The sequence below is a fragment of the Dromiciops gliroides genome, chromosome 1, assembly GCF_019393635.1.
Source record: "Dromiciops gliroides isolate mDroGli1 chromosome 1, mDroGli1.pri, whole genome shotgun sequence".
NCBI classification, from domain to species: domain Eukaryota; kingdom Metazoa; phylum Chordata; class Mammalia; order Microbiotheria; family Microbiotheriidae; genus Dromiciops; species Dromiciops gliroides.
Genome location: NC_057861.1, coordinates 670,681,160 through 670,742,107, shown reverse-complemented (window position 1 = coordinate 670,742,107; position 60,948 = coordinate 670,681,160). Strand labels below are relative to the sequence as shown.

General features: G+C 41.8%; 1 long non-coding RNA gene across 3 annotated transcripts; it reads right to left on the bottom strand.

Annotated features, from left to right (window-relative positions):
- Window positions 1–245: 245 nt before the first annotated feature.
- LOC122741454 lies at window positions 246–24,546 on the bottom strand. 3 transcript variants are annotated; one of them, XR_006354844.1, is made up of 3 exons: window positions 24,367–24,546; window positions 6,990–7,126; window positions 246–1,646 (listed from the first exon to the last, which is right to left on the bottom strand). It is a non-coding gene; the product is annotated as an uncharacterized LOC122741454 (long non-coding RNA). The 3 variants fall into 3 exon arrangements; XR_006354842.1 differs by lacking the exon at window positions 246–1,646 and adding an exon at window positions 1,653–2,605; XR_006354843.1 differs by lacking the exon at window positions 246–1,646 and adding an exon at window positions 4,614–5,743.
- Between the last annotated feature and the right edge of the window lie 36,402 nt (window positions 24,547–60,948).

The window sequence follows — 60,948 nt, the reverse complement described above, 5'->3', positions numbered from 1 at the left end:
TTTAATCTCTATCTGCCTCAGTTTTCTCGGCTATAAAATGGGAATAATAATAGTACCTACCTCATGGGATTGTTTTGAGGATCAAATGAGATAAATGTAAAGCACCAAGCAATGCCTGGCACGTTGTTGTTCTTTTTCAGTTGTTTTTCAGTTAAGTACAACTTTTTGTGACCCCATTTGGGGGTTTCCTTGGCAAAGATACTGGAGTGGTTTGCCATTTCCTCCTCCAACTCATTTTACAGATAAGGAAACTAAGGCAAACAGGGTAAATCAGCTTGCCCAGAATCACACAGCAAGTAGGTGTCTGAGGCTGGATTTGAATTCTGGAAGATGAATGTTCCTGACTTCAGGCCCTGAACTCTAACCACTTCACCACTTAACTACCCACCTGGCACATAGTAGGTCATTAAGAAATGCTTGTTTCCTTCCTCTACCAATGTGCTGTCATAATGAAAGGCTGAAGATCTGTAGGGGTGAGTTGAGGTAGAAAAATAGACATCTCAGCGACACTCACTGTGTCCTGCCCCTGATCCAGTACTGACGGCTGATCTCCCTGTCTTGATTCCAACGTCTGGCCTCCAAATTCCCACTCCCACCTTAGACCTGTAGGTTTGGTTTATACACACTTGGATCTCATCCCTTGTGATAGCATAGTGATGAGGTGAGCTCACAAGGTCGTTGAAATAAATGCCATCTGCAGGGGGCGGCTAGGTGGCGCAGTGGATAAAGCACCAGCCCTGGATTCAGGAGGACCTGAGTTCAAATATGGCCTCAGACACTTGACACTTACTAGCTGTGTGACCCTGGGCAAGTCACTTACCCCCCATTGCCCCATAAAAAAAATGAAATAAATGCCATCTGAAAGAATATTTGACTATTTACTATGTGGCAGACATAATGCTAAACATCGGGATTACAAAAAAGGGCAAAAACAAAGCCCTCCCTGCCCTCAAGGAGTTTAAATTCTAGTGGGGGACACAACATGTGAGTCACTTCTATGTCTAAGGTATGTACAGAGTAGATTGAAGATAATCTCAGGGAAGAAACTACTCTAAACTGGGGGTACAGGGAAAGGTCTTCTGCAAAGGGTAAGATTTGAGCTGGGTCCTGAAAGAAGCCAGGGAAACTAAGTCAGCACAAGGGGGAGATTCAGCAAAGGCACTGGGGAGGCTTTGGATGGAATATGGTGAGAAACAGCCTGCATCCAGGCCCGCTGCTCTCTCCATTCCTTGCACCACCCAGCTGCTTCATCACACCACCTATAGATGATATAGGCATGAAAGAGATGCTAACTGAACCCACAGGGGCTGATGAGATCTCCAGGTGAGATTGTATGGAGTGAAAAGAGGAGGGGCCTCCGGACAGAGGATTGGGGAACACCTAGAGGAGTGCAGGAGGCAGCTCAAACCATCTCAGGAAGGCCTAGTCTTAAATTTTCAATGTGAGTATTTGCACCTGGGAAATTGGGCAAATATTACAAATGTTTTGTCTGGGTTTAAGAAACTGATAGATAAGGGGCAGCTAGGTAGTATGGTGGATAAAGCACCCGGTCTTTGATTCAGGAGGACCTTAGTTCAAATCTGACCTCAGACATTTGACACTTACTAGCTGTGTGACCCTGGGCAAGTCACTTAACCTTCATTGCCCTGCAAAAAAAAAGAAAGAAAGTGATAGATAAAATGTTGTTAATGCAGATTAACTTGAGTGTGCCAATGCACATCCTTTTTTTTTGTTTGTTTGTTTTTCCCTCCAAGAGTACTGATTGTTAAATATTTACCAGCACACCAGTGAGGGGTGAAGAGGCAGGAAAGGGGACTGAGAAGGAGCATTTAGACAGATAGGAGTAGAATAGGGAGAGAGCAGTGTCATGAAAACCTAGAGAGGAGAGAGAATCTGGGAAGAAAAGGGAGCAATAGTGTCAGAGAGTGCCACAGAGAGGTCAGGAAGGAGAAAGGTTGAGCAAAGGCCATTAGATCTGGCAGTTAGCGGGATTGTTGGTAGCTTTTGGAAAGGGCAGCTTCAGTTGAATGATGAAGTCAGAACTCAGATTTCAGAGGGTTTAGAGGAGAGGAAGAGGAGAGGAAATAGGACACTGAAGGACATTTTATAATCCTTAAGACTACTGAAATGGCAGTTGCTGTTATTATCACCAGTATATATCAGCTCCCTTTTGGGGAAGAAGTCACTGGCCTCATTCATTCACTTCCTCAAAAGCCCAGAAGGCCTAAAGGGAGAGAAGTGACCTTTAGTTGTTGTACTGGTAGAGGCCATAGCCTCTGAAGGAGGAGAGGTTTGGGTTGGAAGAGAGAGGGAAGGCAGTGAGTGCCTCCTTCAGGGTCAGAGCATTACCTTCTTAGTCAATAGCATTATTATCCTCTCACTGTCATTCACTTAGGATTGACTTCTGTTGCAGACTGAAGCCCATCCACAACTGCCCATCCGGTGTGATTCTTGTCTGTGCCCCCAAATTTGACAATCGATGCGCTTGGAAGCCTTCCTTGATTTCTGCAGACATCTCCAGGGTCCCAATGAAGCGCTCTAGCGGTCCAGCTGCCCTTCCTGGCCCTTGGCCGCACCTTCTCTTCCCATCATTCTCATTTGCAAACTGTTTTAAAGTTTATACCAGAGTTTCTTGACAACACCCTTATGAGGTAGAGACTTTAAGTATCTGTAGTCCCCTTCTGATTTTTTTTCTTTTTCTTTTGAACTTGACCCTTTTCTCTTCCTCGTATCTCCTCCCTCCCCCCATTCCAGAGTTTTAAGTGTTTTCTTTTACTCTCCCTTTCACTCTCCCTCCCCTCCCCTCCCCTCCAGTGTAGGCATTTGTTTATATATGATCCCTATGCTTATGACTTCTCCCTCACTTATCATTCCCTTTCTCATACACTCTCATCTCATATTTTCTCTCCGATGTCCTGACCCATTGAGTATATGAAAATATGTACAGGTGACCATACATATACTTACCTGACTCCATGGTATCATGGAGTGTGTGTCTCTGTGTGTGTGTGAATGTATGTGGAAATGTATTCAAGCTTCTGTTATCCAATTGAGTTAAAAGTGAGGCTTAAAGAGGGAGAAAAATTTGAAACTAGAAATCTTATAAAAACAAATGTTAAAAACTATCTCTAAATGTTACTGGAAAATAATAAAATATTTATATGGAAAAAAAAAGTGAGGCTTATGCAACGGGTAGTAAGGTGGTGCAGTGGATAAGCCCTGGCCCTGGATTCAGGAGGACCTGGGTTCAAATCTGAACTCAGACACTTGACACTTACTAGCTGTGTGACCCTGGGCAAGTCACTTAGCCCTAGTTGCCCCCTCCCCAAAAGTGAGACTTATGGGATGCTTGTTCCCTCCAGCCCCCTTCCCCTTTTTTTATACTCTTCATCTCATGCACCCCCCCCTTATGTGAGACAGTGAATTCCCTCCTCTTCCTCTTTTCCTCCCTAATAGAATACCCTACCCCTCCTACTTCCTTCTGCTCCTAAGACCATCAAAATAGAACAAAGACAAAGCCTTCTTCTACCTCACCCCCATCTTACTTAGTTTTCTTTATTACCTTTGAAGATATTAAGGTTCAGAGAGTTTCTTCTGTCCCTTAAATGTAAACCATTAATCCTCACATAGTTCCTTTCAAATGCATGTACTTTTCTGTTTCTCTTGTGTCCATTTGAAAGCATTTATACACTTTTAGCCTTTCATCAGGCAAATTTTAGTAAAGGCCTGTTTTTTGACCTATTGGATATACTTAGTTGTTGTTTGTTTTCTTTTCTGGATAGGTTATTCTTGGTTGTAAGCCTTTTGGAGTATCATATTCCAAGATCTCCTCTTCTTTATTATAATAGCTGCAAAGCCTTGGCTTATCCTGATCATGGCTCCTTGACACTTTGTTATTATTATTATCTTATTTATTTTTGACATCAATTTTTTTAAACTTCGTGTTCCAAATTCTCTTCCTCCCTCCTTCTTGACCCTTTCCCTCAAGAACACAAGCAAAATACATCAGCAGTTGTGCAAAACATTCCACATTAATGGCTCCTTGACACTTGAATGCTTCTTTTTTGATTGCTTGAAGTTTTTTTTTTTTTTAACTTAGAAGTGGTGGATTTTAACTAAGATATTCCTGGGAGTTTTTATTTTGGTGTTTCTTTCAGGAGATAAGTGGTAGATTCTTCCTATTTTTCCTTTACCATCTGATTCTACATATGACATCCAAGCTTTAATTTTTTTTAGTCATAATTTTCAGGTAGTCCAATCTTAGATGATCTCTCTTTGATCTCTTCCAGAAGAGTTGTTTTTTGATAACATAGACCTTATGTTTTCTTCCATTTTTTCAATCTTTTGATTTTTGTTTTTGTTTTTTAACATTTCTTGTTGTCTCGTTGAGTTGTTGCTTTCTATTTGGCCCAGTCTAATTTTCAGGGAGTTCAGTTTTCAAGTAAGGTTTACCATTATCTCTTCTAAGTAATATTCTTTGTGCTATCTTTTTCTCCCTAGCTGTTCCCTTTTGTATCTCATTTCATTTGTTCCAGATACTTTTGTGGCAGCTAAGTGGTACAATAGATAGAGTCCTGGGTCTGGATCGAGAAAGACTCATCTTCTCTAGTTCAAATCTGGCCTCAGATACTTATTAACTGTGTGACCCTGGGCAAGTCACTTAAACCAATTTGCCTCAGTTTTCTCATCTGTGAAATGAGCTGGAGAAGGAAATGGCAAACCACTCTAGTATCCCTGCCCAAGAAAACTCTTATGGCTAGGACATTCTTATCTCTGAGACTTGGACTTGTGGAGTCACACTCTGCTGGGTGTTTATCTCTTAGGCTTCTTTCAAGCCCAAAGTACTTCTTCATTATGTTTGTTTGTTTTTTCTTTTCTTTTCTTTTCTCATATCTCCAGCTTCAGTTTCTGGAGTAGGCACTTACACATGGATCAAACTCTGCTCCCATTCTCCTGGATGGTATATAGTAAGTACGAGTTTGATATCTAAGACTAGATGTCACCTTCCATAGGAACTGTCTCCTATTGTGAGCTGGGCCCTGGCTGCCTGAATGCTAGGTCAGGTGCCCACTGCTTACCTGCTAGTCTGACCTTTTCTCCTGCTGCTGATTGGGTCCTTGGGGTCACCCTGTGTTGAGTTCTGCTCAGGTCCTGTCTCCTGCCTCAGATAGTTCCCCATGGCTACCCAATGTTGGCCATACTAACTCCATTTTTTTTTTTTTTAGTGAGGCAATGGGGGTTAAGTGACTTGCCCAGGGTCACACAGCTAGTAAATGTCAAGTGTCTGAGGCCGGATTTGAACTCAGGTATTCCTGAATCCAGGGCCAGTGCTCTATCCACTGCTCCACCTAGCCGCCCCTTATACTAACTCCATTTTAAAGATAAATAAATAGAAGCTCAGAGACATGGACTTATCTCCTGATGTTTGTATAACCAATAAATGTCAGAGCCAGGTTGCTTCCAAAGTCAGGTCTTTTTTTTTTTTTCTCCTCCAATCATTACGAATAGGAGATCTTTCCAGACCTACTTTACCTTATGCCCAGCTCAACTCACCAATCCCATCCGAACTTTTCAAAAGCATTCTCTTCTTATTCTCATCCCCTTCTTCCCACCACTTACCTCTGGACCTTTGGTCATGTTATTCTTCCTACCTGGAATCACCTCCTTCCCAAATCCTATTCATTCTTCAAGGCTCAGCTTGCATTCCCCTTTCATAATCACAAAGCCTTTGTTTTTTTCTGGCCTAATAGGAAGCATCAGAAGGGGATCGTGGCATGGTAGATAGAGGGTAAACCTCAGAGTCAGGAGCATCTATCGTTTAGCATCTAGTATAATAATTGCTTAATATCTGATAACTCCTGCTGGAGGAGATATAAAAGTTAGATAAGACATTCTCTCTGCCTTCAGGTCTCCATTGAACTAACAGTCTAATAGAGGGGTAATTATACTACAAATAATATAGAAATGCCTCAGAGAATTGTAAATGAAATGTTAAGTGGGTGAATGGGGTCCTGTAGGATTTTCAATGGGGTAGGGAGGTATAGCTAAAAAGAGATCCCCAGGCTTTGGAAATAGTAGTTTAAAAAATGTAGCCTAGGGGCAGCTAGATGGTGCAGTGGATAAAGCACTGGCCCTGGATTCAGGAGTACCTGAGTTCAAATCCAGCCTCAGACACTTGACACTTACTAGCTGTGTGACCCTGGGCAAGTCACTTAACCCCCATTGCCCCGCAAAAAAAAAAAATGTAGGCTAAACGCAGGGGAGTGGGAATAGTTTTGCTGCATTGGAAAATACAAAGAGGTATGGATTAATGTGAATAATGAATCCCCTGAAGCGGCTGCATGAATTGACACTATAGGAAGTTATAATTATATAAAATATGGCAATTGGTTCCAGCCGAGTGGAAAAATGCAGTGAGAATTTCTATGCTTGATTGGTATACCGGAGGGAAGTTGTGTGAGAAGACTGGAAAAGTCTGGTGGCACTAGAACTGTTTTACTTAATATTTCAAGCCACTTAACCTCTCTCAGATTCTGTTTTTGTAATCTGTAAAATGGGAATAATAACAGCACCTGTCTCATAGGGTTGTTTTGAGGATAAAGTGAGGTAGCCTATAGAAAGCACTTTCCCTAACCCTAGCCCACCTTTATCATCATCGTCATCACAAAGAGTCTTAAATACTAAGAGGTTTGAAGTTTACCTCATTCAACATCCTCATCTCTGTCCCCTTGCTCATATTGGAAGTCCGCTTCATTTGGAATGACTTTCCCCTCTCCCCCTTCTTTGCTGTATATGTATACACTTTTTTTTTTTTTTTGCTGGCCAATGAGGCTTACATGACTTGCCCAGGGTCACACAGCTAGCAAATGTCAAGTGGCTGAGGCCGGACCTGAACTCAGGTCCCTTCGAATTCAGGGCCAGCACCTTGTCTACTTCACCACCTAGCCACCCCCGCCTGTATACGTTTTGAGTACCAGTTAACATCCCACCTCGTAGAGCCCTGGAATCTGAACTGGAAGCACGGCAGTCAACAGTGTGCTAGATCTGGAGTCCAGGAGAGATGGGAGTTCAAATCCCGGCTCTGAGAGTTTCGAATTGTTTATTACCTCAATAATAGTTTTCCCATCTGTAAAGTAAGAAAGTAGGATTGTTGTGAGGGAAGCACTCTGAAAACCTCAAGGTATTATTTATACAAGGGTAAGTTATGATTAAGGGCTGATGGAAAGAAGAGCAGAATATAAAATACCAGAGGTAGAAGCTGGAAAAGGCCTCTCCTAGTATTTGGAAGCGAGAGGGACCTTAGAGATTATCTAGTTGGTTTTATCGTTGAGTTAATTGAAGATTGAAAAGTTAAGTGACTTGCCCTTGGTATTCAGTGACCCAGATCAAGGGTAATTGAAAGGGTTTTGAGTGCAGGAGGAGGAAAGGATTGGGGGAGTCTTTGCCCACACGGGGTGGGGCTAATGGAAGCCTAACTGTATGATCTTTGATTAATCTAGGAAGGCTTCCTGGGGGAAGTAGCCTGTTTGAGTTATTAAGTTGAGGTTAGGACTGTGACACTACCAGGCAGGTTTCCAAGAGAGCAGGAGGGAGCCCAGGATGCTTTTGTGAATGGATGTTACCACCAGCTGATGCTGGGGACTTCCTCTCCATCCCCCTCAGTCACTCAGAGTCCCCCGGTTTCTCTGAACTCCTCCCCCACGCCCTTTCTTCTCTGTGGTCTGTGGAAAAGTTTGTTTGTGGCAACTGTTACTACAATATGCTACTTCCCCCTCCCCAAGGGGCCCACAATTGCCCTCTGACTATTGGACAGAGTCCGGCACTGGCCCCTGTTGGGAGGAGCAAGTGTCTGGAGAAGGGAACTGCCCAGAAATCTCTTGCACATTCTTTTTGGTGCCTCCTATCCGACTACCCTGCTCCCTCCAGCGGGAAGGGCTTTGGACTGGGCCTACCGAAGGAGACAGCCCCAGTTCTATGGGACAAGGTACAAACAAAATGGCTTGAGAAACATTCATGGGATCATGAGATTTAAAGCTGGAAGGAACATTGCAGATTCTCTAATGCAATCCCTTCATTTAAGAGATAACAAAACTAGCCCAAGGGAGGGAAGTGATCTGCCTAAGGCCAGGAATTCAAACCCAGCTTCTCAGAATCTCAGAAATGATGGGGACCTTTGACTCATGTCCCTCTCCTACAACAGTCTGGACAACGGATCATTTGGACTCCAATTGAAGACTTCCATTACCTCCCCAAACAGTCCATTGTACTTTGGGATACATTCCACTTTTGAGTGGATAGTCCCTGCAAGCAAGAAACCTCGAGATCTTTAGGGGCCGAGCCATGCTGCTCACTTCATTTCTGCTGACTGTTCAACCTCCATACAAGCTGCCCTGTTCTCCTGTGGAGACTCCCTGCCCTTTCTAGTACTGCCTTATGTTTTATCTTCTCATGTAGGCTTCTTAAGAGCAGGGACTGTCTTGTTTTCTCATTTTTGTATCACCAGCATTCAGCGTGGAGGCTGGCGCATGTTTGGAACTAAATCTATCATCTATCTACCTATCTATCTATCCATCTATCTACCTATCTCCCTCTCTCTCTTTATCCATCCATCTATCTATCATCTATCTACCTATCTATCTATCCATCTATCTACCTCTCTATCTACCTATCTATCCATCCATCCATCCATCTTTCTACCTATCTACCTCTCTATCTCTCTATCATCTATCCACCTATCATCTATAGTTATATAACATCTACTATGTGCCAGGCATTGTGCTAAGTACTTTACAAATATTATTTTATTTGATCCTGACAACAGTCCTGGGAGTTTGGTGCTATTATTGTCCCCATTTTATGGCCCAAGAACCTGAGGTAAACAAATTAAGTGACTTGCTTAAGGTCACACAGCTAGTAAGTATCTGAGGTCAGATTTGAAGTGAGGTCTTCCTGATCCCAAACCCAATGCTCTGTACACTTTGCCATCTATTCATTACCTACTGTCATCTATTTATCTATCTCTAAGAGGAATTTTTTTTATTACATCAAGCAGAAATCTGCAACTCTGAAATTTCCAGATGTTCATCTTTCTTTTATTCACAGAGCCCTCCCTTCATATCTGAAAGTAGCTGTCATGTCATTCCTAAGCCTCTTCTCTAGACTGAAAATCCCTAATTCCTTCAATTGGGTCTTATGTAACCTTCTCCAGCACATTCCTATCCTGGTTGCCCTCCTCCAGTAAAGCTCCAAACTCCTACCTTCCTAAAATGGAACACCCAGAACTGAGCCCGGTCCTGCATATCCAGCCAGACCAGGACAGAAGATCTATCACTTCGAAGCTTCTAAATCCTCTCTTAATGAAGCCTACCCACTCATCAAAGGCTGAATCAAATAGCAAGGTGATTCCTCTCTCACACCTCAGATTAGTTAGTAAAGAACTCTCTATGGCAGATCATGCAGAGTTTGTGCCTTTCCAATGTACTCTCTACCTCAGATCATGCAGTCTGAGCCTTTCTAATGTACCCATCAGGCAGAGTGATTTAGTGGCAAGAGCACTGAGTTTGGAGCCAGTGGCAGGAATAAATGGAGCTTTCCTTAAAATGATAAGCAGTATACACCTAAAACCATCAGCAAGCATTATATGTGATGGGGATAAGTTAGAGGCCTTCCCAATAAGATCAGAGGTGAAACAGGGATGTCCATGATCACCTCTATTATTCAATATTGTACTAGAAATGTTAGTTTTAGCAATAAGAGAAGAAAAAGAAACTGAATTAGAATAGGCAAGGAGGAAACAAAACTATCCCTCTTTGCAGATGATATGATGGTATACTTAAAGAATCCTAGAGAAGCAACTAAAAACTACTTAGAACAATTAACAAACTTTGGCAAAGTTGCAGGATATAAAATAAACCTGCATAAATCATCAGCATTTCGATATATGACCAACAAGCACAGCAGCAAGAGATAGAAAGAGAAATTCCATTTAAAATAATTGTAGACAGTATAAAATAGTTGGGAGTCTATCTGCCAAGGCAAACCTAGGAACCATATGAAGACAATTACAAAACACTTTTCACACAAATAAAATCAGATCTAATTAATTGGAAAAATATCAATTGCTCATAGACTGAGCTAATATAATAAAAATGACAATCCTACTTAAATTAATTTACTTATTCAGTCCCATACCAATTAAACTACCTAAAATTATTTTATAGAGCTAGAAAAAATAATAACAAAATTCATCTGGAAGATTAAAAAGGTCAAGAAAAAGGGAAGAATGAAAGGTCAAGAGAACTAATGAAAAAAAATGCACAGGAAGTAAGTGGGGCTAGCAGTACCAAATCTAAACTATACTATAAAGCAGTATTTATCAAGAAATGGAGTCATTGGCTCTGGATTCAAATCCCAGCTCTGCTATCCACTCTGTTTGTGTGTGTGTGTGTGTGTGTGTGTGTGTGTGTGTGAGAGAGAGAGAGAGAGAGAGAGAGAGAAAGAGAGAGAGAGACAGAGACAGAGAGAGAGATTGAGAGGGAGGGCGGGAGGGAGGGAGAGACAGAAACAGAGAGACAGAGACACTCTGGGCATGTCATTCAAATTCTCCAGGCACCATATTCCTTGTCTATAAAATGAGAGATTAGGTTCATATGATAGCTAAGATCTTTTCTAGGTCTATATTATAAGTATTATTTTGTACTATAGTTACTGTTTATTTTATTCCCCCTTACAAGGCTTCACTCTCAAATTGAACAGAGATTCACACTTTCTATCTTCCCTAGGGTATATAGCATACAAACCTTGAAGGTGCTCGGGCGCCTAATGTTTCTATTACATCACATTGATTCTCATAATGTTACTACAAGTCTCACAAACTACTATAGCTAGACAGAGATCATTTGGTGGTAGATTTAGGGGTGTTTGGAGTCTCTAGGCTCATCAGTTACAGCAGGCCTGAGCCCTCACAAAAGACTATTAATTGTGAGATTATTTAAGGACTATGTTGAATAGATTGCTAAATCTCTTTATATGTATATAATAGAGGCCATTAAGAACTGTGTCACATGGACTTTATTAGTGGTACTCTTTAGTGCAAGGCACTGGGGTATACACTCAAAGGGGACAATTCTTGACTCTCTCCAGAGAGCTTTCTAGAATTCAGGATACAGATATGCCAAATGTACCAAAGATGATTTTCTGAGGATAGCAAATCTTTAACTGGGGGAACACTATAAAGGGTGTTGAGCATTCCTGGAGCTAAACTGACCTCTTTTGGACATTTCCAGGGACATATGTGCTCAGTATTTAAGAATTTGTGCTATGGGAGATGAAATAATCCCCTTATTAGTCCCTTCGGCTCTTTGGGTGGCAAGGGAAGAATGTTGATTTCTTAGCTAGGAAGAGTAAGTAGCCCACATAGTAGGTCCCATTACACACTCTCTCTCTCCCCATTATCTGAGCCTGTGGGGATGCTATGAGGTTCTCTCTTGGGCTCCCAGAAAGAAGAGTACAAGATGGAGGGGCTCCTCCTCCTCCTCCTTGGCAGCTGTAAGAAGCTGCTTGCTCATGGCCATGACCAATCACATGCTTCAAATAGGGGACCGTGAGCTTGGATCTCAGGACCTCGGCTTCCTCTTCCATTTCTTTTCCTTAACACAGGTTTGTGGTGTGGGGGTGTGTGTGGAGAGATGCAGCTGGTTGGTGCAGTGGATAGAGCACTGGCCCTGGAGTCAGGAGGACCTGAGTTCAAATGTGACCTCAGATACTTGACACTTACTAGCTGTGTAACCCTGGGCAAGTCACTTAACCCCCAAATGCCTTAAAACATCGGGGACATCTCCAGCTATCTCATGGTCCTCTTTGAGAATGAAGGACAAACTACAACAACCACCTTAGCACAGGTGACTTAACATAAATTCTGAGAGATTAACTTTTTGGGAGTGGCTACTTCAGGAATTCAGAAGTTCCTGGATCATTAGGTTAGGGCTGCCTAAGCCCAGGAGAAATTTTCTTTAACTATACCCTCTCTCAGAAGATAACCACTGATAGATAAGAGGGTGAGCCCAAGCCATGCCCTAGCTTTCCAGGAGATACGATGGAGCCCAGGTAAAGTCAAAATGTTTGTGCAGCGGTCCCATGAAAATGTCTTAAATTTGAACATTGGTTTAATAAACCTCTCATAAGAGTGTGAGAGAAGTTATGGGTCACTCTCTCGTGCTTTATGTCTTTGTCATCACACCCTACGAGTCTTTCGTGTTTCAAGTGTTTCTCTTGTTTGTGTGGAGGAAAGAAATAGCTGTCAAACCGGATCCACCTTATACACAGAGACTTTCTGAGCCCTTTTGTGGAGGGGGGGGGGAATCTACATAAGATCCAAGTCCAGGCTTTGAGGGGGCATAAATAATGAAGAAGAGACAGTGAAAAAGAGTCTGATCACTCACTTTAGTGGGTGAGCATCCCTATGAATGAACGCAGTCTGTGTGTGAACCCAGATCTGGTAATGGGAAAGAGAGCCATACCCTGACCCTCACAGAGCCCAGGGGATTTGTTGCTGTACTACTTTTCCTTATTACCATAGCTCCCGCTTATCTAACACATTGGTTCTCAAAGTGTGGTCGGGTACTGCTGCCCTATTTGGGGGTCCTCAAAATCAAAATGATTTTCATAATAATATTAAGATGTCTAATTCCAATATGACAAATAATAATAGATATAAACCACATAAGCAACAGCTCTTTAGGGAGTATCCTTAGTAATTTTTAAGCGTATAAAGGGGTCCTGAGACCAAAAAGTTTGAGAACCTCTCATCTAGTGCTTACAAAACACTTTCCTCATAACAAGGCAGTGGAGTCAGTAGTATAGGTGACATTGATGAGAAAACTGAGGCTCAGAGAGGTGACTTGCCCAAGGTCATATCTAGTAAGTGGCAGAACTGGGCACCAATTCCATCTCTTAGCTTCCTTTCAGCTCATTAATCCTCTCCTCTGTTGCCCAACTTGAACTAATATTAATTTTGGAAGGATTTATTGGCAAGAGAGGATTCAAGTTTCAATCTTTATATCCATCCAGGAGAGCAGCAGAATATTCCCACGGTTTCTGTGGATTACTAGGCAGCTCTCAAGCTTTTTAGATGTCTATAATAATAATAATAATAATAGTTAATATTTGTACTGCACTTTAGTACTCCTTTGAGCCTTATGATTTCCATTTTAAATGTATTAGGTAGCCCAGGATCCACCAAAGGCCCTGGCCTCACATGGATTGGGTTCCATCCTGATGGCTGAGCACCAAGAGCATCAGTTTCTCTTTCAGGCACTCTCCTCCCACCCCAGAGTAAAATGCTGAGGAAATCTGAATAGAGCTTAGGTCTAGGTTTCCCCAGATGTGGGTAGAAACAGGAACCTCATCTCCAACATAAGGGATACAGGGGACAGTGTGGATATAGAGTATGGGACAGCTATTATTTTAGCCACCACAGAAAAAAGTACAACTTATGAAAGACACACAGATGTCCATAAACACATATAGAGTCATAAAGTGCTCAGAAAGCCCATTTGACTTGCTAGCCCTCCCTGGGAAGGGAAAGGCACTTTGTGGAACTGAACAAGGATTTCCCATTCACCTTCCATTTTCACTGTTGAGCAACATGCATCAATAAAACAGAGGCCTGGCAAGACCCAGATCTCCTGGCTCCTCATGAAATGGCTTTAGGCCGTCAGCTAAAGAATAGTCTTCTTCCTTCTCCAAATTGTATGCTATTGAGCAAATCTCCCCCTGGGAGGCCAGTGACCCAATCTCAAACCAAAGTAACTTTTCATCTCTCCCTAACTCAGAATCATTCATGAGGTAAACTCCAAGGCTGGGAGTATCCATTCTCAGAATCTCTGGTTTTTGTTTTGTGCTAAGAAAAGGAAACAGAAAGGTAGAAAAAGACATCCAGGAAATGAAGATCCAGAACTCCCCAGTCCCACCCCACCCCCACCCCCAGGGTCATCTGGGCAGGGACTGTCATATGCTTCTTCTCTAAGGCACCATTTTTCTGCTCCTAACTGGGATGGAATGTAGACATTCTCTTCTCCTTTTTTGCTGCACTCTGGTCTGAAAAGACAAGGAAGAGAAGCAGGGAGGAGGAGTGAGTGGAGAAAAAAAACAAGCCACTTCACTGACCACACCAAAGTGCTTCCTCCAATGAATTTTTATCTTCCTGTGCCTCAGTCAACCAACCTTCCTAAGGAGGCCCAGTTTCATAAGTGCAATGTGGGGGATGTCAATGTCCAAAGCAGAAGTCCAGCTCCTGGGGAGGTGTCCTTCCAATTCACCCCCTTCAGTCTCATCAAGTTGATCCTGTAGAATTCATCAACTTGATCAGGAGCTCCCTTGCTCAAAGTCGATTATATATAACTTCTATTACTTCCAGGGTAAAATACAAATGCCTCAGGCTAACAATGAAGCCCTTTAGAATTAGACCTTCCAGACTAGCTTTCTAGCTTTCCTTCATAGTGTTCTCTAGCTTAACTAGACCATTGATTTAGTTAATTCTATCTTCTACTTCTGTGTGCTCTTTGTGTGTGTGTGTGTGTGTGTGTGTGTGTGTATGAGCATTTGGGGTTAAGTGACTTGCCCAGGGTCACACAGCTAGTAAGTGTCAAGTGTCTGAGGTTGGATTTGAACTCAGGTACTCCTGAATCCAGGGCTGGTGCTCTATCCACTGTGCCACCTACCTTCCCCTTCTGTGTGTTCTTACAAGCCAAATTCAGTATCTAGAATGCCCTTTGCCTCTCAATGTCCTTATTTTTATTCCAGGCTCAACTCAGATAAAGGAAGGAAGGAAGGAAAGCAAGGAAAGAATAAGAATTTATTTTATTTTTTTCTCAATCAGTTAACATGTATCAAACATCTGCTATGTGTCAGGCACTGTGCTAAACAACTGGGGATACCAAGAGAGGCAAAAGATAATGATGTGGGATGGAATTAGGGTCAAAATGATCCTGAGTCGTCCCCAAAGAATTACAAGACTCAGTGACTCAGTTTCCCAAGTTTTATTGCAATACTGTGAGTGACCACAGGGAGAGAACCAGAAAAGTGGAAAGGTGTCTCTCCAATAGTGAAAGAAAAGACAGTTATATTTATAGTATGGATAAATTGATTATCAGTCTCATTATAATATTCTCCACTTTGGGGAGGTACAGGGGAGGGCTTATCCTAATTTGGAGTTCCTGGGGTCCTAAACCAACCCCAGAGGCGGGTACCTTTTTCAGTGGAAGTGTATTTTTGGGGTTTATGTGTCATAAGGTGAATCTGGGGACAAATTTGGCCTTTTATGGACGTCTCTTTCTGATTCCATGCTTAGTTTCAAAACATCTTCATTTTTCATTAGAATTTCTATACCCTGTCTTGTGTCTTGTTGTTATATGACCTGACCCTTTATGGTCCCATTATGGGTACTGATCACTGTGGGCATGATAACCTAGCATCCTGACTTGTAAGTTATCCATTAACTAGGGTCTGAATCCCTTTTAGAGCTCATATCTGAATTAGAGCTTGTGTCTTAGGTTTTTCTATTAACCGTTTTTTTTTGCCTCCTACATCATTCTCCCTTTTTCATATACCCTGGGAAAAAGGATGAAGATTATCTCTTCTGTTACTGCTTCCTGCTGAGTGGGGGCAAAGTAGGGGCCTACAGGGGGTTTATGAATTGAGGGAGATCTAGGAACCAGAGTTATAAATGCAAGGACCACAACGCAAAACACAAATGATTTACAAACAGACCGAGGGGGCAACAGGGACCCTGATACAGAATAAATCTAAGAGTTCTATGAAAAAAACTGGGTGAAGCAAACAGTTGTGAACAGTTTCAGCCATCCAGGCAACCTTTGTACGAGGAGCTCAACCTTCAGGAGGTGTTCTGAACCATACAGACTGTGCCTCAGTCCAGGACCACATTTGTCAAAGAGTTTGAGCACTTTTCCAATTCTTGTAACCCTAATGCAGTAGAATTAGAAACTTATTCTGTTACCAAAGTTAAATTTGTCATGTTCAAATTACCCAACAAAAGGAATAGTGAGGGCAGCAGTTTTCCAGACCCACCAAAGAAAATTATCTCAGGTTCCTCTTCTGACTCTAGTATGAGAAGAGGCAGTAGCATTCTTACTCTGGAATCCAAATAGCCCAAAGTAACATATGGGCTTAAGAAGTTGGTAGTTAACACTAAAGACTTAGAATCTCCTTGTTATAGGAAGGGGAAATACCTTATGGTAAAATCTAAATATACTTATGGTATATTATGGTATACTTGTGGTAAAACCTAAAATGCATAACTATGTTTCCTAGTTACCTGTCCTCAGGGAACTTCCATTCTAGTAGGGGAGACAAATATATACAAAGGAGCCTGCAGCTCACAGGGATATACTATATCCCAACATACTTGCCCATTCTTACAGCATCTGGAATAAGCATCTAGTAAATGCCCACAGTGTGCTAAGCAAATTTACAACTATTCTTTCATTTGATCCTCATGACAATGTGGGAGGTAGGTGCTATTATTATCCCTATTTTACAGGTGAGAAAACTGAAGCAAACAGAGGTTAAGTGGCTTGCCTAGGATCACACAACTAGTAAGTGTCTGAAGTCAGATTTGAACTCAGGTCTTCCTGATTCCAAACCTAGCATTCTCTCACCCTACTACCTAGCTCTCTCCTTTAATGAAGCTACCACCTAGTCTTATCTCCTTTGTGAAGCCTTCCCCATCCCCACAATTGTTAGCAATTTCTCCCTCCCCAAATTACTTTGAATAGATTTATCTATGCACTTCCCAAATCTCAGTAGAATATAATCTATGTAAAGTGCAGGGATGGTCCCATTTTTTCTGTTATCTCAGTACCTCACCGAAGGTCTCTTACATAGTAGGTGCTTTAGAGGTGTTTATTCATATAAATAGCTGAGTTGAAACAGGAACAACTATCCAACAGGATCAGAGTAGTCAGTAGATTATACCTCCTCTGATAAAGGGCCTCCCAAGGGGTCAAAGTTCCAACAGTCATACAAAGCCATATGCTTTTCAAAGTGCCCTCAGCAAATATTGTCCCCGTTTAAAGATGAAGAAACTAGTGCTGAGAGAAGTTAGGTGGTAGATGTTATATGCCACAGATTCCCCATTTGTCTGAGTTGTCTTCAATACTTCAATCACCTGGGATTTCATAGACATGGGTACTCTCTCCTTTAACGCAGCTTTTTTTTTTTTTTTTGGTGGTGCTATGGGGGTTAAGTGACGTGCCCAGGGCCACACAGCTAGTAAGTGTCAAGTATCTGAGGCCGGATTTGAACTCAGGTACTCCTGAATCCAGGGCCAGCGCTCTATCCACTGTGCCACCTAGCTGCCCCCAACACAGCTTTAACGTAGTCTCTGACCAAGAGAGGGTCTTTGATAGTCACCATGGCTGAGCATTTCATCCCCTTCCAGTCAACCTGGGGAAGAGCCTCTTTTCACTGAACCAGACTAGTTGTCAAGGAATAATGATGATATTAGAGTTTGTCCCTTGTCCTGGACTTAAAGCTTTCTTATCTTGGATTCCACTGCCGTAGCATTTGAGAGCCTAGGGTCAGTGTCACCACTATAAAGAGGATGTTTGTGAAGGCTTAAGCTAACAGGAGAATACTAATAATTTACTTTTGTCTGGGGCTTTACAGTTAAACTTTTCTTACAACACTTCTGAGAAAGAGGTAGTGTGTGTATGTATTCAAAATAAATCAATTGCCCAAACACAAGAGACCAAAAGTACCTAGAAACTGCCTTGATCATCAAACACTTGATCTCCTTGCCAAGTGGATAGATATGACAGCAAGTATATCATCAGTTTAGGATGTAAAGTGATTTGTAAAATGTTATGGAGAAGAATGGTAGAAAATGATGAGAAGTACTAACATAAAACAGAAGCAATAGAGAGAAAAACAGATATAAAGAAGGCTTGATGAGAGACTCAGCCAAGCAAAATCATTTCAAGGGCACTCATGGATGAAGTTAGAAGGATAACAAGCAGAAGAAAAACGGAAAAGATCTGTAAAGGTTTTAATGAGAAACTTCTTTCTCCATTAATGAAGAGAATCTAACACATTTGGTCTTGAATAGCACTGTCCTTCATGGGATGCCTGAGGAATTAGAAATAGTACTAAAGAGGGGCAGCTAGGTGGTTCAGTAAATGGAGCACTAGCTTTGGAGTCAGGAAGACCTTAATTCAAATTTGGCCTCAAACACTTACTAGCCTCAAAAAAGAAAGGAAAAAAGGAAGGAAGAAAGAAAGGAAGAAAGAGAGAGAAAGAAAGTAATAGTGATGTAGGAGGCAAAAAAGGGTTGATAGAAAAACCTAAGACCCAAGCTTTAATTCAGATATAAGCTCTAAAAGGGAGTCAATCCCCAGTTAATGGATAACTTATACTAGGTTCTTGTACCCACAGAAATCAGTGTCCATAACGGGAACAGAGGGAGAAAGGCCACGATGACTTTAGACTAAAATGACAAGGCTCTAGAAATTCTAAAGAAAAATGATTATATTTTGAAACTAGCCATGGGAATCAGAAAGAGACATGCGCAGAAAAGGCCAGATTTGTCCCCAGATTCACCTTATGACGTGTAAACCCCCAAAACACACCTCCACTGAAAAAGGTACCCACCTCAGGGGTTGGCTTAGGACCCCAGGAACTCCAAATGAGGATAAGCCCTCCCCTGAAACACCCCTAGGTGGAGAATATTATAATGAGAAGGACAGGCCCTCCCCTGTACCTCCCCAAGGTGGAGATTATTATAATGAGACTGATAATCAATTTGTCCATACTATAAATATAACTGTCTTTCCTTTCACTATTTGAGAGATACCTTTCCAATATTCTGGTTCTCTCCCTGTGGTCACCCACAGTATTGCAATAAAACGTAGGAAACTGAGTCACTGAGTCTTGTAATTCTTTTGGGACGACTCCTGATCAATTTTATCCCAAATTTCCATCCCACATCAATAGCACTACAGGATAACAAAACAGGAATTAGGTTATGTAAATACAAAGATTTGTGCTGGAGGCCACACAAATTTGTGGTTGTTGAGGAATCAATTCTTGTCTTTACAGGGCTCTATGCTGGAGGTGACACGATTTTTAGTGTTAAGGGTAAGAGGACAATTCTCAAATTATCTGGTAGCTAGGTGGTGAAGTCAGGAAGACCCGAGTTCACATCCAGCCTCAGACACTTATTATCTGTGTATCCCTGACCAAGTCATTTAAACTCTGCCTCAGTTTCCTCATCTGTAAAATGAGCTTAATAATAGCACCTCTTTCCCAGGGTGGTTGTGAGGATCAAATAAGATAATATTTATAAAGTATTTAGAACAGTGTTAAGCACATAGTAGGTGCTTAATAAAGAATTGTTCCCTTCCCCCCCACCTTCATATATGAAAGTGCATGACTAATATCTACCATGGTTGCTTTTATTTCCCCAAGGGGAGTTAGGGCCACACCTCAGCAAAATGGATTAGTTTTCCCTAAAAGGCAACCAAATTATCCCTAGCACCATATTGACCCATGCCTCCCATGACAGATGTTTGTGGTAGTCTCTGGTTGTATTGGCAATCCCTTTCTGGTTACCCATAAAAGGTGTGGAGTTCAGGCCCCTCCCAGTCAGTGGATGTCTGAAGACCTTGCTATTCATCATCACACCCTGCCCTGCTAACCGGACCCTTTTCCATATGGAAACTGAGATGGATCTCATCCCTAGAAGCCGGGCCACTGTGTCCTTCTTTTTTTTCTTTTCTTTTTTGTGGGGCAATGAGGGTTAAGTGACTTGCCCAGGGTCACACAGCTAGTAAGTGTCAAGTTTCTGAGGCCAAATTTGAACTCAGGTCCTCCTGAATCCAGGGCCCGTGCTTTATCCACTGCACCACCTAGCTGTCTCCCACTGTGTCCTTATTGCACATCCTTGTTATATTTAGGCTAAGCAAACCTCCTTTTATTACCTATAATCTAAGCTCTAGTCCATTTGCAGAAGACTCTCCTCATTGATGGAGAATGATTACTGGATACATGAAGGGTGGCATTGGTGAGAACTTGGGAGAGGAAAGATCCTTGCTTTTCTACATCTTCTCCTTGGAGTCTTTGTCTCCTTCCAGGGACCTTTCCCTAAAGAGAATCTGGAAGCTTGGGTATCCTCTCTTGAAGATGGAAGCCAGAAGAATGAGGATCCTCTTATGCAAATAGACCCAAGACTCAGGTTAAGAGGGTCCCAACATCAAATTCAAACTAATGGGAGGCCAGTGTCTGACTTTAACAGCATATATTATCATCCTTAAATGAGTTCATTATTAGATCTCATGGACTAGAAACAGCCGGTCAATAAATATTTATTAAATGCCTGCTATGTGCCAGGCACTGTCCTAAGTACTGGGGATAAAAATAAAGATAAAAACAAAGTCAGTCCCTGTCCTCAAGGAGCTTACAATCTAATAGGGGAACACAAAACACAAAAGGAAACTGAAAGGGGGTGGTGAAAAGAAGGATGTGGGGGGGAGGGGAGGAGAAGGTACTTGGCATAGGGATATGACAGGGAAGTCCAAAGACCAAAATCAATGTAGTTGATGGGAAATAGGAGCTGCAGAAGGCCTAACTCTAACCCTACATGGTTTATAAGTAAATTACAAACCATCAATGGTATCTACAAAAAGCATGCCAGTATGCATGTGCCAATCAGCTCCACCAGGCACCCGATTTTCCCAGCTTGCTATTCTGGTCCTTGAAAGGCAGCCCATGTGGTAATTCCAGGAAAACTTAGCTCAGTTCAGAATTTCAAGCTCAGTCTGAGTGGCAACAGTCAGAGGTGGCACTGTTTTGTAGTCAAGAAGACAAAGGAGGCTGGAGTCTTTTTTGAAATGTACCAACACCCTAGGCAGCATTTTCCCCAATTGTGTTAAAAATCCTTTTACTGTTATTTTTTAAAAAATGTTTTATTTGTACCTTTTATTTTAATGTCACAGTTATTTCTGGAATACCACAGTACCACCCTCCCTCCCTTCACCTCTACCAACTCAACCCTCTTGTAACAAAGAAAAATAGTTAAAAATACCTGATATAGTCACTCTATCTTATACAACATTTTGAAGTGGAATTCCCCAGCTCTCTACCAAGAGAAGAAAGATGTGTTTCGTTATCTGTTTTCAGGCACTATTATTGTTTTTCATTTGTTCAGAATCTGACTTCCTTTTAGTTGATAAATTCATTTACATTGTGAGAGCACCATTCTTTTTTGTTTTGTTTTGTTTTGTTTTTTTAGTGAGGCAATCGGGGTTAAGTGACTTGCCCAGGGTCACACAGCTAGTAAGTGTTAAGTGTCTGAGGCCGCATTTGAACTCAGGTACTCCTGACTCCAGGACCGGTGCTCTATCCACTGCACCACCTAGCTGCCCCGAGAGCACCATTCTTAAGATTCTACTTATTTCACTCTTCATCGTTTCCTACAAATTGTCTCATGTCTCCCTGAATCACTCACATTCATCATTTTGTACTGCACAAAAATATGTCATTCATTAATATGCCACAAGGCTGATGTTTTTTTTTTTTTAGCTGCTCCCCAACTGATGGGCACTGACCTTCCTTGTAGTTCTTCACTGGTATAAAAAATGTTGACTGTGATAGACTTAGCTCTTCTCAGCAGTGCAATGATCCAAGACAATGCCAAAGAACTCATGATGGAAAATATTCTCCACATCCAGAAAAAAGAACTGTGGATTCTGAATGCAGATTGAACCATACTGTTTCTACTCTTGTTTTTGTTTTTTTCTCTTTTGAGGTTTTCCCCTTGTGTTCTGATTCTTCTTTCACAACATGATTAATGCAGATATGTGTTTAATGTGATTGTACACATATAGCTTATATCAGATTGCTTTATGTCTTGGGGAAAGGGGAGGGAAGGAAGGGAGGGAGGAAAATTTTGGAATTAAAAATCTTATGAAAACAAATGTTGAAAACTGTCTTTACATGTAACTGGAAAATAATAAAATATTTTTATGATTACAAAAAAGTGTTGCTATAAATATTTTGGTATATGTGCCCTGGATTTTTCCATCTTTGATCTCCTTGGGGTAAATGCCATGTGGTAGGCTTGCTGGATCAGAGGCTATGAAGAGGTTAGTCACTTTACTGGCTTAATTCCAGATTGGTCCAGAATGGTTGGATCAGTTTACATAGTTTTACCCACAGTATTCTAATGACTGTGTCTTTCCAACAATGACTTCCCATTTTTTGTTGTCTTTGCTGGCTTGCAGGGTATGAAGTAAAACCTCAGCACTGTTTTAATTTGAATTTCTCTATTAGTACCTTGAAGCATGATTTCATATGTCATTTATATTGTCCAATTCTTTTGAGAACTGTTTTGAAATACCTCTTGATCACTTATCAGAAGTGATCAAATTCACTTATTATTATTCCCCAACAAATAAAACCACTTATTATTATTATTCCCTAATGGGGGAAATGGCCCTGGGTCTTACAGATTTGTTTCTTGATCTTATCAATCTGATTCCCTATCTACCTTGGATATCACATTTTAATCTGATAATCAGCACTAGACTACACCTAATCATTGTCCTGGTACTGTGGCTCAGGGTCCCACAATTTCTCAATCCAAAACCCATTAAATTCTCCCATGTAAATTACCCCTCCCCTGACCATGGACATTGGGGATAAGAGGTAAGAGGCACTTACTTAGGTAAAGCCAAACCTAGAGGGCAAGATCATTTTCTCCCTTAGCTGCCTGGCTCTATTTTATATGTATATATAGAGCATCTACCCTGGAGTCAGGAGGACCTGAGTTCAAATCTGACCTCAGACACTTGACTCTTACTAGCTGTGTAACCCTGGGCAAGTCACTTAACCTCCATTGCCTCACCAATAAATAAATAAATAGATAGATAAACAAACAAACAAATAAATAAAAAAGATGAACAAATAAATAAATGAATGAATAAAAGAATGAATGAATGAATGAATAAAAAAGGGCAGCTAAGTGGTACAGTGGATAAAGGTCTGGGCCTGGAGTCAGGAAGATTCATCTTCATGAGTTCAAATCTTGCCTTAGACACTTATTAATGTTGCAACCCTGGGCAAGTCACTTAATCCTATTTACTTCAGTTTCCTCATCTGTAAATTAAGCTGGAAAAAGAAATGGCAAACAATTTCGGTATCTTTGCCAAGAAAATCCCAAATGGAGTCAGGAAGTTTGACATGACTGAAAACAACTGAATGACAATGAAAATTCTCATTTTAAAAAGGGTGGGGGGAGGAACAGCTAGGTGGCTCAGTGGATAGAGCACTGGCCTTGGAGTCAGGAGGATACGAATTCAAATTCAGCCCCAGACACTTGACACTAGCTGTGTGATCCTGGGCAAGTTACTTAACCCTGATTGTCTCTCAGAAACAAAAAACCCAATACACCCCCCCCCCATATATATAATATATTACATATATGTTTATTATATATATATATATATATATACACATACACACACACACACACACACACACACACACACACACACATAAAGCTGTTTCAGATTTTGAGCACGCCCTCACATGGTGATAAAATTATATCTACCTAGTCAAATGTAGATTCCTTGAGGTCAAGAACACTTCCTTTTGGCTTTGAATTCCTAGCACTGCCTGCTGTGTCCTGCCAATAGTAGGTCACAGTAAATATTGAATTAAATTAGATTGAATATAGGGGTATCAAGCTGGTAGGGTAGGGTCAGGGTTTTGGGGGAGGGAGGGGACCCTGGAGGAAGAGGACCCTGGAGGAAGAGGTACTGAAGAAAGTTGGCTTTTATTTCTCCTCAGACAGAAGGGAGAATGTTGGGTCTGGAATCCAAATTTTACACACACGCACACACACGCATACATGCACACATGTGCACACACAATTGAAATTTTAAAATGAGGATGAGAAAGAACAACAGATATCAAAATGTTAGGGCCTCAGAAGGGGTGGGGGTAACCCTCCCAGGAGCCCAGGTGTCAGTCGGGGGAACTCCCAGGGAAGACAGACAGTTGGCCTGAAGCAAAGAGGGAATTTCCTGTTGATAATCACTCAGCACCTTATCTTCGGTCCCAGATTCCTGCCTTCCCTTTGAGAGAGCAACGTTTATGAGATCCTAGGATTTAGAGGTGGGAGGGACTTTAGAAATCATCTAGCCTAACCCTATTATTTTATGAAAAAAGAAAATGAGTCCAGAAAGGGGGAAAAGACATATTCAAGGTGATGTAGCTAGCAAGGAACCAAGTTGGAATCTTCTTATTTTAAATTATTTTAAATTCACTGCCCCTTTTGCTGCAACATATTACCTTCAAAGTTGTCTTCTGCCTTCCTTCTTTCACCTCTTTTCTTCCCTTCTTACTCATCCTGATTGCTGTCCTGAATGACCAGTCCCATTGGCCTCTTGTGAGTGGCTATCACCCCAGCTGGATGGCCAGTCAGGTTTTGCCACGTGTAGTCTACATGTAGTACATATGCATAGTATAATAGAAAGGATACAGGATTGGGAATCACAAATAATAAGCTCCAGTCCTAATACTATTTCCTCCCTGAGTGAACTTTGGCAAATTGCTTCACCTAAGTAAATCTATTTCCTCATCTGTAAAAGACAATAAGCCTTGTACTACTACTTACTTTGTGTGGGAAAGTACTTTATAAAACGTAATGTCATATAAAAATGGAATTGGGATGATTGCACTCCACTACATGTTGAGGATCTCCCATGGCAGAATAGGGAACTTGGGATTGTAGAGAGTGAAAATAGTTCCTGTATCAAGCTCCCAGGGTCTCTGGAAAGTGACACTTCAGGTCCGGTCAGTTTAATTTAATTAATTTATTTTTGTGTGTGTGTGAGGCAACTGGGGTTAAGTGACTTGCCCAGAGTCACACAGCTAGTAAGTGTTAAATGTCTGAGGCTGGATTTGAACTCAAGTCCTCCTGACTCCAGGGCCCGTGCTCTATCCACTGTGCCACCTAGCTGCCCCAGTTGATTTAGTTTAATTCAGTTCAGTCTAAGTTACTGCATTTTAATGATTTTGTCACTGCATATGACAAAATCCTCCTGGTGGGAAACACAGGACTCTGCACACAGGGTACTAATTTTGTTTTTTTTTTAAAACAACAAATCAATGACTGAATGAATAAAAGAAATGATTCACAAATTAATTAATGAAATGAATTAATCAATGAAAAATGAATGAATAAATACTGAGTTAATGAATTAATGGAAACTAAATGAGTGAGTAAATACTACAAATAAATGAATCAATAAAATGAAAAAATGAGTGCATGAAAAATGAAGTAATGAATTAGTGAGCGTATGAATGGATAGATGAATGAATGAGGAAATAGATAAAATGAGTGGATGGATGAGTGAATATATGCAGTTTTATTCACCCTCTTTATTTGGAAACAGAAAAATAGGTGCAGAGAAAGTGAATTTAATTAAATTCAGTTCAGCTCAATGAAGGTGTGTTCAGTTCATACCAATCAATGTCTTTATTAAATACTGACCATGCCTATGATAGGTGTTCAGTAAGAGGCAGGAAAGGAAAAAGACTCTGCCCCTGCTATCAGAGAGCTGACAGTCTGGCTGGGAACAAAACACACACACACACACACACACACACACACACACACACGTCAACAGGAAGAGATAACATACCATCAAATGTGATACAGTGGTGTTTATAAAAGTTGAGAGAAGAGGAAAATCAGAACAGACTTTCTGGAGGAGGTAGAACTTAAGCTGGAAACATGGGAAGGCCTTGAAGATCTAGGGCAAGGCATTATAGACAAAGAGAAGAGTGGGGGCAAAGGCATGAATGGGTTCGATGTAGTTCTGGATAGTTGGGATACTGGCTTGGCAGACCCATAGGTTTCCCGAAGGGGAGGAGGGTAGAAAAGGTTGGAGAGACACATGTGGGTTGGAATTGGGAAGGTATCGAAGGCCAGGCCCAGGAGTTTGGCTCTTGTCCTGTAGATGATGGGGAGCTATAATAGGGTTTTGAGCACAGGACTGACGTTATCAGAGCTGAACCTGGCAGAGGATGTAGGATATATAAGAGAAGAGAGACAGGGGTCAAGACGATCAGTTAGGAGGTTGGCAGAATAGCCCAGGCAGGAGAGAATGACAGATCAGACAAAAGGGGGAATATGTGCAAGGCTCTGTATTCAATGCTGGGACTATAAAGATAGCTATGACATGAGCCCTGCTTTCAAGGGGTTTATTTTTTAGTGTAAGGGCAAAGACATGTACTCAAGTAACTGGTTTTATAAAGGAGAATGAGCTAAGTGCAAAGAAGGATCCAGATAAAATACCAGGACAGATTTGTAAAGGAAGGACTCACTTTGACCTGGAAGGCTGGAGGTCAGAGAACAGTTCATGGAGGAGATGGCATCTGAAATGGACCCTGAAGGAAGGGAGAGCCATAAACAAAGAAGAAAGGAGGAAGTAGTGGTTCTTTCAAGGAAGGGAAGAGCCGGATGCAAAGGGATTATGACTGAAGGCTGAAAAGGACCAGCTATCACATACCCTCCATAAACCAATATGTGTGTGTAGAGAATATTTAATAAGTTAAAAAGCATTCATTACTTTTTGTTTGTTTTTTGAGGGGCAATGAAGGTTAAGTGACTTGCCCAGGGTCACACGGTAATAAGTGTTAAGTTTCTGAGACCATATTTGAACTCAGGTCCTCCTGAATCCAGGACCAGTGCTTTATCTACTGTGCCACCCAGCTGCCTCAAAAAGCACTCATTCAATCCCAATTCCAACTCCTAAAGTGTGTGTGTGTATGGGGGGGGGGGGAACCATTTCTGAGTGACATCCATTTCTTCATCTCTAGCTTCAATTGTATACATTAAGATTTGAGTCATAGATTGATAAGGAATTGATTTCTGGTCATAAAAATCTCAGCTCTCAGTAAAACTGAAGCTGAATGGTTAATTCATGGCCAGTTAGAAAGCTCAATAAAAACTTGGGCGTTTCTCATAGTTGTAATTGTAATGGAAAACTGGACAGCAAGTTGCCACTCCCACACTAAGATCTCAGGAATGTCACTTCTCAAGATCTGAAACTGCTGAATTTTGATCTGTCCTTTTATCTCTTTAACACTGCAACAAAAACATTTGGGGTTCTCCAAAGGCCGTAGGCATTGCCTGACCTAAGGCAAATGGTATTTGGAGGATGAGTACGCTGTCCCAACTACCCCAGCTCTCCAAACTCTCCCTTTCAAATTGTCCTCTCATCATCACTCTCCCTTTGGCACAGTAATATTATGACAGCATCAATACTCCAAAGAGATAAAATAAAAAGGAAAAGGACATGAAAATGTCCATATGCATGAAAATATTTATTTATTTAGGGGTTTTTTTTTTTGGCAGGGCAATGAGGGTTAAGTGACTTGCCCAGGGTCACACAGCTAGATAAGTGTCAAGTGTCTGAGGCTGGATTTGAACTCAGGTCCTCCTGAATCCAAGGCCAGTGCTTTATCTGCTGCGCCATCTAGCTGTCCCTACATGAAAATATTTATAACAGCTTTTTTGTGGTGGCAAAGAATTGGAAACTGAGGGGATGCCCATCAATTGGGGAATGGCTGAACAAGTTGTGACATATGATTGTGATGGAATAATATTGTGCTATTAGAAATATAACAAATTGTGTGTGATCTGACATTCCAAAGGACTCATGATGAAATCCACCTCCAGAGAGAAATGATGAACTTTGAACTTTGTCAATTGAAGCATATTGTTTTTCATTTTATTTTTCTTACTTTTTTTCAACATGGTTAATACAGAAATATGTTTTACATGACTTTACATGTATAATGAGTATCATATTGCTTGATTGTTTAATGGGTCAGGGAGAGTCCGGAGGGAGGGAGAGAATTTGGAACTCAAAATTTTAAAAAATGAATGTTAAAAATAATACAATTGGGGGCAGCTAGGTGGCGCAGTGGATAAAGCACCGGCCCTGGATTCAGGAGTACCTGAGTTCAAATCTGGCCTCGGACACTTGACACTTACTAGCTGTGTGACCCTGGGCAAATCACTTAACCCCCATTGCCCCGCAAAAAAACAAAACAAAAAAACAAAACAACAAAAACCAAAAATAATACAATTGGGGCAGCTAGGTGGCACAGTGGATAAAGCACCAGCCCTTGATTCAGGAGGACCTGAGTTCAGATCCAGCCTCAGACACTTGACACTTGCTAGCTGTGTGACCTTGGGCAAGTCACTTAACCCCCATTGCCCCACAAAAAAACAAAACAAAAAAACAAAACAACAAAAACCAAAAATAATACAATTGGGGCAGCTAGGTGGCACAGTGGATAAAGCACCAGCCCTTGATTCAGGAGGACCTGAGTTCAGATCCAGCCTCAGACACTTGACACTTGCTAGCTGTGTGACCTTGGGCAAGTCACTTAACCCTCATTACCCCGTGTAAAAAAAAAAATTAAAACAATACAATTAAATAAAAATTTCAAAAAGTATCACACCAAAGATTCAAATTTAGTTTATCTCACTAGACTAGGTTTCAGAAGACCTGAGCATGAGACCAAGCTCAGTCTAGTTGTAGGTAACATGGAAAAGTTATAAAAAAAATCTCCCTGGGCCTCAGTTTACTAATTTGTAAAAAGAGGAGGTTTGATTTGATGATTATTAAGATTTTTTCCAGATGCAAGGATACCTGGGCTCTAAGTTTCCTTTTTTTTTTTTGCAGGGCAATGAGGGTTAAGTGACTTGCCCAGGGTCACACAGCTAGTGTCAAGTGTCTGAGGCTGGATTTGAACTCAGGTCCTCCCGAATCCAAGGCCAGTGCTTTATCCACTGCGCTACCTAGCTGCCCCTAGGCTCTAAGTTTCACATCCTTTTAATTCCTGTTTTCTGCCTCCCTTCCTTTGCATTGTTCTCATTGAGGGTAAGGGAATAGAGCTACCTTCACCTCAAAGGTCACAACCTTGGCCTCAGAGAGGTTGAGTGGTCTGCCTAACCTCTCTGACACAAGCAGCTGTGTCATCATGAGGACCTGGATTAGAGTGGATTCAATGTCAGAACCTCTGTCCTCTGGTTTCTGCCCTCTGCCTGTGTACTCTGCACAGAATGCCTCCTCTTTTCTCTATTAGTTTACCCATCACCTCATTCAGAATCTGACTCGCAGCCCATTTCCTCTAGCCTTCCCTTGCTGATCCTATCTGACTCTTAATGCCCATTTCAGAGTCCCCTTGGAACGTGGGTGCAACTTTTGCCAAATCTCTCCTCCTCTGGGGTGTTAGAATAGCCCTTAACAGGATGAGAAACTGGAAAGAGCAGAGGCTCCACAGAGAAGCCTGGTTCTTTTTCTTTCCTACCTGTGTGACCTTGAGTGAATCATTTAACCATTTTGAGGTAATCTATGGGACACTGGATAGAGCATTGGGTATAGAATCAGGAAGACCTGAATTCAAATCAGGCCTCAGACATTTACTGGTTGTGAGACCCTGGGCAAGTCACTTCACCTGTGTTTGCCTCAGTTTCCTCAATTGTAAAAGGGGATTAATAATGGCACCTGCCTCCTAGAGTTGTTATGAGCATCAAATGAGATAATATTTGTAAAAAGTACTTAGTACAGTGCCCAACACAGAGTAAGTGCTACATAAATGCTGATTCCCCACCCCTATTTAACCTCTCTAGGTCTCAGTTCATCTGCTATAAAATGAGGGGATTGGATGAAGGGGGGCACTGAAGCCACCTCAAAAGCATTGTTAAATTTTCAGTGTGAGCAGCATTTATACTTTGAAAGGCAGCAAACATTACAAATGAGGACTTGACTCTTTTGTTGATTGTATAGACTTAAGGAAATGATGGAGAAAAGCCACACGCAAGAGGCCAATGGATAGCTTTGAAGGTCCCTTTTAGCTCTAAATTTTTGCTGCTCTCAAGCTGGTCTTCCTTCATTCCCTGTACAAGTGGTCTTTCTCTCCAGCAGCATGATGGGCTTCTTCCTTCTGCCTACTGAACACGAGTCTGTAATTGGCATTGAATGTCCTTCCCAATCTGGCTCAGCCCCACATTTTCAGCTGTATTTCATACTACTCCCTTCATGTACTCTGTTCCGGTAACACTGGACCGATGTCTGGCCATGTCTTTTTTCTTTTTCTTTTTTTCTTTTTGCGGGACAATGAGGATTAAGTGACTTGCCCAGGGACACACAGCTAGTAAGTGTCAGGTGTCTGAAGCTGGATTTGAACTCAGGTCCTCCTGAATTCAGGGCAGGTGCTTTATCCACTGTGCCATCTAGCTGCCCCTCTGGCCATGTCTTCATCCTGCTCTCTTTCCTCTCTGTGCCTTTGCTCATGCCATTCTTTCCTTTCTTCTCTGTTTATGTCCCTCCCTTCCTTCAAGGCCCCCTATCATAACATGCCACTTCCTCCACCATGCTCCCCACCAGCCTCCCAGGTCAAAGTGAGTATTCCACTTTAAATCCCTCCCAACACTTTGCCTGGACCCCTCCTTTGCACTCAGCCCCTTCCTTTTTATCCTAAGTATTGGCCACATATCTTTCCCTTTTTACTAAAGTATAAACTCTTTGAGAGCAGGGACTGTCTAATGGCTATCTTTGTATCTCCTAATGGAGAGCAGGGTCTTACATATGAGTGAGCATTTAATTTAGAGGATCTCCCAAAATCTTGGTGCCTTTTAGAGCTATAAATGGCTTGAGCTATAGCTTTAATTGATTAATTAATAGCTTTAAGCTATTACTAGCTTAAAACTGATATATTAAAACTGCACCAGGATTTTTGAGGCACTATGTTTAATAAGGTATGTTAAATGTACTGCCGATTAGCTGTATCTGTGTGTATGCAAGCTGTTTCCTATTGGACAAGGAGCTCTCTAAAGATGAGGACTACATGTACTTTTCTTTCTCCCTGCCCCATGGCACCGAGGGCAGGACTTGACCACGGGGGTTTCAGAAACAGGGAGGTTTTAGATGTGCTCCTGGCCAGTGGACATTCTTATTGGCAGAGAGGGCAGTATAGCAGAAAGAGTCCCGGATTTGGAGTAAGAAGACCCAAGTTCAAGCCTCTGCTCTGCTCCTTCCTGTTATATGACCATGGACAGATCATTTCATACTTTTGAGACTTAGTTTCTTCCTTTGTAAAAGGAAGGGGTCAGCTGGATGACTTCCAGCTCAAGCATCCTCTGTTCATGGTTTTAAGCTCTCTTCCAGTTTGATATTCAATAGTCTGTGTTCTAAGCTGCCTTCTAGGCCGGTCTAGGTATTACGTTCTATCTAACATTCTGTGTTCTGAGTCAGGAGTTCTTTTCTTAACCATTGGTCTGTGAACTTGTTTTTTTTTGTTTTGTTTTGTTTTTTTTAGTGAGGCAATTGGGGTTAAGTGACTTGCCCAGGGTCACACAGCTAGTAAGTGTCAAGTGTCTGAGGCTTGATTTGAACTCAGGAACTCCTGAATCCAGGGCCAGTGCTTATCCACTGTGCCACCTAGCTGCCCCCTGAACTTGTTTTTTTTTAAAAAGTACTGTGAGAAGTGTATTTCCTCCCTCCCTCCCTCCCTCCTTCCCTCCCTCCCTCCCTCCCTCCCTTTCTTCCTTCCTTCCTTCCTTCCTTCCTTCCTTCCTTCCTTCCTTCCTTCCTTCCTTCCTTCCTTCCTTCCTTCCTTCCTTCCTTCCTTCCTTCCTTCCTTCCTTCCTTCCTTCCTTCCTTCCTTCCTTCCACAATTGGGGTTAAGTGATTTATTTGCCCAGAGTCACACAGCTAGTTAAGTGTCTGAAGTTGGATTTGAAGTCGGGTGCTCCTGACTCTAAGGCTGGTACTTTATTCACTGCGCCACCTAGTTGCCCCAGAAGTGTATTTCAATACAATTGATTTCCTTCGTAATTCTATATATTTTATTCTGATAAAGGGTTTGTAGGTTTCACCAGATTGCTGAAGGGGGTCCATGACACTAAAAGGTTAACAATCCCTATAATCTAAGCCTATATCTATGCTCCAGTTTGGACATGGGATATTCTAAGGTTCTTTCCAGCTTTGTCAGTGTGTGTTTTAAAGAACCTTCAGGTACTGTGAAGTACTGGCATTCAATGTTCCAATGTCTTTTCTAACTCTGAGAATCTTTCTTCTAATGACCCTCCCACTTCTGACATTTCTGTGATTTTGTAATTCTGGAAGAGACAAATAGGTGCAGCCTTCAGGATCCCAGTCACTCCATGATCCACTGGCCACAAAGAAGCCCTTGTTGATATTAGCATACGAGTTTGCCAGTGGATTTGACTTGGCAGGTATCCCTTTCTAGGGTGGTGAGAGGAAACGCCCAATTTCAGGGTGACTGTGGCCAAGTCACACAAGGGAACTGCCATAAAAATAGAGTTTTTTTTCCCCCTTTAAAGTGCTTTCTTCTATCATAATCATTAGCTTATTCCAAAGTGCTTCATATGTCCCAACCCCCATTTCAGTTGAAAAGTTACATAGATGGTGGTCATGAAATACTCAGGCTTCTTCTTTTTTGGGGGGGCCAGGGCAATGAGGGTTAAGTGACTTGCTCAAGGTCACACAGCTAGTAATTGTCAAGTGTCTGAGGCCGGACTTGAACTCAGGTCCTCCTGAATCCAGAGATGGTGCTCTATCCACTGCACCACCTAGCTGCCCCTCAGGTATCTTTAGTTTGTATTTCCTCCAATGATGCAGATCACAGCACTCATTCCATGTTTCATGAATTTACTGTGGCTAAAACAATTTCTCCTGCAGTAGCCATCCCTTGGATGATGACCTATACTGCATTTAGGGAGGTTAACTCTTAGACAACAGTCAGTGTGCGTCACCAGGCCTAGACTCAAAGTCTACTCTCTTGGTAAGACCTGACATATTTTGTGTTCCCATGGTCACCTCCATTCCTTAATAAGGTATCAGAGGAGATTTTAATATTAGATCATAGAAGAAAAGAATCATATGTTCATGGACATTATGAGAATTTGTTCATGCCATTCATATTTTCTCATCATTTAACGCAAGTACAGATCTATTGAACGGCTCAATCGATGAACCTACTCTCAAGCACTGCCATCTTTGTCCAAGTAGATGAATCACTGGCTCCTCCCATCATATTAGATGATAAATACATAGCTAAATGCTGCTGCTGAAGACAAAGAGGAACTAAAAGGTTTCTTTTGGGGAGAAACCCTTATTAAAGGAATTTCTATGGGGAAATAGATTTTGCTGGTAAGGCCTTTACTAAGTCAATGAGTCTATTCCCCTTCCCCACCTCCTAGAGAAAAGGTAAGAAATACCAAAATAACTCATACAAAACTGCATGTACTCAAGATCAGAATAATTGCTGCCTTTTGTGTAGGGCTCTCCAATTTATAAAGCATGTTCATAATCACATGCATAAATACACACACACACACACACACATACCTAACAGTGTTGCTGTGCTGGTTGTTGTTGTTTGTCCTTTGCTCTCAAAGAGGACTGTGACATCTGGGGGATGACTTGGATTGAATTGGATTTAAGTGGGGGCAGCTAGGTGGCACAGTGGATAAAGCACCAGCCCTGGATTCAGGAGGACCTGAGTTCAAATTCGGCCTCAGACACTTGATACTAGCTGTGTGACCCTGGGCAAGTCACTAAACCCCCATTGCCCCGCAAAAAAAAAAAAAAAAAAGAATTGGATTTAAGTGAGGGAGGGCTGTGCAAGGTCACCAACCTCACTCTCTCCTCCAGAGCCATCTGGGTCCAGTGGCCAGATATACATCAGGATGATTGGAGATGAATGACCCTGGATGTTTTAAGGAAATTGGGGTTAAGTGACTTGTTCAGGGTCACACAGCTAGTAAGGATCTGAGGTGAGATTTGAACTCCTGATTCCAGGGCCAGTGCTCTATCCACTGCACCACCTAGCTACCCCTGTGCTGTGCTGGTGAGGAGGGTTAGTCACTACCTCCTTTTGGCCTCCACTTTCATGTGGGTGGCTCTATTCCTTCCTGGTCAATCCTGCTCTCCACCCCTTTGGGTGTGACTTTATGTCTAGACACTTCATTAGCTTCGCCTTTCAGACATAGTGTGGTCTTCCTTTTAAATTGGCTGCAGGAAATAAAAAAAAATGGCAAGAGGAAATGCCCCTAGCCTCATCTCTCATAGTAGTCACAGCTTCCCCTCACCATCCACCCACCCCCAAACTGCTGACTCATTGCTTAGGCATATCTAGGTCCACAATTTTCTCCCTGTTCTGGGAAGTTATAAAAAACATTTTTTTTCCTTTAGTTCAGTTTGAGCTCCCAGCTATGCAAAATTACCCTAGTGAATATAAATCACTGTTATGAAATCTATTTCTCTTTCCCAGGCATCTATCTCACCCCTATTAACTTTTTTGCCACTGCATATGAGTCATTTAATGCATCAACAATGCCATGGTTAGCAACAGTGATATTAGAAAAATGACTTCAAAACAAAAAGGAAATGGGAAGCAAATTGGCTTTCAAGGAACAGAGATTGAGGAACAAGTACACACCTCTCCTAGGAAGAGAATGGGAGGTGGGGGGAGAATTGAAGGGGGGAAAGAGAAGGGGAGGAGAAGCAAGAATCTGTAACCGAGTGTCTGCCCAGACCTGCCTTCTGGCTCCGGGGTCCTGGGTTGGTGACTTTATCACTTCATCTCCACTCCCATTTTCATGGTGATAATTTTCTAGGTTTCTGCTCTCCCCAACTCCCACTCTTCTCATTGGAGCTGTTTCCTGAGGCACTGCCTGCCCTGCTCACACACCTCCCTTGTGCTTGCCTCTCAGTCTTCGCTATAGCTGGGGAGGTAGTGTCTTGGCCCCAAACGCGTCTTGTGTTGGCCTGCATGTGGGGCTATCTCCTGCCTTTCCTTTCCCTCAGGACAGGAGGACTAGCTTGTCAGTCACAGTCTGGTCATGGAGGTCATAGGACCAGAGCGGCTCGCCACAGTATTCAAGAGAGGCTGTTTTTCTATCTGTCAGGAGTCAATCATTGGCCTCCAGCATCCCGTTACATATGTGTGGTTGTATGTATGTATGTAGGCATACATGTATGCATGTGTGTGCATGTGCATTTACTTATTGATTTCTTTTCAATAGTTGCCTGAGAGAGAAAGTCACCATCTTTCTCCTTCTACTCTTCCTGGATTTGTTGCCTACTCTGCACAGAACTTGCTCTATGGGGTTAGGATGAAGAAGAAGAGTCCACCAAAGCCATCTTCAGACCTGGCAGTAGTTTTGGTCTGACATAGGCACATGTTGCTAATATACACCAGAATATTTGTGAAGTAGACTTACCTTTTTTTTTTAATAGGGCAGCTAGATGGTACAGTGGTTAGAATGCCAAACCTAGATGAGTCTTCCTGAGTTCATCTCTGGCTTCAGATACTTACTATCTGTGTGACCCTGAGCAAGTCATTTCACCTTGTTTGCCTCAGTTTCTTCATCTGTAAAATGAGCTGGAGGAAGAAATGGCAAACCACTCCAGTATCTTTGCCAAGACAACCCAAAATGGGATCACGAAGAGCTGGACATGACTGAACAGCAATTTGTTTACATGGGAAGGAAAGAAGGAAATGAGTATTTATTAAGAACCTACTATGTGCCAGGCACTGTGCTAAGTGCTTTATAAATAGTACCGATTTTTATCTTCACAACAACACTGAGAGGTTGATATCATTATTATCCCCATTTTACAGTTGAGGAAACTGAGGCAGCAGTGAAGTGACTTGGCTAAGGTCATTCAGCTAGAATATGTCTGAGGCCAGATGTGAACTGAGATCTCCCTGACTCCAAGCCCAGTACTCTATTCACTGTGCCACTGTGTTGTTCTCTCATATATTGATGGATATATGCATATATCCATTAATATATGATATATATCCATCATATATGTGATACACATCAATATAGGATATATATCTATCCATCACATATATATCTATCCATCAATATATGAGATATATATCCATCATTCATATATATATATATATATATATATGATATATCTATCCATCAATACATGATATATATTGGAGGCAGCTAGGTGGCACAGTAAATAAAGCACTGGCCCTGGATTCAGGAGGACCTGAGTTCAAATCTGACCTCAGACACTTGACACACTTACTAGCTGTGTGACCCTGGGCAAGTCATTTAACCCTCATTGCCCTGCAAAAAAAACCCAAACAAAACAAAAATCCATCATATATATGTGTGTGTGTATACACACACACACACACACACTTATATCCATCAATAGAGTGCCGGATTTGGAGTCAGTAAGATTGGGGATCAAATTCTCTCTTTGTTACTTACGAGCTGTATGATCCTGAGCAAGTCCCCAGGATTCCTAGAAGTTCAGACCCTTTTCTTTGTCTATTTTCACAGAAGCCTAACTCTAGAGTTTGAAAGGACCTTGCAGATCATCTAATCTCCTCCTTCTCTTCCTCCTCCTCCTCCTTTCTTCTTCTTCTTCTTCTTCTTCTTCTTCTTCTTCTTCTTCTTCTTCTTCTTCTTCTTCCTTCCCCTTCCCCCTCCCCATTCCCCTCTCTTCCTCCTCCTTTTTCTCCTCCTCCTTTCCCTTCTTTCTCCTCCCCTCCCCTTCCTCTTTTTCTTCTCCTTTCCTTTCCCCTTCTCCCTCCTCCTCTCCCTCCTCTTCCTCCTCCCCTTCCCCTTTTCCTTCCCCTTCTACCTCTTCTTCCTCCTCTTCCTCACCATCATCAACAGCTTTGCATTAAGGTTTGCAAGGCAAATAATAACACTAATAATTTCTAATAATAATCTTGTGAGGTAGGAAGTGTAAATATTATTATTCTGATTTTACAAAAGGGAATGCTGAGGCCCTGAAAGGGGAAGTGATTTTCCCAAGATCCCATGCCTAGGAATTGTAGGATCCATGGATCAATGTCCCAACCCAATCCTCTTTCTGTGATACCTCACAGATGCCTAAAAATGTGGGATCGACTTTAAAAATCCATTTCATGGGGGCAGCTAGATGGCGCAGTGGTAAAGCACCGGCCCTGGATTCAGAAGTACCTGAGTTCAAATCCGGCCTCAGACATTTGACACTTACTAGCTGTGTGACCCTGGGCAAGTCACTTAACCCCAATTGCCTCACCAAAAAAAAAAAAATCCATTTCATGTATCGCTATAGCCAAAACATACACTAGCTCATGGCGAAGCTCTTGTTGGTAAACCAGGCTGGTCTTCAGATAACAAGAATAGTCTATTCCTGGGTCTCTCCTGGAAGTCTTTGCATCATGGAAAGACCTCACCAGAATATGTACCCCATTATCTCCCAACTATGAAGCTTTGGAGGAGCAATCTTATGAATCCTACCCACATTGTTAGTTTATCCCTGCTTATATACTGGAGAGGAACTGAAGATCAAAGGTATTATTCAAAGGATGGTTAGTAAGCAACTGGAAAAGTAAATGATGACCACTAAGTACCCACATGACTTCATCAAGAATAGGTCATGACAGACTAACATAATTTTCCTTTTTGACAAAATTATTAGACTGGTTTATCACAGGGATGCTGTAATTATATTTTACATATATTTTAGTAAAGCATTTGCTATTCTTGTGGAAAGAATAGAGAAATATTAGTTAGGCAAGATAGTTTTACTGTTGGATTTGGAATTGGTTGAGTGGCCAGATGCAATGTATACTTATTATTAATGGCTCACTGTCACCTTAGAGGGAGTGTTCAGTGAAGTGGCTAAGGGACCTGCATTTGCTGTTAAAAACAGTTGGATAAAGACATATATAGGGGGCAGCTAGGTGGCACAGTGGATAGAGCACCAGCCCTGGAGTCAGGAGTATCTGAGTTCAAATCTGGCCTCAGACACTTAACACTTACTAGCTGTGTGACCCTGGGCAAGTCACTTAACCCCAATTGCCCCCCCCCACATATATGGTGGGTTTAGCAAAATTTCTGATGACACCGAGTTAGGAGGGAAAGTCAATTTGATGATAGAGCCAGGATAAAAAAGCAAACAATCAAAAAAACCCTAACCATTGTCAGAGTAAAACATCCATTTAAATCTAATAAGATGAAATTTAAAAGGGATAAATGTCAAGTCATATTTCATAAAAAATGTAAAGTCATGTCAAAGTTGAAAAAAAGTTCTTCAACTTAAGAAGTACCATAAGGTTTGGAGGCAGTTAGACAGCAATTTGTCTGGAAAAACAGTCTGGGGAAGAAATCAAAGTTATCAATAGTCATATTAATAATGCTCTAGATCACTAATAATTAGAGAAATGAAAAGTAAAGCAACTCCAAGGTACTACCTCACATATATCAGGTTGGCTAACATGACAGAAAAGGAAAATGGCAAATGCTGGAGGGCATGTGGGAAAATAGGTACACTAATGCATTGTTAGTGGAGTCATGAACTGGTCCATCCATTCTGGATGGAGCACAGTTTGGAACCATGCCCAACGGGCTATAAAATTGTGCATATCCTTTGATCCTACAAGACAATTAGTAGGTGTGTACTCAAGGAGATCAAAGAAAAAGGAAAAGGACCTATATGTACAAAAATATTTATAGTAGCTATTTTGTGGTGGCATAGAATTGGAAACAGAGGGGATGCCCATCAATTGAGGAATGGCTGTGGTGCATCATTGTGATGGAATACTATTGTCCTATAAAAATGATCAGCAGGATAGTTTCAGAAAAACCTGGGAAGATTTACATGAAATGATGCAAAGTAAAATGAGCAGAACTAGGAGAACATTGTGTACGGTAAAAGTAATATAATGTGATCAACTGTGAAAGACTTAGCTACTTTGATCAATACAATGATCCATGGCAGTGGTGGAAAATGCTATTCATCTCCAGGGAGAGAACTGATTAGCTCTAAGTGCATATTGAAGTATATTTTTCTTTTACTTTATTTTTCTTACCCTGCCTGTCCTTCCCAGCCCCCCAGCCCTCTGTAACTTGATAAAGTGGAAATATTTTGCATAACTTCATATGTATAATGGGCACTATATTTCTTGCATTCTCAATAGATGAGAGAAGGGGTGGAAGGAGAGATTTGGAACTGAAAATTAAAATTAAAATTTTTTTTAAAAGATCTAAAGGTGTCTGTGGGCTCTGAGCTCAGCGTGGGCTAATAGTGTGTCATGACAACCAAGAAAGTTGAAGTCTTAGGTTACATGAGGAGTGGTCTAGGGTCTAGGACTGGTCCTACTGTATTCTGACCTACTCTGAGCACATGTAGGGTTCAGTCCTTGGTGAGACATTTGAAAAGGGACATTGATAAGCTGGGAAGCAACCAGAGGAGGGTGATCAGGATGCTGAAGGGTCTTGAGTTCATGCCATATGAGTGAAGACTGGTTGAAGAAATTAGGACTGTTTAGCTAGGAGAAGTTGGAGGTGGGGTAGGATGTTGTTATTCAGTTGTTTGAGTCATGTCCGACTCTTCATGGCCCCATTTTGCATTTTCTTGGCAAAGATACTGGAGTGGTTTTCCATTTTCTTCTTCAGCTCATTTTACAGATGAGGAAATTGAGGGGGAAAAGGGTGAAGTGAATTGCTCGGTCATACAGCCAATTAGTGCCTGAGGGCAGATTTGAAATCTGGTCTTTCTGACTCCAGGCCATGCGCTCTGTCCACTGTGCCATCTAGTGGGGGGAAAGGGAAAATGTAGGGTAGAGAGAGGAAAAGTGAGAGTTATTTTCCAGTACTTGAAGGACTATCTTGTTGGATCAGACTTGTTGTTACTTGGATCCAGAAGGCTAAATTGGTGGAAGTTGTAAAAAGATAAATTTAGGCTTAATGTCAGGGGGAAAAAAACTTCTTCCGAATTGAGGTCTCTCAAAGAGGAATGGGTGGGGCAGCTAGGTGGTGCAGTGGATAAAGCACCGGCCCTGGAGTCAGGAGTACCTGAGTTCAAATTCGGCCTCAGACACTTAACACTTACTAGCTGTGTGACCCTGGGCAAGTCACTTAACCCCAATTGCCTCACTAAAAAAAAAAAAAAAAAAAGGAATGGGTGACTCCACAAGGTAGTAGATTCCCCTCCCTGGAAGTCTTTACTTTTTTTTTTGGTGAGGTAATTGGGGTCACACAGCTAGTAAGTGTCTAGTGTCTGAGGTCAAATTTGAACTCAGGTCCTCCTGACTCCAGGGGTGGTGCTCTATCCACTGCTCCACCTAGCGGTCTTTAAACAAAAGTTGGGCTACCATTGTTGGGTATGGTGGAGGAGGGATTCTTACTGAGCTCTAAGGTTCCTTTCAACTCTGACATGCTATTATTCTGTGACAATGAATTGGTCTGAGAACTACACAGAAGAGAAGGGTTTTTTTGTTTTGTTTTTTTGAGAGATGGTGGACTATGGATGGGAAACTGGAGTACATGGCCAATGGTGGTATGTATGGAGGAAGTAAAGTAAATACCTCACTACGGAAAGGTGTGAGAGCAAGATAGCAAATGGATAATTCAGAGAGCTGCACTGCATCCATGAAATATTAAAATATCAAAAGACCCAGAGAAAGACTTCCAGTATGATGGGGTGGGAAGGTCCATTAGGAATATTGATGGGAAGGACATAGAGAAGCTCAGCAAAGGAATGAGAGGGCATGACTGTGTTTCTATTGGGATGGATGGTAGAGATGATCCACTCAGACGAGATTGTGGATTATTATAATAGCAATAATAGTAAAACTCACATTTCTATATCATTTTCCTCACTGAAGTACCTCACTGTGAAGCAGACAAAATAAATATTATTATTATTTTTTTTTTGTGGGGCAATTGGGGTTAAGTGACTTGCCCAGAGTCACACAGCTAGTAAGTGTCAAGTGTCTGAGGCCAGATTTGAAGTCAGGCACTCCTGACTCCAGGGCCGGTGCTCTATCCACTGCGCCACCTAGCTGCCCCCCCCAAATAAATATTATTAACTCTATTTTACAGATTGGGGAACTGAGATCTAGAGTAGAAGTGACTTGGCCAGGATCACACAGCTAAAAAACTAGAATTTGAAGGTCTCCCTTCCTGTGCTGTTTCTAAAGTCCAAGATTTAAAGGGACCTCAATCATCTGGTCTTCAAAGGAGTATAGAAGAAGACTTAATTGAAGTTCCTCTCTCTTTCACTCACTCACACTTTGTGTTTCCCATAATAGTGTCTGAGAACAATCCTGCCAGAGCATCACTAGGGTACAAGTACAGATAACAAGTAGTAGTATAGATGTTGCTTAAAGACCCCTGGTGTGGTGTCCCAGGACCTGGGTTTGAATCTTAGCATTTCTACTTCTCAGAGTTTTAAAAAATTATATTTTATTTCTTTCCTTAACATGAATTTATTTTCTCTCTCCCCCGTCTTTTCCCATTCCACTGGAAAAAAGTAAAGAAAAAGAAATATGTAACAAATATGAAAAGTCAAGTAAAACCAATTTTCTCTTTGGCTGTGCCCCTCTATATACACATACATTATACATACATAATACATACATACATTTCATTCCACACTCCAAGTTCATCACGAGACCCTTTCCCTCTCTAGGCCTCAGTTTCTTTCTCTGTAAAATGAGTTGGGGGGGGGGAGGAGCTGATGACCAGATGTCGTCTAAGGTTCTGGCTCTAGGTCCTGTAAGTTCCCATCCTATAAAGGACAGGGGCAAGAACACCTGGCACAGGTTATCCGTCTGCCAATGAGGGAAGTCTGCCACTAGATGGAGCCCTGAACGCAGGGACAGGAACTTACCTGGCCTAACTGTAGTGCACCAGCCCAACTGCCTGGATGGGAAATGGACATTTCCAGAGGACACAGTGATTGACAGACACTGAGGTCACCATTTGGGCCTTCTCCGATTACCGCAGGTAGTTTCTCTCATTGGCTTAGTCATCTTCGTGTGATGCCACTTCCTTATACTTGGGGAAAAGCCTTGGGATAAGGGCATTGGGAAGGAAATAGTAAGGAGGGCACACAAACCCTGCCCTCAGGGAGCCACTGGTCTAAGGTATACCCTCAGGGAACCTTGGATTTGAGGGGTATTCATGGCATCACTAGGATGTTGTGAGTGGAGGACAGAACTTTGTATATCAGGCTTAGAGGATGTGCAAATTGATGGAGAGGTAGAAGAAAGGCTGGTGTGGATAAGCCAGTTACAAGGGATACACAGGGCAGGGGGAAGTGGAGAGGAGGCCTTCTCTCCACAAACCAGGTACTCTTTCTATTATACTATATATGGCCAGTATTAAATAATATTAGGTAATATTTATATAGTACTTAAAACACATATACACAAGTTCACATATATTATCCAGAGGCAGCATAGTATAGTGGAAACAAGTATTAACTTTGGAGTCAGAGGACTTGTGTTCAAATCCCACCTCTGACATTTCCTGTGTTGCCTTGGATAAGTCACTTGTTTTCCCTGGGTCTCAGTTTCTTAAAATGTGAAAGGGTTGAACTAGATGGCCTCTGAGGTCACTTTCAGCTCTAAATTTATAAGTTCATTTAAGTTTCTCATCAGTCCTATGACATAGGACTCTCTTTTACAGATAAGGAAACTGAGGCCCAAAGAGGTAAAAGTGAAAAGGATCACAGATAAGATTTGAACTCAGATCATCTTGCCCGCAGGTCCCACAGTCTTATTCACCATGCCATATTGCTTACAGTTGCTTCATATGTTTGGTCTCCCCAGGTAAACTGTGACTAACCCAGGGAGAAGATGGACTTAATATTTTTTCCTCTTGTTTCCTTCACAGGTAAGATTCCTACTGGGCCAGCACAATGGGTATGAAACAAGGAATTACCAAATAGACTCCAAGACATGCTCTCTCTTCATCTTCCATTCCTCTTCTCTGGTATGAGGGTTTTTTTCTATGTCTTTAGCAGTGTGGATGGATTGCACTTGTAACATGATCCCTAGGGTTGAGGATCAATTTATGACCAGCATTCAGGAACAGACCATGGACAGTTATCAGAGGCCCCCATAAAAGGGTCATAGGAATTCAGAGAGACAGAGAGAGACAGAGGGAGACAGAGACAGAGAGACAGAGAGATCTGTGTGAGATAGGGTAGTTAGGGAAGATTTCTAACAGATGAGTTGGATTTAAACAGGCTGAGAGGAGGGGAAGACTTTGTGGGCAAGGGGAATAATATGAGAGCACCAAGGAGGATTCTAAGGAACCAAGAATAATAGGGAAAGAAGCAGCTTCCCTTGGGGGTAGGTGGAGGTGGGGAAGGGAGTAGGAGGGTTTGGAAGACTACTTTCCTTTTTTTTTTTTTTTTTTTTTTTGTGAGGCAGTTGGGGTTAAGTGACTTGCCCAGGGTCACACAGCCAGTAAGTATTAAGTGTCTGAGGTTGGATTTGAACTCAGGTACTCCTGACTCCAGGGCCAGTGCTCTATCCACTGAGCCATCTAGCTGCCCCTGGAAGACTACTTTCAAGAGAGAAGAGATTTAGGCAGCAAAGATGGCTTATGTTACCTGGGGTATATTGGGCTGATGTGGGGTGGATTCCTATCTTAGCCAATCTTTGATTAACATTATTAGGAAGCAGAATCGAAGGGGCCAGACAAGTACATAGTAAATACATATGGCATGAATACAAAGGTAGTGATGCAAATCTATACAATATAGTTAAATACAAGGTAATTTGGGAGGGAGGGCATTGGAAGTTGGGAGGCACAGAAAAGACTTTGCCAGGAGATGAGCAGTTCCTTGTTGTCATGAGTATTTGCAGAGGAAGATGTTCTGGGGGGATGGCCTAGCTCAGAACTGCAGTCTTCTTGCATCTCTTTGGTGTGGGTGTGGGTGGGGTGGGGGTGGAATGGGACCAACCGTTCTATAGAACTAGTTAAGGGCAGAGTCAATTGGGCTGATCTACCCACCAGCCCCTGCACATGCCAACCTCATTTCCACTTTCAAAACTTTGTTTATGCCATTCCCCCCACATGGAATGCCCCCCTCCCTTTCTAAACCCTTCCCATCCTTCAAGGCCTGGCTCAAGTCTCACCTCCTTTGGGAAGCCTTCCATTCCTGACATACACGACACCACAAAAATCTTTCCCTTGCTTTGAATTCCCTCAGTATTTATGTATTCAGTCTCTGCCAAGCTATCTCATATATGCTTATTCACTTCAGTTCAATTCAACACTGTTCCCTGTGTATGAACCTTTTCTGTGAGCTCCCCAAGGGCGGAGAACATTTCTTCTTCTTCTGTCTCTTCCAAGGCACCAAGCATAGAGCTGGCACAAAGGCGATGCTTGGAACAGACTGGTGGGTGTTACCACAAGAAGGAAGTCAGGGCAGCTGCATTGTAAGGACAGAATGGCAGTAGCTTCTCTCTTACTCTGGGGTTGCTTCTGTTAGTCAACACAGAAAAGCTAAGGGAAATGAGGTTTCCTGCTTGGTGTTCTAGGCCCTGTTGTTTGGAAGAGTTAGTTCTACACATAGGAAATAAAAAGAGTCGGGTCCAACTATGCCATGACAAACTGGTGTGGCTGTGCGAGGCTGGTGTCACCAGGTGGCTTTTCCTATGTTGCGTTGTGAACCTGGGGAAGTCTTGAGCACTGTGCTGTATGCTGCCTGAGGTTTTAAGTACAGAAAACACCAACTTCAATTTAATTCAACAAGTGTTGCTTTCTCCGTGTGAGGTGCTGGCCATACAAAGGTAAAAATGAAACAGTTTCTGATCTCAAGAAGTTTATAGTCTATTGGAGAAAGAGGAGGAAGGAGACAGAGGGAGAGGATACAATATATATATGCAGATAAGTGAATAAAAAAATACATCACAACAATACAAAGTAATTTGATGGTGAGACAGATAAAGAGGGGGTGGGGTGATCAGAAAATACCTAATGTTGCAAATGAATTCTGAGCTTTGCCTTGAAGAGAGAGAGAGAGAGAGAGAGAGAGAGAGAGAGAGAGAGAGAGAGAGAGAGAGAGAGATCTGAGAGGCAAACACGAAATGAGAATGTTCTAGACCTGTTCAAAGCTCATACAAAAGCATGGAAGAGGGAGATGGGGAAGGGCAAATACACCCATTTGGCTGGAATGTGGGTTGTGTGAAGGACAATAATGGCAAAGAAGTCTAAAAGAGAGACTAGAGCCAGAATGTGAAGGACTTTAAATGCTAAATAGAGGGATTTGTATTTTATCCTAGAAGTAATAGAGAGCCATGGAAGTTTCTGGAACAAGGGAATGACATGGTAAAGATGTGTGTTTTAGGAATATCAATTTGCAGCTGTGAGGAGGAAGGATTGCAGAGGCAAGAGCCTGGATAGGATGCAGGGAGGGGATAATGGTCCAGCAAAGAATGAGAAAACATCTGACAGGGAGGAGAAGCTGGATAAAGCAGTATTAAAACACACACACACACACACACACACACAGGAAAGTACATAGGAAGAAGGTGTGGTTAGTGATGTCAAAAGCTGCAGAAAGGGGGAGAACTGGCATTGCATTTGGTAATGAAGACATTATTGGTAACCTTGGAGAGGGCACCTTCAGCCCAATGGAGAGATTGAAAGTCAGACCATGGGGGCAGCTAGATGGCGCAGTGGATAGAGCACCGGCCCTGGAATCAGGAGTACCTGAGTTCAAATCTGGTCTCGGACACTTAACACTTACTAGCTGTGTGACCTTGGGCAAGTCACTTAACGCCAATTGCCTCACCAAAAAAAAAAAAAAAAAAGTCAGACCATAAAGCTTGAGAAGGGAGTGCAGTAAGAGGAAGCAGAAGCAGTCCATGCAGGGGTCTTTTCTGGGTATTTTGTTGGGAAAGGGAGGAAAGCTTAGATGGGGGGAGCTGCACACTGATGACTAAGCATTCCAGGGTCAGAGACAGCTGTATCCTTGACAACATATTATAAGTACTTCTTATTCTTTCAGGTGAGTCTGGCTTAGGGATTGTGAGGAAATGAATAAAATAAAAATAAATGAACCAACTTGCCATTTACTGCTACCTTCTGTGTGCCCATCTTTGTGCTGGGTTATGCTGTGGGAGAGGAGGCAGAAGAACACAGTGTCTCTGCCCTTGGAGAGCTATATCATGGCCAAGTTGGGGAGAATTGGCTAATTTGTCAAAGATGACTGAGGTTTCAAGCCTGGACAGGTGGTATGATACTATTAACAGAAATAGGGGAGGAGGAAGGGAAGGTTATATTTTTGACTCTGTGAAGATTATGATTTTAATTTTACAATATAACATGTTGATGGTTCGTATGGGTAGAGATTCAGGTCTAAAGCTTAGGAGAGAGGTGAGGGATGGAGACAGAAATCTGATATTCTTCATAGAGGTGGTAAATGTAATAAATGAGGTTAGCAAAGATGTAGAACTGAAAAGGACATTGAAATCATCGAATCCAGCCCTCTTCAATTTATAGATGAAGAAACTGAGGCCCAGAGTTCATCAGTGACTTGTTCAAGGTCACATAGGTAGTAACAGAGTTGGAATTCAAACCCAGGTCCTGTCTCTCCAAATCCAGTGGTCTTTCCATTACTACACCCTTGAGAGGGCAAAGAGAGAGAGAGAGATGCTAAGGAAATAACCTTGGGGAATGTTTACTTTAAAGGGTGAGGAAGAACAGCTAGGGAAGGAGAGCAAGGAGGAGCAGTTAGAGAGATAAGAGAAGAACAATAATCTTTAAGCTGAAGGAATAGAGAGTGAACATGCTTAACAATGTCAAATACTGAAGAAAGATGAAGGAAGGTGAAGATTGAGGAAGGTCTTTGGATTAGGGGATGTCACTTATTGGTGAGTGGGACGCTACATGGTACAGTGCAAAGAGAATTGAATTTAGAGTCAGACGATCTGGGTTCAAATCCTGGCTCTGTCACCTACTAACTTTGTGACTTTGGGCAAGTCAGTTCACTGTCGTCAGACTCAGTTTCTCCATCTATAAAATGAAGGAGGTGTACTAAATGACTGCTCGAGTCCCTTCCAGTTCTAAATCTATGTTTCTATCAGTCTCTGAGAGGCCAGTTTCAGTGGATTGATGAAGATATAAACTAGATTACAAGGGGATGAAGAATGAATGGATGGGGAGAAAAGTTGAAATAGTGAGTGTGAAACAATACTTTCATAATCCCCACTGGGGGCAGCTAGGTGGCGCAGTGGATAGAGTACCTGCCTTGGAGTCAGGAGGACCTGAGTTCAAATGTAATATCAGACACTTGATACTTATTAGCTATGTGACACAGGTCAAGTCACTTAAACCTGATTGTCTACTAAAAAAAAATACCCATTAGGTTGTGAGCTCCTTGAGGACAGGGACTGTCTTTTGCCTCTTTTTGTATCTCTAGCACTTAGCCAGTGCCTGCCACATAGGAGGTGCTTAATACACGCTTATTGATTGACTTTCTGGAAACTTCTAGTGACTGGAATGAGTGAAGTGAGACAGTGAGGCTCCAGAGGATGGAAGGGACAAGGGAGAGGTTATTGTTGTTATTGTTGTTGTTGTTGTTTAGGGTTAGAGAAACAAAAATATGTTTGCAGTCAGAGAGAAAAGAACCAGATGGGGAGGAAGAGATTGAACATGAGAGTGTTTTGGATGATTAAAAGGGCAAGGTCTTAGAGAAGGTGGATCAGAATAAGATTAAGGACCTGGGAGGAGGGGTTAGCCTTGGCAGGAAGGCTGGTCCCCTCTGCCTTAAAGACAGCGAGGAAGAAATAAGGGCATTTTCAGTTGGAGAGTTCAGTGGCAGGCACTGGCTAAAGCAACAAGGGAGCTCATAGCAAGAAAGAACTCATTTAACAGGCTATTTTATACGATTTTTAATTTTAATTTTGAGGCAGCTAGATGGTGCAGTGATCTCTCTCTATTTTTTTTTTCCAAGGCAATGAGGGTTAAGTGATTTGCCCAGGGTCACACAGCTAGTAAGTATCAAGTGTCTGAGGCCGGATTTGAATTCAGGTCCAGGGCTGGTGCTTTATCCACTGTGCCACCTAGCTGCCCCTCATGCAGTGATTTCAGACACTAGCTGTGTGACTCTGGGCAAATTGCTTAACTTTTGGTTGCCTCAGTTTCTTCATCTTTAAAATGGGGAGAATAACAGAAACTATCTCTCAGGGTTGTTGTAAGCCTGGCACATACTAGGTGCTATGAAAATACTTATTTCCCCTTTTCTCTTTGTCCTATCTCTCCATCTAGATCATAAACTCTTTGAGGAAAGGAAGCAAGTCTCTCATATAGCACAAAGCCTTGAACAAAACTGAACATGTAAAGAGATACTTGGTAAATATTTGTTGGGTTGATATGTAACAATTAGAGAACAATAATATACTGGGAATCACCAGTTATAATTCTTCTTGTGAAGATTTCGGGGTTTTGCCATCTGCCCTGCTGAAGCAGGCTGAAGATCTCCAGGTCTTGACATTACCTCTGCAGTTCAACTCTTGAATTTGTTGTTTCCCCTAATTTGAGTATGAGCTCTTTGAGACCAGAGACTGTTTCTATTTTTATTATTCAATTTATATTCCCAGTACTTAGCAAAGTTTTTGTCATGAAATGAGTACTTTATAAATGTTTATTAATTTATTCATGCATTCTTACTAAACAGTGTTGGATCAGTGGACAGAATGACTGGCCTGGAGTCAGGAAGACCCATCTTCTGTAGTTCAAATCTGGCCTCAGACACTTACTAGCTGTGTGACCCTGCATAAGTCACTTAACCCTGTTTGCCTCAGTTTCCTCAATTGAAAAATGAGCTGGAGAAGGAAATGGCAAACCACTCTAGTATTCTTGCCAAGAAAATCTCAAATGGGATCCCCAAAAGTTGGACACAACTGAAAAAGTGACCGAATAACAACAACAACAACAACAAAGCAGTGTGATCTCATAAAAGGTTTTAAGAGGTAGCTTAGTATCAAGGGTTGGGTTGGGAATCAAAGACAGCAGTACTAGGCCCAGACTGTGTGACCTTCCCCCTTTGGTCTCCAAGGTCCCTCCCAGCTTTGATGTTCCATGATCCCTGGTCACACAGCTAACCAGTGGCAAAGGACAGGTTTCTTGGCTCTGAGACTGATGTTCTTTCTACTTGGGAAAGGTCTCCAAGTAATAGAATCCAAAGCAATCTTTACAGGGCCAACCTCACTCATTTGGATAAAAGAAGGTAGGGAAAACCTCTCTGAATTGGCAAGAAATCAAAAGTATTGATTATTTTCTAGTAGTATTTTCTAAGTAGAAGTACAACATTTATGGTAACTTAAGCTAAATTAATACTTTGTCCCAGAGATTCTTAGGGAACCTGATATAATAAATTGATAGGGATGATTTTTAATTAGCTACCAGATGTTGGAATGCAAGTTATACTTCTAAAAGCATATGCTTCCCCAAAAGGGGGTTCCCCCTTAATGAAAATAAATATTTTCCCTATTAAATTTTGTTTACTTTATTAATTTGCTTACTGTCATACCCTTTTGTCATGGAAAAAAGGTAATTTTCAGTCTCTCTGGAAAAAATTGTTACAAAAGTTGAATTACATGAAATTTAATTTTATTAATTTGTCATTATTTATGTTATTCTTGATGGGATTTATTGGTTTTTTTCTATATATGCCCTATCTCCTTTATTATATTGAAAATTCCCCAAGAGAAGGAGTCAAGCCTGCTCTTCAGACCAGGAGATCCCTGGGAATAGAGATCATGTGCTCCCTTCAGAGTGGGGGCTTTCTGAGGCTGGAGACTGAATCTTCTCTGGTAGGATGGGGGCTTCCAAAGGATCGCAACAGTCTGCTTTTTAAGTGTCCCCTCTGGCCCCTGTGCAGGGGCCCTGCACATCAGGCCCTCAATCCATCCTGTTGACTGACTGCCTAAGTCTCGGCTGTGACATCACCCAGCTAAGAATGCAGCTCCCTTCCTTTAATTAACTTGTCAGGGGGGGAGAGACAGACCTGGAGAGCCCTCCTTTCCTGACCCTATACCCCCTGCCCTCCTCTCCAGTCACACCTGCAAGGGCGGGGGTGGAGGAGAGGCCTTGTCCTGCTCAGGAAGGACAAGACTGGGCTGAAGGGAGGGGAGAGAGGCGGGGAGGAGGAGAGGAAAAAAAAAGAGAGAGAGGGAGAGATAGAGGAGACAGAGAGAGAGACAGAGGACAAAAGAGGAGAGCAGAGGTAAGGAAAGAAGAGGCTAGGAGAGACAGAAAGACACTATCTGGGTTCCCTCCCTTTACCCCTCAGAGCACAGAATGCACAGTAAAAATGAGACCATTGTCCCGTTAGCTTCATAGTCAGTTCTCCATGAATTCCATGTAGTTTACCTAGGTCCAGTATTTGATCTGAGGCCACTGTCTCCATGTCTGATACCTGGCACCATTCTAAGGGGTTTGCCTTCCTCCAGTCCATCCTTCCAACAGCTGTCAATATAATCTTTCTGGGGCAGCTAGGTGGTGCAGTGGATAGAGCATGGGCCCTGGAGTCAGGAGTACCTGAGTTCAAATCCGGCCTCAGACACTTAAACACTTACTAGCTGTGTGACCCTGGGCAAGTCACTTAACCCCAATTGCCTCACTTAAAAAAAAAAAATCTTTCCAAGGCATAAGTCTGATCACATCATTGCCTTGCTCAGGAAACTACAGTGGCTCCCTATTGGCTCCAGAATAAAATACAACTTCAGATGTTTGGCATGTCACACTCTTCAGAATCTGTCTCTAGTCCATCTTTACAGATCTATTTCACACCATTCCTCCTTCATTCCTCTCTGTCTAGTTAAACTGGACTATTTGCTATTTTCTGACAGTGACATTTCATCTCTGGCCTCCATATCTTTGTATAGAATGGGTTCTTACTTCTGCCTCTTGGAATGTCTAGAAATATGGTAGTCAGACAACAAGTATTTATTAAATGCTTATTGTGTGCCAGACATGGCACTAAGGGCTGGGGGTAGAAAGAAGGGCAAAAATCAGTTCCTTCAAGGCTTCAAGTCCAGGCCCAGTAATATATTGCATGCCTGTTATCTGGAGATCAGCCCGACTCTGGTAGGGGAGGCTTTTGACTAGGCTGCCTATAAATTGACATTTTGTTAGCCTCAGAACCTTTACTTGGGCCATAGTGGGCTGTGATTTGGGGCAGAGGAGGAAGCACCCACATTCATCAATTAATCACCTGAAGTAGTAAAGATGCCCAAGTCAAACACAATGAAACATGTAAGACAAAGAAGGCTGCTTTCAAACCGTTTTCAGCCTTAGTTTTCTCATCTGTAAAATGGGCATAATAAATGCTAAGAGTTCTTTGAAGACTTTATAGGAAGAATTGTGAGCACTTTGGCCCTCTGAGATTTGTATCCTTGCAGTTGAATGTAAGATCTCTGAGGGTAGGAACCAATTCACTTTTGGCGGGGGAGGTGGGTAATGAGGGTTAAGTGACTTGCCCAGGGTTACACAGCTAGTAAGTGTCAAGTGTCTGAGGTCGAATTTGAACTCAGGTCCTCCTGAATCCAGAGCCAGTGCTTTATCTGCTGTGTCCCAATTCACTTTTTTTTTTGGGGGTGGGGCATTGGGGGTTAAGTGATTTGCCCAGGGTCACACAGCTAGTAAGTGTCAAGTATCTGAGGCTGGAGTTGAACTCAGGTCCTCCTGAATCCAGGGCCGGTGCTTTATCCACTGCTCCACCTAGCTGCCCCCCAATTCACTTTTATATTGTATTCCTAGCACTAGTACCTGGCACACAGTAAGTACTTTACAAATATTTGTTGATTTACTGACTGATTGACTGGGAGCCCTGATTTCATTGTTGTCAGCATAAGCCAATCTATTCATGAAATTCTTATCCATATTTTAATTTAACAGTTTGGGGCAGCTAGCTGGCACAGTGGATAGAGCACAGGCCCTGCATTCAGGAGGACCTGCATTCAAATCCAGCCTCAGACACTTAACACTTACTAGCTATGTGACCCTGGGCAAGTCACTTAACCCCAATTGCCCCACAAAAAAAAATTAACAGTTTAATTCAGCAAACATCTATCAAACCCCATCTATATGTAACACATGGCTCTAAGTGCTGGGTTACCAATAGTCCTGCCCTCAAGCAACTCACATTCTCTTAGGAGGTAAGACATGTATCTTGGTCTGTTAATCATAACAAAAGTAAACCCCCAAGGTAATTTAGGGAGAGAGGACAAGCTCTAACATCTGGGAGAATTAGGGAAGACTTCATAGTGAAGATTATATTTAAGATGAACTTTGAATGAAGACAAGGAGTCCGGGGTGAGAAGAGAGTACATTTTCAGGTATAAGGGATAGCTGGACCTGTAACTAGGGTTGGGCAGTCTGGGCTTTGTCCCATTGTTGGGAATTTAGAGGGTGCTGACAGTACCTTCCTAGGGACACTTCCTCCCCTGTCTGTCCTGCCTTTGGCAACAGAAGTACACTTCTTTTCTTTAGAGGATGTACTTTCAGCAGAGTATAAAAGTGATCACCTCTCAGGACTTCCTTCTTTCCCCTAATAGCTATAACCCTGGTCCCTGCCTGGGTTTTACTTCCTCTTCTGCCTTACCTTTCCAGGTTGCACTCTGCATGAGCCTGCCCTGCACTTCCCTCTCACCCTGTAACTTGCTCAAAGGAAAAACATTCCAAGATATGACTATAGGGGAAGGTTGTACAAAGTCAAGGAGTGGTGGGGGACATAGGATATTGAAGTTGGGGTGCAATTAACAAGACAGTTTGGCTAGAATGCAAAGAAAGTAAAGAAGAGGAAAATGAAATAAATCTAGGTTGGAGCTAGATTGCAGAGGACCTTAAAAGCCAGACAGAGGAATTTCTTTTGTTTTTTTTTCATAGGGATGATAAGGAGCCCTGATGACTTTTGAGCACAGGAGAGGCATTATCATGTCTGTGCTTATGAACATTAATTTGGCAGCTATGTAGTGGATAGATTGGAGAGGAGAGAAACTGATTGGGCATAGTGGCACATACCTGTAACCTCTGCCATGGGGAAGGCTAAGACTAATGGATTTCTTGAGTTCAGGAGTTCTGCACCTCAGCGAGGCTAAAACCAATTGGGTGTCTGCACTAAATCTGGAATCATACGGTGGACCTTTGAGAGAGAAGTATCACCAGGATGCCTAAAGAGGGGCCACTCAATTTCAGCTTGTTTGAGATAACATTTATATAGTGCTTTAAGATTCCCCAAATGGAGGGGATGCCCATCAATTGGGGAATGGCTGAACAAGTTGTGGTATATGATTGTGATGGAATATTATTCTGCTATAAGAAATGATGAGCAGGATGGTTTCAGAAAGACCTGGGAAGACTTATATGAACTGATTCAAAGTGAAGTGAGAAGAATCAGAAGAACATTATATGTAGCGACAGCAATATTATATGATGATCAACAGTGAATGACTTAGCTACTCTCAGGAATGATCCAAGACAATTCTGAAGGACTTATAATGAAACATGCTATTCACCTCCAGAGAATGAACTGATGGAGTCTGAATACAGATCAAAGCATGCTTTTTAAACTTTATTTTTCTTGGGGTTTTCTGTCTGTTTTCTTTTGCAACATGGCTAATATGGGAATATGTTTTGCATGACTGCACATGTATAATCTATAGCAAATTGCTTGCCTTCTCAAGGAGGGGGAGAGGAGGGAGGAGGGAGGAGGGAGGGAGGAAATTTGAAACTTGAATTTTTAAAAAACAAATGTTAAAAATTGTCTTTACATGTAATTGAGAAAAAATAAAATTTAAATTTTTTTTAAAAGATTACCAAAGTACTTTACAAATATTACCTCACTTTATCCTCACAACAGCCCTGGGAAGTGGGTGCTATTATTATCCACATTTTGTAGATTAAGAAACTGAGGCAGACAGAGGTTCAGTGACTTACCCAAGGTCACACAACTAGTAAGTATCTGAGGTAGGATTTCAATTTAGGCCTTCCTGACTTCAGTTCTGGAGATCTAGCTAACTCTAAATAAAAAATAACTAGCATTTACATAGTATTTTATGATTCGCAAAGTGTATTACAAATATTATCTCATCTGATCCTCACAACAATCCTGGGAGGTAGGTGTTATGTTATCTCCATTTTACAGATGAAGAAACTGAGGCCATTAGAGTTTACACGGCCATTGTGTCTGTGATGGAAATTTGAATTTAGGCCTTTCTGATTCTAGGTCCACTGTGCCAGCTAGCTGCCCAGGCGAGGCAAGACAAGGCAAGACAAGTTCATGGAAAAGTTGAAACAAATGCTCTAGTCTCCTGATTCTAAAAGTTTTGTTTCCTGTTAAGATCATGGGGGGACTTAAGTGTTAGAAAGGACCTCAGAGATAAACTAGTTGAATCTGCTTGCTTTACAGATGAGGAAATTGAAGCCCAGAAAAAGCAGCCTTCCCCAATCACCCAGTCACCCAAATCCCAGACTGGTGCTCTTCCCATTTCCATTGGACTGTCTTCATATATCATAACTCCTGAGGCAGCTCTGCTCCTTCCTGGGAGGAGACTGAAAGGAAAACAGAAGATCTGGTGAGGTGTGCCATTCATTACTTCCTCACCTCTAGGAGGTGTGTGTGTGTGTGTGTGTGTGTGTGTGTGTGTGTGTCTGTGCTGTGTCAATGTATGTATGTTGCTATCACCTTCTTGGGTATGTTATGGGGCATAGGAGGCAATTTCCCTTGTGTGTGACATGGAATGGTGCTACCAAATGGCCATCACCCCATATGGGCCAGACTGGTCAGTGGGGGGAGAGTTGGAGGGTGGGTATGTGCAGAATCTTCCTGGATGAATCATCACTTCATTGCCTGTCTCTGGCCTGGGGCTGTGAATTCCTTTTAAAGCAAAGGGACAATTGGAGGTAGAAAATTGGAGGGAGGAGGGGTTGGCCTGCCCCTCTTTATTCAGGTCAAGGGAAGGGTCCCTTTGGTAGATGGAGGAAGGAACCAACCTTACTGTTTGGTTTTGGTTCTGAGCTGGGGCACTAGCTTTGTGTCTTAATGCAGAATATGAGAGGTTATCTCATCCATCCCTTTGTCTCCAGGCTTGGCCATACCTTAATCAGCTGTAGAGGAGAGGCTTTTTCCTGTTTTCAAAAATCCTCCCTAAACCTATACCTTTCCCAAACAGACTTTCCACAATCCCTGGTCATCTGTTTCCTGTCCAAAAACCCTTTCCCCCCCTATTAACTGCTTCGATTGTGAGATGGTAAAGACTAATCCGTGTAAGGGGGAAGGGAGGGAAAGGGAAGAGAACAAGCATTTAAAGAATACCCACTGTGCCAGGCACTGTGCTAAGCACTTTGTGATCATTATCACATTTGATTCTCATAACAATCCTTGGAGGTGGGTGCTACAATCACCTCCATTTTGCAGTTGAGGAAACTGAAGCAAACAGAGGTTAAGCCTTGCTTGGGATCCCACGGCTAGGAAGTGCCAGAGGCCAGATTTGAGCTTAGATCTTCAATACTCCAGGCTCAGGGCTCTATCCACTGTGCTACCCAGCTGCCTCTAACCAGTCTGGAATATTTTTTGAGAGATCTCATTGACCCAGAGGGTAATGGGAATGTTCACAGAAGGTTGGGAGCAGGCCGTTGCATACTGCCAACAACAAAAGAACTATAGAAACGGAGTACAAGACTAATCATGGAGGATATGCATGACTGGAAGGAGGTGAGCTGCTTTTGTAGTAAGAATGAGGGGGTAGTGTAAATTTTGCACTAGTAGCCATAAAAGATTAAAAAATACAGAGGAAGACTGTGAGCATGTTGGGCAGGAACCTTTTTCAGGATTGCATTTCTAAAATGACGATCCTTGCTTCCTATGATTGTTGCACTTTGCAAAGTGTAAAGCTCTATGTAAATGTCAGTTATTACTCTTGTTGTCATCACTGTTTTATGGAAGGACAAGTCAGAAGCTGCACAGGATGAGAAGATGTGGCAGGACTGGGATCGATGACCAGTGAAAGGAGTCCCCTTATCTCTGGCACCATGCAGCTATCAATGAAAGAAAGGTTTTTTGGTTTGTTTTTAATTTTTTTTTTATTAATAAGGGCTTGAGCCAGAGAAGTGGCTGTGGGAGTGGAGAGAATTCAGATACAAGAGGTGGCAGGGAAAGAGAGTCAAAAAGATTTGGTGACAGAACCCCCACCACCCTAGTTCATGTATTCATCCTTGCTCTCAAGGTACATGACAAGAGCTTTCTGCCTGCTCTCCCTGGTTCTACTTTCTCCCCTTTCTAATAAGTCTTTTAAGGGGGCAGCTAGGTGGCACAGTAGATAAAGCACCAGCCCTGGATTCAGGAGGACCTGAGTTAAAATCTGGCCTCAGACACTTGACACTAGCTGTGTGACCCTGGGCAAGTCACTTAACCCTCATTGCCCCACAAAAACAAATAAGTCTTTTACACAGCTGCCAGATAGATGTTCCTAAAGCCCAGTCCTGTCCTTGTCTTGCTCAAGAAACTTCACTGGTCCCCAATTCATTTTTGGACAAAATCAAACTCCCGTTTGGCATTTAAGGTTCAATATAGCTCTGATCTGTCTTTATAGATTGATTTCACATTAGTTTCCCCCACCCCCATTCCTATTCTAATTTCTAGTCAAAACCCAGCCTACCTACTATTCCTTTTACATGACATTCCATCTCTCACCTTTTCACCTTTTCTTTTTTTAAATTAAAAAATGTTTTAAATGTACAGAAATCTATTTCCTCTTCCTCCCATCCCCCACCCTATTGGGTGGGAGAACCAAATTCCTCATACTGATATGCATTGTCAAGCAAAGCAAATTCCCTAGATGATTATGTTCAGAAAATAGACGTCTTGTTCTCCACCCTGAATCCATCACCTCTCTGTAATGGATAAGAGTGCTTTATCATCTGTTCTCTAGAGTTGTGTATGCATGTTTAGTGCCTTAACTAGAGTTCTTATAGCTCTTAAAGTAACTGTCCTTCTGGTTTTGCCCACTTTACTCTTCATCAGTTTAATACATCTTCAAAATTGATCATTTTTATAATATTGATTTTATAAATATAAATTATTCTTCTGGTCTTGCATATCCCATTCTATATCAGTTCATAAATATCTTTCCCTGTCTTTGAAATCATCTATTTTTTCATTTCTTACAGCATAATAGTACTCCATTATATTAAAATACCACAATTTATGTACCCATTCCTCAATTAATGGGAAACTCCTTTAGTTTGTAGGGTTTATGTCATCACAAAAGGAGATGCTTTAAGTATTTTTATATAAGTACATATAGCACCTTTTCAGCTTTCTTTCATCTCTTTGATGTATAGACCTAGGTAGTGGTATAGCTAGAGCCAAGGTCATGCACTGTCTGGCAACTCTTTGTGTATAATTCCAAATTGTTTTCCAGAATGGTTATACCCATTCATATACCCACCAGAGACAGTATAGATGATAATGTGCCTCTTCTCCCACAGCTCCTCCAACATTTGTCATTTTTATTTTTGGTCATCTTTGCTAATCAGATGACTGTGAGATAGAAGCCTCAGAATTGTTTTATTTGAATGTCTCTAATAATAGCGATTTGGAACATTACTTCTTTCATATGGTGTAGATGGTCTAGAGAAATGCCTGTTCATATCTTTCTTTAGGCCATCTATCAATTGAGGAATAGTTTTTTTATTTTATAAATCTGAATCAGTTCCTTATACTTTGGAAATGAGACCTTTATCTGAGAAACTTGCTGCGGAAAAATTTCCCCATTTAGTTATTTTTATTTTAATCTTAGCTTTATTGGATTTGTTTGTGCAAAACCTTTTTTTTTTTATTTTTTTGGGCGGGACAATGGGGTTAAGTGACTTGCCCAGGGTCTCGCAGCTGGTAAATGTAAGTGCCTCAGGTCGAATTTGAACTCAGGTCTTCCTGAATCCAGGGCTGGTGCTTTGTCCATGGCACCACCTAGCTGCTCCTATGCAAAATCTTTTAAACTTTATGGAATCAAAATTATCCCTTTTTATCTTTATTACAGCACCTCATCTGTCCAGAGACCACATTAGCTGAGCTGGACAGGGAATGGAAGGGGAACCAAATCCTTCCTCTTCTTTTATATTAAAATTGGTTTTGCAAAGATATTAGTTGCTTTAAAGCTATTCTTCCTATTGGGATTTGGTTTCAGGATGCCAGTAAGTCTCCTGATATATGCTGCCATGACTTTATGCTTGGTGTGTCTAGCGTCTAGCATGGAGAAGATCAAGGTATTTATAAACATTAGTTTGATCTCTTGGCTTTATTTCATCTCTGGGTTTGAGCTCAAAGTTTTCATTATCTGTTTTTCCTTGATGTCCATCAAGAATTTCACACTTATCTAGTTCAAATGATATTGAGATACCATTAGAGAAAGTTTTTATAAGATGAAGAAGCTGTTTGATGCATTTTTCAGTGGCACCATACAACTTGATGAGCATTATCTTCTTCTTCTTCTTCTTCTTCTTCTTCTTCTTCTTCTTCTTCTTCTTCTTCTTCTTCTTCTTCTTCTTCTTCTTCTTCTTCTTCTTCTTCTTCTTCTTCTCGGGCAATGAGGGTTAAATGACTTGCCCAGGGTTGCACACCTAGTAAGTGTCAAATGTCTGAGGCTGGATTTGAACTCAGGTCCTCCTGAATCTAGGGCCGGTGCTTTATCCACTGTGCCACCTCGCTGCCCCAGCATTAGCTTCTTCTCCTTCTCTTTCTCTTCCCCGAGTAAGTCAATTTCATAGTGGGAGGACTTCCCTTGCCCTATACTCAGTGTTAGTGTCAGGACACAGAAGGATGGGAGAAATGCGGAGGGATACTGAAGGAAAGAACTACAGCCCTCATCATCATCACCACCACCACAACAATGTCAACTGCCATTTCTATAGCACTTTAAGGTTTACAAGGTGTTTTCTTCATGATAGCCCTATCAATGAGGTAGTGCAAGTACCATAATTTCCATTTTATAGATTAGAAAACTGAGGCTCAAAGTTAAGAGACTTGATCAAGGACACACAGATACCTAAGGTACGAACTGGACTTGAACCCAATTCTTCAGATACTAAGATTCTTTACAGGCCACCATGATCTAATGCCTCCCAAAGTTGAGAAAAAACTGACAAGTGCCGTATGAATGTGATCTCTTGTTATGGGGGAAGCTTGCTATAGTAGAAGGAGCATTGAATTTGGAATCAGAAAACCTGTATCAAAGTACAGGTCCTGATTTTTTTTCCGGGCAATGAGAGTTAAGTGACTTGCCCAGGGTTACACAGCTAACAAATGTCAAGTGTCTGAAGCCAGATCTGAACTCAGCTCCTCCTGAATCCAGGGCTGGTGCTCTATCCATTGTGCCACCTAGCTGCCCCCATGGCCCTGATTCTTAATAGAGATTTTTTTTTTTAATGAGGCAATTGGGGTTAAGTGACTTGCCCAGGGTCACACAGCTAGTTAAGTATTGTGTCTGAGGCCGGATTTGAACTCAGGCACTCCTGACTCCAGGGCCGGTGCTCTATCCACTGCACCATCTAGCTGCCCCTGGCCCTGATTCTTAATAGCTGTGAGACCTTGGTGAGTAGCTTATTCTTCTGAGCCTTAATTTTCTCTCTGTAAAATGGAAACAATTTTACTTGCAACAGTAATACATCTTTGTTGGAAAATCCATTGCTAAATGGCAAAGTGCTCTAGAAATGGAGGCTTTTAATCCTATTGTTATTTAGGGAAGGAAACCAGCAACCCCCACTTTGATGCCTTCCCATTGAGTAGGGTTTCTTCTGGGTATATGAAAGGCTAAATATTAACAAAGCAAAATTCTGGTAGACCCCACCATGTTGGAAAGGCTTTAAGCCCAGGTGGGGAACAGACTGTGTTTTCAGTTAGTCAACAAGCATTGATTAAATGTCTACTATGTGCCAAGGGTAGTGTCCTAAACCCTGGGGATACAAAGAAAGGCCAAAAATACAACAATAGGCAAGATGGATAGTGTTATTAGATAGCAAAAGATGTGGTGGTGTGAGGGATGGAGGAGGCAAGATGTAAGGAAACTGGAAAGGCATGAGAAAGCCAGGCTATGAAGTGCATTGTTTGAAAATAGGATATTCTCATTTCTCAAATATATAGAGAACCATTTATAATCATTGAATCATTCCCCAAATGATAAGTGGTCAAAGAATAAGAACAGATAATTTTTTTGTTTTTTGTTTTTGTTTTTCCCCCATAAAAGTATTTTATTATTTCCAGTTACATGTAGAGATAGTTTGCAACATTTGTTTTTATAAGATTTCTAGTTTCAATTTTTTCTTCCTCCCTCTCCTCCCTCCCCCCTCCCCAAGACATCTAGCAATCCAATATAGGTTATATATGTACAATCGCATTAAACATATTTTTGCATTAGTCATATTGTGAAAGAAGAGTCAGAACAAAAGGGAAAAACCTCAAAAAACAAAAAACAAAAGTAGAAACAGTATGGTTCAATCTGCATTCAGAATCCACAGTTCTTTTTTCTGGATGTGGAGAACATTTTCCATCATGAGTTCTTTGGAATTGTCTTGGATCATTGTATTGCTGAGAAGAGCTAAGTCTATCACAGCTGATCATCACACAATGTTGCTGTTACTGAGTACAATAAGAACAGATACTTTTCAGAGGAAGAAATCAAAGTTAATAGTGATATAAAAATGTTCTTAATCACTAATTATTAGAGAACTTCAAATTCTGAGATACCATCTGACATTTCTCAGATTGGCTAAGATGACAGAAAAGGAAAAAGACAAATTCCAGAAGGCTATGGGAAAATAGGTATATTAATGCAGTATCGGAGAGGTGGACCATTCTGGAGAATAGTTTGGACCTATGCCCAAAGGGCTCTAAAACTGTGCATACCCTTTGACCAGCAATACCATTCCTAGGCCTGTACCTCCAGGATACCAAAGAAAAAGGAAAAAGACTCATATGTACACAAATATTTATAGCAGTTCTTTTTGTGGTGGCAAAGATTAGAAACTGAAGGGATTCCTATCAACTGGGTAAT